Source organism: Parus major, chromosome 4, assembly GCF_001522545.3.
Source record: "Parus major isolate Abel chromosome 4, Parus_major1.1, whole genome shotgun sequence".
In the NCBI taxonomy this organism is placed as follows: Eukaryota; Metazoa; Chordata; class Aves; order Passeriformes; family Paridae; genus Parus; species Parus major.
The window spans coordinates 11,221,669-11,293,757 of record NC_031771.1 but is presented as its reverse complement, the minus strand read 5'-3'; positions in this window follow the sequence as shown (position 1 = coordinate 11,293,757).

The window sequence follows — 72,089 nt, the reverse complement described above, 5'->3', positions numbered from 1 at the left end:
TGTAGTGGCTGCATGCAACATCCAGAGGAGACAAAAGGCTGAAGTACCACATCTTAATTTTGGGCACATCCAGACAAATCTTGAGGACTAGCAGAACTCCTCTGGGTGAAGACAACTGTGTCTTGACCACCATGGTGCTCCACCCATGCTGTGGCTGAGCTGTGTTTTTCTTGCTGTGAAGGAAAAAAGAGGAGACAAGAAGACAGACAAGAAAGTGGATTCTTACGGACTGTGGAATGGCTGTTCAAGATGCCCAAATGGGATAGACACAGCTGTGGTGAAGGCTGGCTGCAGATGCCTACAGAGCTAGTTGTAAGAGATGAATGTCAGGCTTTAAGCTGACATAGTGTGCACTGACAGTGGGACATTTACTCAATATGCACTTAGGAACAGCTAGAAAGGCCTGCCAGGCATTTCAGGGGGCCTTAATTTCTCTTCAGGTTGTAAAACTGCCTGGTTGACTGGCATGTAGGGAGTTAATGAAGTCACTGCTCGGTTAGTTTAGTAGCTTTATCAGCTTAGTGTCAATCTTCAGTTGAGACAATGGTTAACCACTTATCTCACTAGAAGTGTGAGGTGTGGCCTCACGGGCAGTTATTTTCACAGGAAATAGTATCCAGAGCAAATACATTGATTATGCAGCTCCAGCAGATGATTCAGCAAACACAGATAAGCCTCTTGCTCTGGTGAAGGCATGATGGAGAGGAGAGCTCACCATTCTCCCTGGTGTGTGCTGGTCCAACCTATGACTTAATGAGCGGGCAACCCCAGTTTATCAGTGTCGTTGATCTCTAGCACAGCATTAAAGCAGTAATTCAGGGAACACTGAGTTTTCAAAGCACTGTAACACACTCATAAAATAATGCTCACAACATGATTAAGAGCTAAATATGCCCTATCAGTATTTTATGGCTGGTGAAAATAAGCACAAGGGGAAGCGAATAGTGCAGCTCAACACCTTGGCACCAGGAAAGAAGAGGTCTCCGGTCCCACCCAGCTCAGTGCTCGCCATTTCTGGAATGTCCTGCCATCATGGGACTGCCCTCTGCCCTTTGCCTCTTGGTCGGGCCTCAGATATAAGAAATAAATCAGACAAAAATGGCTTCAACAGTGTCAGTGACACTTTGGCATGAGTACTGCTGTGGTGGCAGGCACCGTCCCTTCCTCTCTCAACCAAGGACACTGCCTTCATCCCAGGGCTTGTTCCTCATACTATGGTACCCCTGTGTCCTGATGGTGCCATGTGTGGAAATTCACACTACTGATGCTGCAAAACCTGACTAGAACGGGTTTAAGCAGAACCACAGCTTTTTCCTTCATTCTGAAGTTCCCAGTAGATTAATCTCATTTCCAGAGCTCTGTGAAGTATAATCTCAGCATCTGAGGAAAAGGCAAGCAGATGCTGACAACTGAGGATAGCACTTGTGGTGGTTTTGTGGTCTTCTCCCAGGTAGGAATAGATATGATTTCCTATGGGATCACCTCCTGAGCACTTCCAGAATGAGATGCCCCAGCTGCAGAGGAGCAGCCATCGCTGCTCTCTGCCAGAGCCCTGGTTGTCTCACACTCCCCCTCCAGGGGAGGCGATTGATTACCCTGTGACATCTGGGAAACTCTCTCCACCTAAAAGCACATTTTGCAGAAAGTATCTTTCTGATCAAACAGTGCCTCCTCGGATTACTGTCAATCAGGATGAGCTTTCTCTCAATGAGCCTGATGCGGTCTGACAGAGAGCGATCAAATTTCTCCCAAACCGCTTGGACAAAGTGGAAAAGTATTGCGGGATTTGACAGCAGCCTCAGCGACTGCTAATTTTATAAGGACTTGTTAACCATGGGAAATCTTTGCTGAGCAGATACACAGGTGACCATATGTTTGTCAGGCTCCCAATGGAGTAATTTTAGGTGAAGTATGGAGATTTTTACTTAAGAAATTATATATATTGTATGTATTTTGCATATTTTATCCTCAGAGACAATTATAAAATGTAATAGCAGCATTTGTCTGGAATTGCTAATACATAAAGTGGGGTAAATTCTGTGAGTCTGACTTCATGGGAAAGATTATAGGGAAAAAGCTGCTGCTAGTTAAGATGAAAAATCTCTCCTCAGTCACCGGGACATCAGTGATTACTAAGGCTAAAATCTGAAATCAATGCAGCATCTCTTTTAGGAGTGTCTCTAGCTAGAGGTATTTATTTTCTATTTACCTGCTTCCATCACAGCCTTTCACAACACTGGGAAATGCACTACCAAGGCAAAACTTTCAACCAAAATAGGAGATCTGTGAACACTGGGGATGGAGCTTTCTCAGCAGCAAGACGCAGACCATGAACCTCACCTCACAGCAATGAACAATGATTGTTAAACTCAACATAGTTAGAATTAATAAACATCTTCTTGCTGTGATTTAGCTTTAAATAGAAAAAGTTTTTCACAGGCACAAATAAGAATGACAAAAGACAGCTAGTAATTATTACCAACACAAGAAATGTTTGCATTTATCTAGGGAGATAGGAAGAGATTCTCATTGATACTTGCATATAATTCTAGAAATTAGACACCATGTCACTAATTACCTACCTTTACAGGATTTTAGAACAATTTTCTAATCTCTCCCTATCCCACATTTTAATTAGCTCCTACTTCCTGTCATTGACTCCCAACTGTAAGAAGCAGCTTAAGCGAGGATAACCACATTTCAGACTGCTTCCTCTAGCAGCTTGTCATAAAGGCTTGTATTAATGTCACATTTTGCTGCATCCATCCATGTTACACAGATGTTAGCCATCAGGTCCTAGCCAGCTCTCCATACTACCAGGTGTCCTGACACTAGTTCTAGACCACATTTATAGAATACATTTACCTCTGCCATTGCAGCATAATACAGGGTTATGAGTGTAGACTTTCAAAAGGAAATCCTTCCAACAGGAAACTTCTTGTCAGGCAACCCTGGGTGAAAAAAATTAATAAAATTTGAGATTTTCAAACCTTCCACGAAGGGTGAGCAAGGATGGTCATAATCCTGCAGCTATAAAGCTTGTTGATTTTCTTGTAGAAAACGTGCATGCCTCACTTCTAAAATGAGGCAGTCAGCAATGACTGAGGGTCAGAGAGTTTGTTAGGGAATGCCTGCCAAAAGCTTTTTTTTTTAATCATTGATGTGTCATATTGAAATAAATATGAGTTAAAAAAAAGTCACAGGTTTTGGAAATGAGTTACTGGGATTCTCTTAAATTACAATAAAAAGAAAAAGAAAAAAAAGGTCTCAGCAGAATTGCCTGCCCCCAGAATACTAATTTAGCATTATTATATGAGTGAACCGTGAAGGTCATGGGTGCAAGAAAAGGCACTGAGTGAGTGGAGTGGGTGAGTTGTACCTCCCAGTAATGAGGAAGCCCAGTCAGACAGTAAGTGATTATGAAAGTGTTTCGTACACTCTAGAAACCAAACACATAATAAACCAAATGTGCAAGAACGACTTCTGTACTTCCAGTATTAGTCGTATACTCTTAGATACGAACGTGAAAATGAGTCATCCTGCTTGAACATCTTTCCCCCTCTTAAAGCAATTTACATACATTGATAAAAGATGCCTATTTTTAACAGCAGAAACCAAGATACGTTTGTTGTTTTTTTTTTGTATAGGTTACAATTCCGCCATGCGAGCTGATGATGCAGGTGGTAGTCCTGCACTCTCCCAGGGCAGTTGTGGTCTCTGGGAGCTTCTCCCTGACTTCTCCATGCCTTTCCTAGCAGAATCTTCTCACTGCAGCAGCACAGTGATGGTGGTTGCTCTTGGATATATTTGGGCTGTCATAGCTGCACGCTGTGGGATTTAGTGACACAGGTCTCTTTGCAAAGGTGCTCAGCAGTAGCTCAGCTAAGCAATCCTGCCTTCCATCTGTGGTGCTTTTGGCAGGATGGAAGTGCCTTACATGGGAATGCTGCACGGTGCCCAAGGCAAATGGAGATGCTTTTCCTGAAGTCCACTGGCATTGCAGGCTCCTTTTTTTAACATGAAACTTTCTAAGGAGACAGATGGAGGTTGCCTGGGAGGTTCTGTCACATTTTGGACAATGTGTGCACGCACATAGAAAAGCCAGTTCCCAGTCACACTTAGACTCCCATGATTTTGGTAGTAGTTCCAATACTGAACTACTGCAACTAAGATGAGATCCTGGCACCTAATGTGCACTGCCCCAGTGTTTGGAAGCCTGCCTTTGGTTTCAGTGTGGCTCTTACCATTTCACCCACTTCCTTGCCTTTCCCTGATGCCCTAGAGGGACTGGTGCATAGCATGAAGTATAGCAGGCCTTTGCCAAGGGCCCTAAGCAGGCCAGGCAAGTCCACTCTGCTGTACCAAGATCCCTAACAAACCCTTCAGGAGCAGGCATGTGGGATACCCTTCCATGGTACTGTTCCATGGAACAGGTTGCCCAGAGAAGATGCTTTATCCCTGGAAATCTTCAAGGTCAGATTGGCTGGGGCCCTGAGTGACTTGGTCTAGTGGGCAGCAACCCTACCCCTGCTGGGGGGATCAGAACTAGATGATCTCTAAGGTCCCTTCCAACCCAAAACATCCTAGGATTCAGTGATCCTGTGCTTGTGGGACTCAGGGACACGTGAGAAGCTAGGTTTCCAGAAGTGCTCAGCACAGAGAGCCAGGGCCGGATATTCAAACAAGTTTACTTGCATGCAAATTTTCCTTTGCAACAAGCAAAAAAAAGCCAAAAAAACCCCAAACCAAAAAAAAAACAAAAACAAAAAAACTCTGACTAGAACCACAATGGGAACTACATGTTGAGGGCTTTACAGAGAATTGCCCACTTAGTGCCTCAGCAAGAGGTGGGCTCATCTGAAAATTCAGCTCCAGATGTGGGGTTGAATACTTGAAAATTTAACCCGGATCTCCTTTGAAAATCTGGTTCTGTGTGAGAACATCTGTCACTGAAATGGTAATCAGACTATTATCCATGTACAATTTTACCATTTACATATTTTAATGACTCTTGACTCTTTCAAGCAACTTTGAGAACCGATTTTCTTCAAGTGCAAAGGATACATTTTCAAAGGCAAACCCAGCACAAATGTTAAAGTTTGTAAAATCTGTCCCCTGGACTGCTGCAAACTGACCAGGTGCTGTTACCTGTGGCCCCCCCTTCTCTCATGGATAGGGATGGTGGAAGTGGGAGGGAGCACCAGGAATGTCTCCAGCGGTGTCTGGTGAGGAAACTCACAGGCTCTCAGCCAGCTGACTCCTCTACCCTGTGGGGACCAGGGGCAGGGTTGCTGCCAGAGCCTGCAGGGATCATCCCTGGATTCTGCAGGGGTCATCCCTGAATTCTGCAGGCTCTCTCTTGGGAAGGTGCTGGTGCCTGCTTGTGCCAGGGAGGAGGCCATCTACCGCTCCACCGACTGCAGAGGGTGTGGAGGAGATTAGCCTCGCTCTTCAGGTTTTTGTGAATCCCTCCCCACGTGCATCATCTGGCAGAATATCAGGCAACAAAGAGAATAAACTAATTCCTGGAAACTCCTCCCTGTACATTTTCTCTGAATGGGGCTTTATATGGCCAGGGGCAGGCTGAGCCTTGTTCTGGTAATAAAGGAGGGAAGCCACCACAGTGCCTTCCTGAGACACTGGCTGCAAGCAGTAGGCAGGATTGTCTCTGCTGCTGTATTCTGCAAACTGCTGACAAATACAAAGGCATTTTGCTGCTTGAGAAGGGTTTACATACATGTTTATTTGTATGGCTGACATCTCCTTTGTTTGCACAAAACAAAATTTACTTATTCAAGTCCCTCATTAAATGCACACCTTTATCCAAAAGTGCCATGTAAATCGTAGCATAGCAGGGGTTGAAGATCTACCACATAACTTTTATTAATGAACAGATCAGATGTGGAGATGCCCAGATCTCAGAGGCTCGAAGCTGGCTCATAGTTTAGAAAGAGAGTATTTTTATTTATAAACAGTAAAGGGTATTATACCTGGAAGTAAATGAAATATAAAGTTTAAGCAGTCTAATGCCATTTTTACAGTCACTTTTAACCACACTTTAGATGAAATAATAGGCCTTGCCTTGCTTAGCTATGAAATAAAAACCAAATAGGAACATATGCCAATTGCATAAGCTTCCTATTACCCTACTTAGTCGCTGTATTAATACCCCTTTAAGCATGCCATTTCATTCATTTTATTGCTTCTTTCACAGTTTATGGTCAAATAAATACCAGAATTCACATAAACCTTAGTTTGTCTCATGTATTTACATACATTTACCTGCATTTGACCTTGACCTGGCAATCAGGTGCACAAATCTTCATCTCAGCACTAGTATGAAGCTTTATTGCCTCCAGTGGTGTGCTGTGCCAACACATCAACATCTCCTCATGCAAATTCACATCTTTGCAGTTTAGGGACAAGGATGCTGTGTGGGACAGTGTCAAATGCTTTGCACAAGTCCAGGTAGACAGCAATAATCACTCTTCACTCCTCCGCCAATGCTGTAGCCCCATCATAGGAGGCCACCAAATTTGTCAGGCATGATTTGCCTTTGACGAAGCCACATTTTCTGTCAGCAATGACCTCCTTATTTCCATGTGTTTCATGATCTTGCCAGGCACAGATGTGAGTCTGTCCAGCCTGTAGTCCCCCAAATTTCCTTTTTTTCCCTTTTTATAAATGGGGCATCACATTTCCCCCTTTTCAGTCAGTGGGGACCTCACTGGGCTGCCACATCTTCTTAGCCATGATGTTCAGTGGCTTTTCCATCTGCAGCTCAGGTGGTGTGGCTGGAGCACTTGCTGGTAAAGACTGAGGCAGGAACATCGTGGAGTGTATCCGCTTTCTCCATGACCTAAGTAACCAGGTCACCTGTTCCCTTCCAGAGGGGCTCACATTTTCTTCAGTCTTCCCTTTGTCACCAGGGTCACTTAGGCACTTGGGACTGTGGCAGATGGCAAAGCACCTGACATCAACATTGCGTTACAGCACCAATCTCCTCCACCACTTTAGCCTAAAGTGTGTTTATGCCTGTGCACCACAGCTTATTTAAAACTGACTTCTGAATGTGCTAGAACTTACAATAAACAGGTTTATCAGTGTGCTTATTAAGCTCTCAGCTGAAGATTAAAAAAAAGGTAAAAATAACAGTATACTTGTGTGGTACGATGGAAGAAAATGGAAGACAGTAACTGAAATGCAGCTCTATAAAGGGAGTAAAAAAGCAAAAGGCATTTATAGATGGTCTTCAAAATGCATTAATAGTGAGAATCTCATTAACTTCAAGTTATCACAGGTACAAGTATCTAAAGATGACATTCAGATTTGTACTGAAGCTCTGTTACTATCCAGTGATATCTATTATTAGCAAACAAGCCAGCCCTGATATTAGACACGGAATCAGCACATGGCTACTTTAGAAACAAAAGTCTGCCAGGTACACTCCCTGCAAAAATCAGGACCTGTGCCTTTTTTCCTCGGAGTGGGGGAGCCCTAGCACTCACATTTTGTTTTGGTGTGACACAAGCTACCTGGCTCTGCTTGCCACTTCCACCTGAGCAGCCTTCACCATGTGGTTTGAATAATGCAACTTGCTCAGTTATGCTGACAGCATGTCAGAGAATATTGGAAAAACTGATGCCTTTTGATAACATTTTATAGAGAGGCCTGGCCAACACAGACACTGAGGATGAAGTGATATTTTGAAGTTAATGAGACAGCACAAGAGAAAAGAGTTACAGTTCAATTGCATTTTACAGGAGGAAACACACTGCTTTCTGGGTGGTTTGAAGACTCCCTAGGGCCCAGCTAATACAAGATTTGCACAAATTATAATGTTTGCATAAACTTCAACCCTTAGTAACTGATGAGGAATTCAGAAAAGAAATCAGCACAAAGCTGAAGCCATTAAGAAAGATGACAGCATGCCAGTGTTTTTAAAGTAATGCAGGTTAGCTTAGAGATTCTGGACTGAAAACTTGGTTGAAGTAAAACATGTGAGGCAGGGCTTACATTTAACTGAAATTTTGGAATTTCTTTTGCAGCTGAGACAGATGCAGTAAAATCAGAGAGAAGAATGAAGCATAAAAATTATGTGTTCAGCAAGTGCTAGAGGCAGGACTCCAAGTTGGGAGACACAGATTGATGAAAATAAAAATATATATACTTTTTCTGGATGTAAATTTAGAGACAATTAAGATAGAAGGTGAGGTAACAAAATCTATGAAACTGCTTTTTGAGGAAAAGAATGAGCCAAAGAAGTGAGTAAACTCAAGAGGATGAGGACAGGGAAGATAGAACTAATACTTGAGTTGGCTAAAAAGTTTTCTGTCAACCATTTTAAAAAAAAAAACAACAGAAGAAATAAAAGTATTTTTCTAATTATTTTATCTATTACCCCATGTACATTTTCCTAAAAAAGTTTATTTTAATAACACTTCCTTAATTAAGAACATTCTCTGTCTTTTCCCAGCCAAAATGAAAAACATTTTTTAGAAGCTAATTATTCCTTTGAAAAGGAATGGGGAAAGTCTATAAGGAGCGTGGCAGATAGAAAATACCTTTGCTGAAGTTTTTTTTCTTATATTGTTTGTGTCCCTGGTAAAAACCAAAACCAAACACACAAACAAACCAACCACAAAAAAACCCTAAAAACCAAAACCAACCAAACAAAAATTAAAAAACAAAACAAAACAAAAAAAACCCACCCCATGAAGTCAGAAGTTATTTTGCAATTTTTAGCCATTTTGGGACTGAATGAAATATATTAAGCAAAAAAATTAGTCATTGAAACTCTTCAAAGACAGCATTTTTTACGTCAATCACGCTCATGGCAGACATGATTCCAGAGTAATGTTTGCTGTTCTACACACATGTGCCTTTGCATACAACACACAGAGTGGGTGTGAGCCCTTTTAAATCCACTTTTCATAGGCCTAAGTACATGGACTAGAGGAAAACAAAAGAGGAGGATCAGACATAAGTGCTACACACATTTATTGTTCTCATTTAGGTCAGTAGGCAATCCCGATGCACGTTCCCTACTGCTAAAGCCATGTAATGGCAAAATGATTTCTGTTTGGCTGGCCATGGAGAGCACCACAATAACTCATTTATCTGCTCTGCACACAAGTGGGAACCAAAGCGTTGTTATCTGAGGCCATAAAGGGTTCTCAGACTTCAGCAAATTTGGCACTCGGTGACGGTGCTTCAGTGGCTCTTGCTGCTCAATAGCTGCACAAATAGCCTGAATGCAAACATGTTACCTAATCAGGTATCTGTGTACTCAGAGATATCACAGCCTACAAATATATGCCTTGATAAAAGAGAGGTCATAGTCCAGATATTCATCCTTATAGAAATGGATTACATAAAGTTGGAAATGAGGAAATAAGCACGTGACGGTGCAGCATGTCAGCAAATTGCAAATGTGGCCTTGAATATACAGAGATGTGCGGACATGCACTTCTTCCATAACATGTTTCTGTCCATGCTTTAAAAGAGGAAAAAGAAGCCCAAATAAGGCAAGAAAGAAATCTTCAGAGACACATGAACAGGTTTCTACACCACTAAAATATTTGTACCGATGTCGAAGCACGGCAGAAATTATGGGGCCATGTATATTCTGGAGGGAAAACCCAAAAAAATAATAAAAAAACTTCATAGGAGTGAATGAAAATTTTACTGGAGATCTGGTACTGAGAGCCACAAAGCAACTTGTGCTATTTTACAAAGCTCTGTTTATGACACTTTCTATTAAATTAGTGACAAATCTGTCTTTATTAATATTTTGGTATCTTCAGCTGAAATTTAAACAAAAATGGATATATGATATATATCATACTGCTTCTCCAACAAACAGAGGATTACACTAGCAGAAATGCACAATCTCAGCACCTACTTTTGAATAACAAAATAGACATCATGAATTTCCTTTCATTCTTAGGTATCAATAAGATTCACATCAGATTATTGAAGTGTCTCCTACAGATAAGCAGATTTATAGTATTAAAAATGTGGAAGTTAAATACAAATATAAGTAAAGAGAATGCCTGCATACAAGCACTCATTTCAAAAGGTGAATTTTCCAATAAGTGGGGATCATGGACATTTTATCGATTCTCAAGAAACAGAGATTATAAGAGGAACAGAGAAGCTACTTGGATTGCATCCATTAGCACATGCAACACTGCAGCTGAAACCAGGATTTGGGCAGTTTGCTGGTTCCTGAATAACATGGCCATGATACAGTCAGCCTTTACACAAATACTGCATGTCAGAAAAGGACCACTGACAACATAACCTGAAAAAACTGTTTCTCCACCTGTAATGGGTGTCTGAAGCAGTCTCCCCAGTGCTCCAGTTTCCTTTTCTATTAATATACAGAAATCTGTATGGCTATTTCTTTCCCAGACTGGCGTATATGACAACATAAAATAAGCATGAACAATGTATTTTTTTCCTTTCACACATTCAAAAAAATCCTATCCCAGTTCATTGTAACTCATATTTCTTCCCTTTGAATAGCAGGGAGCTGAAGAGACCAAGACAGTATACTTTTTTCCTTATTTCTGCCTGGCTTTTCTCTGGACCCTGTAAATCCATTTAATCTTTTTCCAGGCTCAAAGGCTTCTTTGGCTTTTCTATCTGGGCTTCTGACTCCAAGACAATTTTCCTCAGGGCCCTGGAGGAGGTTTTTTCCACATTGCATGACCCTTTGCTCGCTCTTCTTTGTGACCATCAGCTCTGTGATTTCAGAGGAGTGATGCAAATTCAGAGCCTCACCCCAGCCGGCACAAGCTCTCCGTGAGCCACCTCCGACCTGGAGCCATCCCCGGGACTGGCGGACGGCAGGAGCTGCCAGCAGGAAAGCCAGTGAGCATCCCAGGTGACATGGCAGCTCTGGGCCTGGGGATCTGGCTGGCACATGTCCATCCTCTTGCCCTGCTGGGTGCAGGTCTGCTGTCTCCCAAGGAGAACCCTGCAAAGCGGGTCAGAGACTTGCAGCAGCCCAGGGCCAGAGCGGTGCCTTGGCTGATCTTTCCCATGCTGCTGGCAGAGAAGTTATTTCAAGGAGCTGATTGGAATGATGTGTCTGGACATGCACCTGCACTGTGGATGCAGCTCATGGCAGGCTACCATGATCCCCTTGAAAGGCTCCATGGATAAAAGGCACAGCTGATGTCCTGCCCTGCTTTGCTGCCTCATTTGGCTGCTGCTCCTGATGTCCTTGGTGCCAGTGAAGGAAAAGTCCTCTGATCTTACTGCTGGTGCTCTTATGGCAATTTTTTTTTAGTTTTCAGGCTACTTTCATCCTTTGAAGTGAGGGGTTAAATGTCGGCTGGAAGCATTTAATTCCCAAATGTTACAATTTTAGCAGCTTGTACCCCAAGGACAAATCAGCTGATTGCAAGCTCTGTTGATGTGCACTGATCTAGTCAGCCTATGACACTAGATGAGTTGTAATGAAAAGAAAAAAATCGATGTTAAATAGGTTCTACACTTGTCTAAATATTTATTTTTCATAAAATATTTGTAATACTACTGGGAATTTTTTAGATATGGGAGATTAAATATACTGGAGGCTTACAAACTGTTACAGCACAAATTAAGGGCTTGATCCTGAAAGACTTAGTCTTGCTGGCTTCAGTGGGGATTCTTTCTCTGAATAAGAAGTTCATGAGAGGAAGCACACAGTTTTAAAACACCATTGGGAGAATACAGCCATCTTCTCTTTCCTTATACTGTTACACAGGAATGATGGCACCATAACTGTACAGACAAATTATTATAAAACAATCCATTTTTTCATACATCTGTTTTATTTTCCAAACTACACGTGTGTTTTGGATTTGCCCAGTGACTATACATACAAATGCATAATAATGGGCCAACTGTCCATTCTATTTACATTTTTGATACTGTGCAAAATGCCTTTCAGCTGGTTGACTTTACTAGACAGCATTATTTTGAAAGAGCATTGTTGGATTCTGGCTTGGTGCACTGAAATATTCTTGCTACAAATAATCTTTTCAGTGACCTCCACTGTTCTTGCCAAACTGGCAATTTAAGGGTGAGCCAGACTCCAGTGCCTGGTACCAAAGGAAGGCATGGAAAATCAGGCAACACTGTCTTATCAAGCACAAAGAGCTTCACCACCATGGGTTTTCCAGGCATTGAGCATTGCCTGGTGTTAGGTAGGGGATGAGGGGAGCTGAGGTGCAGAGCCACGCTGCAGCTGATGGAATGCTCCTGGAAAACATACCTTTCCTTATCCTGCTCCAGGTCTGCCCTCCACTGTCCTCAGGGAGGACAAAGATCCCCTGCAGAGTGGACTCTGGAGCTGTCCTCGGCTAGGATGTAAATCTGTATTTTATTTGGTTTTGCATCCTGTTTCATGTTTATGATATTTCAAGGGCAGCTAGTCAAAACAAATAAAAATGTTGAATCTGCATCTTTACAACACAACTGTGGTTAATTTTCCCCATTTGCAGAAGAACAGCCTTTTAATTAAAGACCTACATTGGGCAGTTTGGTCTGTTAATGCAGCAGCATCCAAGTAGAGTGGCCATCATGGCCATTTTCTGATAAGCAGAAAAGCAGAAAAGCACTTGTTTACAAGTTGCTACCTGAAAACATGATATAATCTATTTCAGAAGCTGCTCTTATGTCTAAGCCCACAGCATGCTGGTGACTTCTCTGTGAGACTCTGTCCTGAAATACCTGTATTTACTCTTTCTAGGACATCGCAGTTCAGTAAGGGCTGGGTGCAGCAAGGCTCATTTGTGATAATTTGGAGTAGCAAATCCTGCATGTAGGCATGGGGGAGAGGAGAGACACACATCACCTACCTCAGATACACAGCATTTGCAAATACCTCCTCTTTAAAGAGAGCAGTGTGCCCTGTCATTCCAATTACAAGTCGATGGGAACTTCATGGTTACCTTCCCTAAGGTAGGAAGAGTCTTTATGTAACATGCAGCTTCATCCCAAATCATCCTGTGGCCTTTCGATTCAAAAAGACATCTCCTCTTTTTAGGCAAACTCCTCACTTGAAAACAATTAGAATATTTCTGGAAAGTAGAAGAGAGATGTTATTTTTGTGTGTTCACACATGACTAACCTCAGAGCTGATACAAAATAAATGTAATTAGGCCCAGGCAAGTTCTGAAAGTATTATTAAGGTGATCTTAAAGCTAAGCTAAACTCAAATCAAGTTCCATATTGCCATTAAAGCTTTAATTAATTACTTTGGAAACATACCTGGGCTTATATGCCAGAGTGGAGGTATCTGCCTTTTCAAGGGTGGTGTTACAAGACTCTGGCTAATATTTTCAGAGGAAGCAGGGAGGCCAACATCCATTTATATTTTCATTTTTATGTCTAATATCTACTAGATTGGATAAAATGACCAGTTTTGAATAACTAATTAAGATTTAAGAGGTTTCTATTTTTTTTTAAAAGCTTCTGTATATATTTTACTCACTAACCCTTTTCATCTGTCAGGGTCATATGCCGAACATGACATAAATAATTAATCATAAGTTTCTATTAATCTATTATTCAGTCACCTAAGTGGGGCTATAGTGTAGCAATTTCCTTTGTTATGTTTATGGGAGGGGACCTCTCTTAGGTCTTTTTGCAAATAGTCCAAAATATTGAAGGACTCCCCACAAAAAAAAATTCTCAGACGTGCCACTAGTTCTTGGCTCTGCTGCTGGGGGAAGGGAGTGCATGTAATAGCCAAAGTAAGCAATTCATTTCATATCCTCTTCTAAAAGGAGTAAGATTGTGTCAGCCCTTTTTGAGGAGCCCTTTTGAAATCCTTCACAATATTACACAGATGTTGTTTCCATACTTAATTCCTGTAAGCAGCAAGGGAACTTAAAGAATTAAGAAAAAGGTCTTAATATATTTTCCAGATTCTATACTATTTTTTTTTTCTAAAAACCTTACTCTGTGGCAAATTCTTTGGTGGATATTTGAATACTCAAACAAGATATTAAATTAAGCAAATTATGTAAATGTAATTACACAAGTTCTGTACAGTACCTGTGATGGGAACAAACCAGCGTGTCAAACAAAGGGCAGTTGGGGTTGCACGTCGTTTCAGTGCCCTTAACTTTAGCAGTGCTTTCTCTTGGTGTGAATATTGATCAGAGAGGAACATGTGGTGATCCAGCCCTTTACCTGTCTGGAAAATCCTTCAGCTCCTCTTGAAACAAAGGTAAAGTCACCTTTATTAGCAGCATGCTCTATTTTCTAAGAGAACAGTTAAATACCTCAGCTTGTTGGCACACCCAGAAATGAATTGACTTGTCTTTTGGATGGAATTCAAAAAATGACCAATGTCTACTTCTGTCACTTTTACATAAATCAAAGACCAGGGCAACATGCCATCCCTAGGCCCTCAGCTTTGCCCTAGGCTTGGTATGTGAACCAGTGATTTAGTGGAAATAAGGGCAGCTGCCTCAGAAGACTGAACTCAGCCCTAGTTGAAGTCACTTCTCACCGAGACTGGATTTGTACCAGGGCAGAGTTGCAGGGAAAAGAAGAAGTGATCAATCATATTTTCAGCATGAATGTTACTCGCCTGCTTCTGGCGATTCTTTCACGCTAACACAGCCCTGCTGGCAGCTGTTGAGTTGCTCTTTGAAGTTTCACCCCCATAAAAATGTTATCAAGATGGAGTTTTGGCTGCAGCCTCTCACAATGCCTCCTTCAACTTGTACCTCCTGGGATGTGTGAGAATAAAACTCCAAACAAACATTAGAAAACCAGGAAACACTCCATTAAGGTCTCCCCGCAAACCGCAGGGTTAGGGAGAGCGCAGCAAGACGCAGTGCTGCGCAGGTTCTCGTTTTCACTCAGCAGGCAGGGGAAAAAGCCATGGGTTTCAGTCTCAGATATTTTGAGAGTAGCTTAGTGTCTAGAGGATCCTTCAGAAAAGCCACTGTGTGCCATCGAGCTCTCAGTGCAGCTGGAGGCTGGGAGAGGCAGTGTGCTCTCTGCAGAGAGCACAGAAATTCCAGCGTGGCCGTGGAGTCAGCAGCAGGTGCTACTTGTGAGAAACGCTCAGAAATCAGGGAGAGAAGTCAATGCACCCCTCTCTTATTCTTTTTTTGTTTGTTTGTTTGTTTTCTAATGAGGAAGGCATGAAAGTAAGAACTAAACATGCTGGTTTGCATCTGTTTTGCATCCAGCACTAGTTATCTCCACTAAGACAAGCCAAAACCTGAGTTTGGGGGGATAAATCCCTCACTGAGGTCTGACACTTTTTGTTCTTGCTTCAAGCTTCCTGCAAATCTAGAGGAGACACCACCTTGACTTTTCATTTCTTTCTGCACTGCAGTTAAATTTGGGATAAAATGCATTGCATGGAATGTTGTATATTGAATACCTCCAAGAAATATCCCTAAGAGTGAACTCCACTGTTTAGTTGCCTTGCTCTTTTCCTGACACAAGGCAAAGACAAGACTGTGGCAAGCTTAACAGCTACAAAATAAGTGATGAGGCATTGTGTGCTGTGTTTGTTCTCCAGCTTATTGCCAGGGATAACAACGGGCTTTATGAGCATTTGTAGAAAAACCAGCATGATGCTGCAGGAGGGAGATTTTATTTGCTGCCAACGCAGCCAAATTGTGGATTGTGAGGAGACTCAGGGAATTTACTAGAAGTGAGGAACCAAGGCAGCAGTCAGGAAAGCTGGTGCTCACCCTCATGCTCAGACCAGGGCACAGTCAAGGTTCCTGCAATTTCAGACCCTGCTTCCAAAAGCCAGCCTAGCAGCCAGGACAGGAGAGAAGGCAGCCACCTCCTAGTGCTGTGCAAAAGGCAAATCAGGGGAAGATAAAATTTCCACCCTGAGCCTGCAAAATGCTGTGATTCTGTGAAAAGGTTTGGGTCTATTGCCAGCACCGCTGGACATGCTCAGACAGGCCATTCTTCAGGCAGAGGCAAATGAACGTGCAGATTAGCAACTGGAAGAGGAGCAAGTGCAAAAATGTTCTTCCTGGCAGACACGTCTTCTGTATAAACACTGACCTCCCACAGGAAGAAAATAAGAATGTGGTATGGTCTTAGATCTGTGAAAAGTGGCCTATTCTGATTTTAAGTAGTGCTTGTGTTTTTGAGCTCTTCTTATATTTCTATTGTTCCACAGTTGCTTGTACCCAGATCTTTGCTGATGGCTTTTGGGGAAAAACATCATAGATCTTTTTCTCTAGAGTGTGATCATGCTCCTACAAGGTGCTGTGCCATCAACAAAGGAGGAGGAACAGTGCTTTGGTGCTGTTTTGTGTTTGGTTTGTCTTCATCCGTTCAGAAATTAATATCATTGTGCCTTTCTGCACTGTGTAAATGTGAAAACATAAACACTTGCTTTCAAAATTATGGAAGAAAACATATTTTGCCTTTAATACACTGAAAACTCCTAGTGTAAGATATTGATTTCTATTTTAATAGTTTGAATGCATAGAAAAAGCATTTAAATCCATACTTGGATTACACTATCAGTTGCAGTCTAAAAAGAGAAACTTTACAAAGAGTCCAGCTGTGTTATTTTAGAGTAAAAGTACAGGAAGTCACAGGAGAATCAAGTTTGATGGAATATAAGTAACTCTTTACCACCCTTCTTTACTGCATTAGCAGCACATGAGTCAGGCTGGCACTGATTATTTTGCTTCTCATATTGATCAGCCCTTCTCACTTTAAAATTTCTTGGAAAAAAATTACTCAAAGCTTTGTTCCAATTCCAATACTGTGATGTGAGGCTGGACTGAAAAGTTGAAACTGTGCTGGTGTCGCAGACACTCATGTCTCTGATTGAAAAGCTGATGATAATTACTCTCTTTCAGAAAGGAGAACTCTATGACCCCAAATAATTCTGGGTTTGTGCCTGTTCTTCTGTTAGATAGCGCATTTCAAACCCAAGAATAATAGTGCTGCATTACCTGAGTGTGTTTCTGGTCTGTGATTTGGTGTTATGGCTTTCTGTCTCAGCTGAGCTGCCCGTGCTCTGACTGCTGCAGAACAGACAGAGTGCTGAGCGCTTGGGAGATGTCGCACAGCTCCAGCAGTGCTCCGCTGCCGTGAGAGCTCACAGGTGTCTCTGACTTAACTGGAGTCAGAAATAGGGTTTAAGTGTGAAATCCAGGAATCTGGGCCTCGGGGAATGCCGAGCTTCTCCAGGTGTTGCTGTTGCAAAACTGAATAATAGCACAACACTCTAAATTATCCCTTGGAAATACAGGAACCTGGAATCGCGTCTTCATGAATTGATTATTTTCTTCCTGTAAATAAATATATCCACTGATATACAACAATGAATTAGTTGAAAGAAGATTTGTTTTGCACCAAAGCTGTGCTACACATGCACAAATACAGGGTAAGCTTTTTGTTCTATCACATGCTAATTGTTTGCATGAAAAAAGATGAAGAAAAAGTTCAGACAGGTTTTGCTGACAAGGATTTAGAAAGGAAAAAATATTTAATTACAGATACACATAAAAGTCTATGGATATTTTGTTATATTTTTGGAAGAAACGGACAATTTCCACATTGGAAAGGAATTAACATAATGACCTCAGCTTAAGGAACCTGAGTGACCATGAATCAGTCCCTCTGACCCGAGAAGGTGGATTATCATCATAACAGAGTGTGTGGTCCCTTCAATGTGGTGAAATATTATTGATGAGATGTAAGGTCAGCGCAGCTGGAACATGCTTTTCTGGACAAAGCCCATGCAAGCTGCTAGGAAAGAGACAATCTAATCAATACAGCTTGTTGGTTCATAAGCAGAGTCTAAAATGTGTAAAGCTGGGTTTTAATAAATGTGAGAGATCTTTTTTTTTCTTTCATGTGATTGCATTCTTGAAAATATTTAGTCTGAAACATATATATACAGGCATATCTAATATTTCAGGAATCTTTTGGATCATCTCACATTATCTTGGCTGTTTGAAGCTGAACTGAGATTGCCAGAAATCTGTCTGGACTTGATATGGCTTGGAAAGAAACTGACCCTTCAGAAAAGTCAGCAATTCAGACACAGATAACTTTTTTTCCTTCTCTTTTATGATTTTTCTTTGACAAAAAATGAATTGAAAAACCATACAGAAGGTAAAACTAAAAAGACTAGAGAATAAGTAGATATTAAACTTAACCTCTTACCTTAAAATTGCTCAGATCTTGATTAAGTTTCTTATTCTCACTTTCAAGTGATTAAAATGTTTTACAGAGTAGTGTGCTTGAGATGTGTATACATGCTCATAAAATTAAACCATGTGCATAAAAAAGCTTGTAGAAAAATTTCTATTTCTGTTAAACTTCACAAAAAATTTATGTGGGGTCATGCATTTCTGCCTGGTCTGTGTCCTATTTTTTTTTCCTAGTAAATACATTTATGGGTTATAAACCTACTAGTCTATACTAGGAGAGAATCCAGGCTGTTTATGGTAGAATTGCCAGGCGAATCATATGTTTTAGTTCCACTGCAAATTAGCTTGATGGAGCGGTAATTGCTTGCATCAGTTAGGAACGTGGGTTTATATGTTTTATGGTATATTAAGACAGTGACTGCACTTGTGCAATGCAATATGAAATCTTCCCTCAGATGAAGTCTGCCTGGCCTTTTCTGTGCTTGATCTTGTCTATAACTAAACCATCATTACCAAGGACTTCATGTCATTCAGGTCCCATGTGAGCAAAACTCGGCTCAAATAGCTTTCATATGTCACATATTTCATGTATCCATATTTCATATTTACCATTTAGCTCTGAAAGCCCTCAGAACTGGAAGCTATGTGTCTTGCCAGGTGAGGAGCGTCAGTGGCAGAAATCTGTAAGGAGCTGAAGGTCATTCTGCTCATCTCAAGATTTTTCCAACCCGCCACAAAATGCAGAGGCAAATGTTTTGTGCTGCTCATGGTGGGCAGAGTGCCCTGTGCTGCCTTCCAGGCTGTTCCTGTTGCTCTTCCAGGGGCACAGCACACTGGAAACAGGTTTTCTTCTGCTCCATCCCGAAACTGTGCTACAGAGGGAAGGGATGGGTGCTCAGTGCAGCTCTGGCAGCTGAAAAAAGACTTGGTCACAGCCTAAGCAGGCTGCTGGGAGGCTTTCCCTCAGCCAGGACATCTCTGCTCTGTGCCTCTCTCTGTCTTATTACTGTACCACGTTGAGTGCTATTACAACAGAAACCAGAATGCAGCTCAGACAATATCTCACACCATCCCAGTTCTTCATTTCCTTCCATTACATGCAATTTCCATATCAGGAGAATGCACAATTTTCTGATTTTTGTCTCATCTGACCACTGCTAGCACATGTGGTTGTGAAAATTCAGTCTTGCAGATCATATACGTCCCTCTCTAGAGTGGATGAGGATACCTTTTGGAATGAAATTCTGGTGCCAGCACCTATATTTCCAAATGAAAAATTCATTATCCATATATATTCTCTAATACTTGCTTAAAATTTGCTGTTTCTACAAGCGTTCTTGCCAGTAAATGCAATAGCTAGAACATGCACAGTAAGCAAACACAAAGAGGGCATTGAAACAGTTGAAGAGAATATGTTTATAAACTGACATGAATATTCATTGGAAACTTTTTTAACAGAGCTCACCAGTTCTATATTGGAATACTGTGTAAAGTTTACACTCCATATAAAGAGTTACACTGTTCCCTTGTGAAATCCGTCTTCTCCACTACCTCCATATTGGATATTTGCATTTTTAGAAATACCATCTGCCAAACCCCACACAGACTGCAAGTGATTTCCTGGTTATATATTTTGGATATTCTGTGGTTAGAAAACTATGGAGCCATATTACATGTCCTAGCCTCCAGAACATCTGTGAGACTGAAACCACATGAATATAAGCAAGTCAGCAGGATAAAAACGATGGAGATTTTCAGTTATATTGTATAGGCATGTTTGCAAAAATTTTTCAGTTTTATAAATTTATCTCTGCATATGTGTTATTTTCATATTGTCTTTACAAATAACTTTTAAATATTACTTTCTGCATTGGATCAAATCAGCTTCAAACTCTTCTCCCCCAAAAATTCACACTCTCTTTTCCCTCTTCATCCTAGGCCCTTCTGGCAGCATCCATCTAAGGAAGGTTCCCAAAATTTAGTAGCTGGATTATTCATTAAGCAAAAATTGGTTTGACTTTCGTTTCTGTGTTTCTTTTCTCCCGTTTCAATCAAAAAATGAAAGGCATAATGGTGACTGAAACTCAGCTTTTGGCAGGCCTGGTTTACAATGGAAGGTGATCAAGGCATAAAAATACATTAAATATAATAAGCAGATAAATATATTATCTTTAAACACAGCTTTAATGTAATCAGCTGAGTTCTGTCAATGGAGAACTACTGGGATATCCACAATCCTTTTTGGTCTGGTAAAATGTGGGACTAACTCTTTCTCCCTAATAAATGGAGATTTTGGACCTAGTTTCGGTTCTGCTGTGGCGTTGCCAGGTATTCACAGAACCACAGAATGGCTTGGGTTGGAAGGTATGGATGCCAACTATGAAGCAGGCAGCACAGTGCCTGTGGAAAAGCAGGCCACATAACTTTCTCAGTCTCGCCTGAGAAAGTGGCCTGGGAAATCATAAGGAGGAATTAAAACAATCCTCAGAGACAAAAAGCAGCCTTGCAGGTGCTGCTTGTCTGTTCCTTGTTTCCTAGCAAGAGAAGGTCGAGGGGTGGTGAACCCCACTGACCAATGATGGTGATGTGTCATTTTACTAACCAATAAGAGTTTTACTTTTCTGTGCTTTCACGTATTGGTCTATAAAAAAGATCTGAGGTAATAAACCTTAATATTAAGAGAGAAATTCTCTGTTTTGACTCCCAAGAGAGTCTGTGTCGTTCTTCTTGCCGTTCCCAATAGAGCAACAAGAAGGGACCTTAAAGATCATCAACTTCTAAACTTCCCCTGACATGGCTAGGATGATCTTCCACTAGACCAGATTGCCCAGACCCCCATCCAACATGGCCTTGAACACTTCCAGGAATGGGGCAGCCACAATTGCTCTGGGCATTCTATGCCAGTACCTCGTCATATTCCTAGTGAATAATTTCTTCCTAATATCTAATATCAAGCTACCTTCTTTGACTTTGAAGCCATTACTCATTGTCCATTACATTGCATTGTCCATGCCCTTGTGAATTGTCCCTCTCCAGCTCTCTTGAAGACCCCCTAGAAAGTTCTCTCCCTGGACTCTCTCCAACCATTCCATGGTTTTTCCTGTGTTGGTGTCCCAGGGCTGGGCACAATACTTAAAGTGGGGTCTCATGACAATGGAACACAGAAGAGGGATTGCTGCCTCTGCCCTGCTGGCCTTTCTGCTTTTGATTTGCCCTTGGTGAAGCCTTGTTGTCTGCCTCCAATCTCCTCATCATTTTCCATGTGCCTTAGCATGGTTTCCAGGAGGATCTGCTCCATTATCTTACTGGGCACTGAGGTAAGGCTGACCAGCCTGTAGTTCCCTGGGTCTTCCTTATTTCCCTGTTTTAAAATGAGGGTTATCTTTGCCCTATTCCAGTCAGCAGGAACTTCACTGGACTGCCAGAACTTCTCAAAATATGATGGATCATAGCTTAGCCACTTCTTCAGTCAGTTCCCTCAGGACGTCTGGATGCTCCTCATCAGGTCCCATGAACTTGTGAACCTACGGGCTCCTGAAATGATCTAGAACCTGATCTTCTCCTACTGTGAGCAGTTCTTCATTCTCCCAGTGCTCCCTGGTGAATACTGAGGCAAAAATGTTATAGAGTATCACAGTTTTCTCCATATCCCAGATAACAACATGTCCTGTTTCCTAGGGGAGAAGGCTCACATTTTCACTGGGAAAATTTAATTCTATCAGGTTTTAGCTTCCCCAGCCTGATCCCTGGCTGCTCTGATGATATCTTTGTATTCCAGTCAGACTACCTGCCCCTGTTTGTAGCCCCTCTAGGCTTCCTTCTTGTGTTTGAGTCTGCCCAGGATCTCTTTGTACATCCATGCAAACCTCCTGACACTCTCTTGGCTGGGAAGCATCACTCCTGATCTTAGAGGAGGTGATCCTTGAATATCAATCAGCTTTTTTGGGACCTTCTTTCCTCCAGGACTTTGTCCCATGGTGTTGTACCAAGCAGACCCTTCAAGAGGCCAAAGTCAGCTCTCCTGATAGCCCTCCTTGCTGCCCTAAGGATCTTGTACTTGCCAAGTGTTTGTTGCTTTGACTTCCTCATGTGTGAGACTTGGATAATATTTATATCTCTTGCAAATCTGCTGGGATCAGACATATTTTATGTCTTAGGTACTTTTGGGGAAATGTTTGTTATGCTACTGTGTCAGTGGATCATGTTGTTCACGGTTTTAGAGATTACAAATTGGTAAAATGATTGAAAATCTTTAAAAAGGTAAATGCATGTAAGTAGTCCCATCCTGCTACATAACTTACAGCAAAATCACTATAAATGATACTTGGATACTTAAAGAATAAAGGAGCAATCCAGGAAGAGTAGCAAAATATCTAGCTACTAAGTAGTTTAACTATTTATTACTAACTAACTATTAGGTTTGATTCTCTAATTTGCTTCTGGGAGCATTTCAGAAAATGCCATTGGAAGGCAGATCACAGAGACTTTACAGAAGGCTACTTTAATTCATTAGAACAAAGGATCTGCACCTACAAACATGAATATTAGTCACTCTACTAATGTGATGAGAGTCTCTGGAATTTATAGTTGTTTTACAGGGGACCTTAAGGTATAGTTTTGTCATGACTAGTTTGCATGGTCATGCCTCTGACCACAGAACTGTTCTTAAAGCCACTATGGTCTCTAAGTTTCATTAAAAATATTGCAAAGCAGTTTCCTTATTTAGGACTTAATTTTTATTTTTTTTTTTATTTTACTGTCACATGTATATGTTCGCATATATATATATATATATATATATATATATATATATATATATATATGAGAGTGAAAAAGATTCAGGGTTTTTAGCTTATACATGTATAAATAATGGTATGTATACATTTACATGCTACCTTTTTAGCTCTATTATTTTTAATTTCCCTGGGGAAGATGACCATTTTTTACAAAAACAGTTTAACTGTAAAAAGAAAGATAACGGCCTGCATAACTGGATTTTAATTAAATGTATTTGGTTCTTGTATTTGGTTCTTGAAAGAGGTTTAATGTAAACTATATTAAAGCATCTTTTATATTCATATATATTTGTGCATCCATGCAAATATTTGAATATATAAATATAATTGCTTGTAGTGTGTATGCTATAGCACAGAAGGTGAAGCTTAGTTTAGCTAAGAAATGAAGTACCTCTACTATATATAGAGGTTTAAAAACCAAATTATTTCTATTAGTTTGTTGCCTTTATCAAAAAGAAGTGTGTGAAATATGGCCCTACTAAAGTCCATGGCAAATCTCCCACTGTCTTCAAAGGGATCTGTAGTTCACCCTGTGTATTTTCTCAAAGAGAGCTGCCAATAACATCTGCCAGCTGGAGATCCAGCTAGATGTGGGTTAAGACAAAAGAAATGTGTGTCAGCATTTCATTGCATGACAAAGGATGAAGGCTTTGGAAGTCTGCTGTGGCAGATTAGCACACAAAATGTACTTTTTCCTTTAAAACAAAACAGGGGGAAACATTTGGCTTGTATTTCTGCTTTGGGGCATCCTTGTAGGCATGACCACATAAAGCACAGCTGTGAAGTGAGGGTGCCTCACCTCAGCTGCCAGGTTTAAGAATGTCTGTGGTCCCATTTCCCTGGAAATCTCATCCCTGTCCCCTCTGGAGATTATATGCATACTTTTCTGGTTTGTACTCTAATTTTCCAGGGCATGGCCCTGTTTCCTTCAGCACCATCCATGGATCACCACTGAGTGAGGCTGTTTGTGATCCACAACCTTTTCAAAGCATTCAGTACATACAGTACATTCCATGTACTTGTAGAAAATCAGCCTTACCTAGGGGAAGTCTCTCTCCTGGTCCTATGTTACTTCATTTATCTCCAACATTATTCTTTAAGGAAAGAAAATAACATATAACCTTAATTTGGAGGAGCTGGCACTGCAGTAAATGTGTTCTGTCTAGAAAGATAGATATCTAGCAACCTGTTACACCCAGATTGGAGGTCTGGATTTGCAAGGTCCCTCCTGTGTGTGTTCATGGACAATACTGATGTTGGCTTCTGTATATTTTCACTTCAGTCTCTTTAAAATTCTACACATGGATAAGAATAGCTTTATAATATTATTTTTCTGATTAACAGGCTGCACATGGGTAGGAAAAATTGGAAAGTGTAAAGTCTGTATTCCTATGGGCCATGAATTAAAAATGAAAACCACAGGTGGTTTGGGTTTTCTCCTTCTAAATCAAAACATGATGACTGAGGCTTAGCCAAAACCAAAATATGGATGCCCATGGCCATTTTTTAATAAAAGTCCCTCAGATTTGTTATACATTCCACTGAAAATCTTTATTGTTAGCATGTTAGTCACCGCAAGTGTCTTGCCCAGGATAAAGTTTTTCATTTTACTGGTTTTAAACTTTTTTCTTTTTTTTTTTTTCTTAATATTCCTAGAATTTTGCAAACACAGTACTTTCTTTTTGAATAGGATATATCTCTGAGATTGCCTTCTGTATTACATCCCAATATTCCTTTAAGAGAGAACTCTTTGTTTTGGCTTCTAATAAACATTATATTATGATAGTCTAAGAACCTTGAATTCATGCAGCTAAAGCATTACAATGATAAGAATTCATTCTTTTTATCTTCTCTTTATGCCATCAAAAAATGTTTTGCATAGTTCATTCTGTCAAGCATTTAATAAGATTAATCATTTTCTGACCCTGGAAACTCAAGCACTTCAGTACATTGAAAAAATGATCAGGCATACAAATGGAAAAGATTTACATTGTTTGTCATGTCCAAGAAGATAGAGATCTATGCAGCAACAAATATTTAAGCTATTGCTCATCATAAATAGTAAACTGTAGGCCTTAGAGGGTCAGACAAAAGCAAGTGTTGACTTATTTAATAATTTTCCAACATAAAAAGGTAATCAAGAATTAACTAAGCAATAATCCTGCTTAAGTTAGTTAAAAAAAAGAAATAAAATCACTAGGCTATTGGAAAAATTCCCTGCAGGAAAAAAACTTTGTGCATATTCCCCCCTTCGACTTCATAATTTCCACTTATTTATTTTATTATTTAAAAACTCCTAGGAACATACTTATAGAAGACTTTGGAAGATTCTTTTTGAAGTTCTCTCAAAAAATCGTTAAGTGTCTATAAATTGCCCAAGAAAGTAAATGACATCCAAACCATAAATGAACGAGAAGCCTGAAAGTTGGAAACTGGCAGCATTTGCAAGATGAATGCCTTTTTTAGGCTTATTCAGTAACAGAAACTGAGTAAGAAAAATATAAGCATCTTTCTTCAGAGACGTGCCAAACATCTACCTCTCAGAGCAGTGAGGATGAGACTTGCAAGGGCTCAGGGTACTCACCCCTTGATCACAAATGTGGGGCTTTGACATTAGAGACACAGACTTGGGGGTTTTTTTGGTTATAATATTATTTACCTAAATGCTGTTAGAAGGCTGTCATTTTCCTAGTTGCTAAATTCCTAAAGAGCAAATTTTACCTGTAGAATTAAAAACCATTTGGATCCCTGTGTCTGTTTGAATGTTTGAGGCTCTCCTAAAACATCAGATTCCCCTGCTGATCTCACTTCCCTGCTGATTACACTGTACCTTTCCAGCAGTTCTAATTACTGCTAAATCAACAAGTCTAAGACAACCCCAGGTATACCAATAATACAAAAAGACTTCTGCATGCCATAATTTCTAAATTTTTCAACCATTTTCTCCGCCTTGGTGATCAGTGGCTTTCAATCCAACCAATGGCCAAAAAATATTCCTGTAGCTTTGGCCAAACAGAGCCAGCTCAAAAGCATGAACTATATATCAATTTTATTCCATTGCCTGAGAGCAAATTAAAGAAAAGCAGTATATGCTATTTTTGTAGTAAGACCTGGTTTTTATACATAGGTGCTGCTTTGGAGCCTCTTCTTAAATGTTTCATAGGAGAGAGGAAGTAAGGGAAAAGTTCTAATTGCTCATTGTTATACCTTCCTACAGCAATGCAAAAGAAGTGTTGGCCTTCTGCAAGTGCTTTGCTTGCATTGAAATCTCTGACCTCAGCCATCAGTGAGGAAGTTTCAAGACTTGCAGATGGAAAGGAAACATTTTACCTGTGGTGAAGGCAGTGACAAAATATTTTTTAAAATTGTTTTCAGGATTTAAAATCAATAACTTCTGCCAAACTTGAGCCTTCAAGTCTCCTTTGCTTTTTAAAAATTAAAGGAACTTCCAGCAGGAAAAGGTAGGCTTAGAAAACTGACTTTACTTTCTAATAAATAATTTAAAAAAGCAGTTTAAATACCCTAACATTTTTTAGACTTTATTTTAAACCACAATAATTTGCAAGGATATGTGTCTGAAAAGAAAAATCAGCAGATTCATGTGGATTAATGGTAAACTTTACTGTTAGAGTAAGGAATGAGATTTCCAAAATACTGAGTTGAGTTCTTTTTACTTATTTCTGGTAATTGAATGCTTAGGTATCAAAACTGACATGAACTGTATCTCTCTAGGATAAAGACAAAAGCCCTTGTTTTTAAAAAGATGGAGTTTCATGAGCTGAGACTTTAGAAACCATCAACTAATGGTTTCTAACTAACCATTGACATAATGGGAAGTGGCAACATTGTATACTTTGATTTAAAAACATCCTGTCACTTACAAATGTAATTAAATTTTCAAGATGTTTGAAAGTTCTCTAACTTTTTGTCTAGTGTCTGTTAGAGAATAAGAAAATATTTTTATATATAGGATTTGGTTGACTGAGTGTGTTCATAGATGATGTTTTTGGAGGTTTATGTGACTATGTGTGGATTGTATAATTTTGTGTTTTAACTATACTGTATATCTACTAACATATGTATTTTTATGTAGTGAGTAATACTGTAACATATGTTCATGTTTTAGTATTTTGGAGACAGTTCAAGTGAAAAGGAAATGGGATTTTATATCTCCTGGATGTTTATTTTGACCTTTACATGTTCTTCAACAAACCTGAGAAGCTGCAGCTAGCGGGCAGTAACAGTTGTGTGAGTGATGAACTGTCTTGTTTCCGTAATCAGGATTTAATTTCCAGTGTAATGGTGTTGTAGGCAATTATCCTGGTATCCTGTATATGCTGATGTTGGCTGGACTTGGTCAAAACCTGGCACACACCCATTCCCACACTATCCTTGGCTACAGAGCAGGTTCAGGGACTTGGTCCTGGGGCAGGACCAGCAGAGGCACCAGTTTACCTGTCATGAATAACAGGCCAAGAAGTTTTAAAGCCTCTTCTCCATCCTCAGGGTGTCAGACAGGAGACCCCGTCTCCTATTTCCCATCTGACCTCCAAAGACCCCGAACTCTAGGAGCTTTCCATCTCTGGAATTTCAATGGAGGAAACACAGCTCAAGTGGGCTACGACATCAGCAAACCTCTTTTCCTGGGAATTTTTGATGGCAGTGATAAGGGTAAAGGAAGACTTTCTTTGACAGCCAAGACATTTGCTTTCTGAAAGGCATATTAGAAGATTAAAGCCACAGCAATCTATGTTCTAAATAAACCTCCAGGTTTTCCTTGCAGCCAGTGGTGAGTTCCAATGCAGGAACATCTCTGTCTTAGAAATGAAGGAAGAACATTCTTCCGATGCTTTCTCTGGCTGCTGCCAGCTCCCTCCCTTGTCTTGTCTTATACCTGGCACCTCAAAGCTTGTAGCTGTGCACAAAAATGTTTGATGCTATCAAGGAAATATCACCAGAACAGTGGGGTGCACTAATGTTATTGTGCTTCCTTATCCTTTTCAAGCAGTCCATGATATTTTTCATTATGGTCCATAAATTTGTCATAAATTTAATTTTATTTTAGGCCTCCCATTTTGATTTAATCCACTGCAGCATGTATGTGTGCATATATGTGTCATGAGACAATGCAGGTTAAAATGGGTTGAGGTGTATGTAACATTTATTTTTTGTATATGTATATTCCATTGACTCCCACAGCCCTCAGTGTGCAATTTGATTGACATTCACTTTTACAGTCAGTTGAGCTGTACTGGTTTCCACTTGCAAAGTAAACAGCTGTTATTGTTATCTAGTTCAGGCTTTGGATGAACATTCTAGTGCATAAATAATTTTTGATTAATTTTTTTACTTCAGCTTTAACTTTTAATTAATGCCATCACATATTTTACAAGAAAGACAATGGCCTTAAAAAATCCCAAACCCAATACCAGCATAATAAAATACTCAGTTATTGATCTCACCGAAAAAATTTCTATAAATGTTCAACTCAAGTGTGATTTTTACATCTCTTGTTCTGATCATTAATGACATTGCTAATACTCTTCTGACAGAAAAAGCATTTTTTTGATTCTTCTAGCATAAAGGGAATATACAGGAAAATGCCTTGGACAGCTCAATGGAGAAAGAGTTTATCACAAGAAAACAGAAGACTTGCTGTTCCTTCAAAATTCAGCTTAATCTGTTTAATCATTTGGTATACAGTGGAAGCTGCAATACTGATTAATCAATTACTTGTTGCACATATTCCTATCTGACATGGATACTCCTATCTGACTTGGATTCCCACAGCTGGGTCCCCTAGAATAACTAAGATTGGCAGTACCTGGGGGACCATTCTCCTCCTGTGGAAATCATCTTCTCACATGCATTAGGAGCTGCAATTTAATAAAGACAGCAACATTTTTGCTTTTGGCCTAGAATTCTCTGTATTTCTACCACATATTAAGGAAGTCTTAAAGCACTTCTTTACATCTCATAATTAAAATTTAGCTTGTTGGCTGGTTTTCACCTGCTTAATGCTGGTGTGGTTCATAGGGAAGAAATTACTCACAAATAGCAACGTAACCATATCTACAGTAGCAGTGTTTTCCAGCATAGCTGTAACAGCTTGTGCCAGGTGGAGGGGTTGAGTGATATACCTGTGTCTGCAAAAGCCCTTCTGCTTCTGGATTTGTTGTAGGAAAGTTGCACTTCAACAGCTGGTGATTATATTTTTCAGGGTGGGTAGGAAGAAACTGTCCCTGTGAACATTAATTATATCATTGCAAGAGGTATCCACCTCAATGTTCTATTCTCGACCCGGCCTTAGGGAAGCACAGAGAGCAGATGAGAAGTTGAAAAGTACTTTTTTGTGACACAGTGGAAAAAAAAATAAAGGGAATAGCTATATGAAGTAATCCTTATTTCAATTGCTCTCCCTGCCATTTCCCCCCCTGCCCAATTTAATCTTTGATTTACTACTATTTCCCACTATGAGCAATACAAGTCTTCTTTTGTTGAGGTGTTACTTTTGTTTTGTGATCTGGAAGCAGTGCAGGTCGTTCTCTGCCAAAATACAGGAAACAACCAACTGGATGAGGAAAAAAAGAAAATGCAGGCTTTCTTCTGATACTCTGGTTAAAATGGTACAGGACTATGGAGTTCTGTCTGTGACAACAAAGACAGAATTAGCAGAAATCAACAGAATTTATTGTATTTGTTAATTCTTTCCGTCTTCCATCCAAGGGGACTTCCTTTATAGATCTCAGTATCTAGTATCATGAGAAAATCAAATATTTCCTTTCCCTATGCTACAGTAAGGACTGCAATTCAAGTAGTATAATACAAGAGAAGCTCACTTGAAGAGAAATTATCTGTAAAAGTTTTTTTAAATATATCAGCCTTTGAGGAGATTTGTTTTCTCAGGTGCAGGTTATGATGCTCAGGAGCATCTCTGGGCCCTGTGTGAAGGTGGGAAGCCTTCTCTAATGTGCTCACATGTTGTCCCTGACTGCTTTATGGGAGTGCAGTGATCCTGTCCTCACGTCCTATTCACTGTGAGGAGAAAAGCTTCACAGTCTGCATTAACCAAATGTAGTGCCCTATTAGTGTTACCATTTTCCCATCTATGCATTTCTTGTTTTATCTTCTGTAGGCCATCCAAAGATAATCCTGGGCTTGTGACAGCTCTTGTCTTCACCTGTCCAACCCCATCCTCTTCTCTAACACACAGTCTGGACTCTGGTCTCCGTTTCCAGGGCAACCACAAAATCCTCTGTCTATCCTTCAGATTCATCATCTAGGTTCACATTGCTTCCAGGATCACTTCAGGGGAGGACTTAAGGTCTAGTAAGTCCCCGTGCTGCCTGGCCCTAGAAGGATATAGGGAAAGAGGAGCATTCCTCAAAGTCTTGGAAAGCACCAGTGCTGAGACAGAGGAATCTCACTATGCCTGAGTACCAACTCACTGTGTCTTTTGTCACTAAGAAAGCAGAATCACCAATGGGATAAGCACAGGTTAGAGATGACCCCAGTGACACCCCTGCAGTGCCAGTGTTTGCTAAACCCCATCTGGCACTGTCCTCATTAAATGCTTGTGAAGGACAAGAGAAAGCACAGCTAACACCAAACTAGAAGTATGATACACAGTATTATAAGGCTGAACAGCAAATACATCACTGAAATCTTTCAGAGGTTTGCAGCATTTTTAACTTCTCTTTCTTTAATTCCTTGTCTTTTCTAGCATGGGTGTATTTTGCACCTGGATCATATTGATCCTGCCTGAAGGCTGGAAAGAACACACTCTGCCTGAGAGATGATGTGGCAGTAGTAGAGAAATGAACAATTTCTTTGCTCTCTACCAGAAAGGAATACGTATTTTCTCATGCCTTAGTGTGCAACAGATATGGTCATGGAAACCTGGGTTAAGAATTGGATGGCTCTGGGAGAGTAATTTTGTAGATAAACACTGCATCAAAAACATTCTTACAGGGAGAAAGATCAAAAAACCTTAATTAAAAAACATGTTGTCTCTCAGGAGATGCTGAACAAGGAATTGGGATTACTACCAATGAATATCCCCATCAGGATTTGCTCAGGTGGGTGGGTGTGAGAGCTGGTTTCTGTCTCTATATCCTCGTCATTCCATGCTGGAAAGAATGTAAGTGTATTATGGCCAAGACCAAATTCATCCATGAAGAAGAGCCTGCCATCACGTGTCTTGCCCACTGTCCACAGTTCTGATGTAGAGGAGAAAAACGCCCAATCTTTTTTTTTTTTTTTTTCATGAAGATATGTGTTTTTCTCAGTACCAGAGCCATATGAGGTTTTTCATAAAGTAGAAATAGGGAAGAGTAAAAAAAAGTAAAGGCTCTTGACTTGAAGCACCAGTGATGTGAGGTCCAGTCTTGCACTGGAAGGCAGCCTCCACGCGTGACATCCTCACCTGTCCCCTCTGTAGGAGTCAGCTTTGGCAGATGTGTAACCAAGAAACCAAAATAAACACTCAAAGCAAGTACCAAAGCTTGTAAGAAATTGCTTTGAAGCAGAAATAATCAGGGACACCATTAGAAAACAGGCAAGAGTTGTTTTCCTCTGCAGGAGGCGGCAGAAACAGCAGAGCTGTGTGATTTCCCAGTTCTTTCCCTGAGTGACAATAACTGCAATTAACGGGCAGGACGCTGCCTGTGTGGGTGACACTGTGCTGCAGTGCTGGGGAGGAGGATGTTCCCACCTTTCAAACAATTATTTGTAGGAATGGAGAGCAATTAAGCATCTCACAGTGAAGGAAGCTAAGTGACAACAATGTGTATAGCGAAGAAGTTGTTGTTTTAAAAAAAGAAAACAAGTTTTTACAACCAGTGACCTGACATCAGGATTTTGAACTGTCTGCTTCTGTGACCAATGACCTTTCCAAGATGATCATCTTGTAGTAGAAGGACATGGTAGCAGGGCTGGAGATGTCCTCACTGCCAGAGCTGAGGGCAGGTGGAGCATCCTGGGAAGTCAAAGGCACTGCCTGCAGGGGCTGGGGGAGGCCATGGCACAGCACAGGAGTCCCTGCCACTGCAGCAGTCCTCTTCAAAAGTATCCAAGGTGGGTGGGACAGCTCCACAGCCCTGGGTGATCTCAGAGTACAGCCCACTCTTGAGGGCTTGACAATCACAGTCAGTCTCAGATGTGAATCTGTATCAAAAGGATTAAAGATGTTAATTAATATAATTATCCCTTTTAACGTAGGCAGACATGGATACAGACTCCTCTGACTGTCTTTGCTCATTGGTGGATTTTTGAAGTAACATTCATAAACTTTCCCTTCCCAGCAGCATGACTCTCAGCATGGTGACCACTCTCTCCAGATCACAGGGTCAGTGGTGCAAAGGCAGCAGGAACGTGTGAGACTGATCTCCTGGATATTTTCACAAACAAATGGCTTCCTTTGCCACTTCCTGATGAAAACAGTTTAGCAGGTGTTACGTGGAAGCTCTTGCAAGAAGACTTAGGGAAGAAAAATCTATTTTTTTATTGGTATCTCTAATCCTGTGTAGCTAGAGTATGTAGGTCACCAGAAGCTGAGCTTTCATAAAAGGAACAAAGCATTAGATATAAGATATAATTTAAAGAAAAAAATACTTATAAGTAGGTAGACCATAAGATCCTCCATCCTGTCTCAAAGCAAAGGTCAATCTATCTCTAGTCTTGTAGGGATACTGGCACACACTGAGGTTGCTTTAAGTGATAATTTTCACACTATGGTTTGCAATTTAGTTGAATTTGTCCCTTCAGATTTTTCAGGATGAGTATCGTTTTTCTTAATAGAACACTTTTTACTTTCTCAAAATTAAAAATAAAAAAGCTGCCTTCCACAGATCCAGTTGGAGTCAGGTCCTTCATTTCTCACAGAGTTCAGCTTTGGTTTGGGACCTTGTGTGGATGACTACAAAGACGAGTTCCAAATAAAAATAATTCATGTAACATTTCTGAGGGTTCTATTGCCACCAAGAACTTTTCTTCTCTCAGATCTGGGATTCCCCCCACCGACTTTCTGACAGACTTCCTGCTCCTGAAACGTTTGAAAAAGGTTTTATTATTAACTTTTATTCCTTTAATGAGTTCCTTTAATAAGTTATTCCTCACTAAATTGGCAGACCTTCCTGAGGTTTAACATTTAACCTGACAGAATTTATGCTCCTCTCGTTTTTGGGATGGGATTTGTCTTTTCTGAGGCCATTTTTGCCTGTAGCTACCTTTCCTATTCCAGTGGCAGACTATGAGGCCAGGTATATCTTGGGTACTCCAATATCAGGTATTGATACACATGAGGTACATCCTCACCAGTCAGACACTGTTCCCTTACCCCACTTAAAATTCTTCTCATCTCATGTGTCATTCAGAAAAATAAAAAACAGCCAAACATGTCTGGATTTCCTTTACCTATTTTTTTAAAAAAAACACTTATTTAATTTTATTTATTTATTTGTTTATTTATTTTATTTATTTTTAATAATATGATCATGATAAAAGAATGTTCCAGGTTGGGATTTTGCATGCTGAGTTTCAGTGTGGAGTGAGTTTTTACGACTGAGTTGTAAACCCCCCAAAATATGGTTTTATAATGGAAATGCTGACACAACCTTTATCCAGCCCCAGCCATAATGCTAGATGATATAAAATACCTCATATAGAAAGCCAAGATAGGTGGATTTCTGCTATGAAGATTGAGGAGAAGAAGTACACCTTTTAGCTAAGTATTTTCATCCTTTGTTTTAATTTTGACAAAAGAACAAATCATATACCTAGAAGGGCAGGTTTTTATAGCCATACTTCATGTTTGTATAAGACTAAATCATGTTTTTAATCTTTCTAGCTACCTAAAGTAATTCTTTCAGGAATATCACTGTTTCCCAAGGCAAAAATCAGACTTACGCCTGCTATTGATAAATAGGCATTTTCAAAGGAATTTTATTAAAAAACTGGAGGATATCACTAGAAATACAAAGGAGTGTTTTCAAATAATACAGCACTCAGAGGAAAGTGTGTTAGAAGTAACAGACTGGATATAATTGAAACTGACCTCATAAAATCTACAATGTATTTTTGTGATGCTTCTTTTCAAGGTCATTTCAGGACAACTGAGGATCTGGGAAGTAATGATACTCATCACCAAACAACACTCAGAGTTTATTTCAGCTATAGATCCAAAACTCTGGATATTTACTTAATGGTTATGTGCAATATCAGAATCCCTTCAGTTGGAAAATCACCATGATAACAACAGAAAATATTAGAACAGGTTACTCTTGTGATTTTCTGTACTTCATTCTTATTTCAAAGTAGATTTGTTTCTAAAAGCAACGTTTCAGTTAAATATTTCAGTTTGTTTTCTTCTTTATGTGATCTTTTATTTAAATTCATAAGGATAGGAAAAGCAAAAGGGAAATTTTTAGGCTTTTTGGTAATGTGATGTGCAAGTTATATTTCAGACCTTGGATTGCATTGTACTTCTACATTTACCATGATCTCAGTTTTGAGTGCTGTTCAAGAACACACTGAAAAAAAAAATTCTTTTCACTTAAAGCCATTCAGTTTAAAATAGATAAAATATTTTAATAGCAACCTATGAATTGATTTACTTGGTCAGATTTGTGCCTCAGTGACCTTTTCAAGACTGCAGCTTTACATTGCTCTTTGAGAGCAGAACCAGCTATGAAGTATTGACCATCCTTATCTTCCTGACACCACGGTTTCTGTCATCAGCTGGGTGGAATTCACGTCCTCTGCGTCACAGAAGAATCTGAGCTGCTGATCCAGCCTCCAGCCTCCACTGGCTGGGATGTTTGCAGAGCATTTTGTGCTCTGCCTCTGAGGGTCTTGCTGAAATAAAGGAGGGACTTCAGACTTGAGGCAGCTGAGCATTTGTTTGCCTTGGCCTGAACAGGTCTTCTCCAACTGCAGTGATAAAAACATAGGCAGGCTTCAGAGAGGAAGAAATAAAGGCACAGAAAGATTATGCCACTGCTTCCAGACTGTGCAGGAAATCTGTGGTGGGGCCAAGAATAGGACTAAGGTGCTCAGCTTCTGCACCTCAACCACAAGGCCTTTTCTCTCTTCCTCATGCTTAGTGTCACCAATGATGTCACTGCCACAGGGGCCAGTGAAAAAAATGTTGCACTGTGCTGATCAGCTGCTCTCTGGTGACCACATATTTCTCCACAAATGTTCAGCTGACCTCTTAAAATTTAATTGAGACTGTTGACTGCAGCCACGATTATTTGCTTAAAGAGAGATACATAAAATAAAAATGTTTATTCAAATTAGTACAAACTATTTTCTTCTTTACATGAAATTTCATTTCTTAGGTTTTTTAGCAAACAGATGCTAATACAAAAGTAGGGTTTTTTTCTTGATTTCAGCATACACATTTCAGCATACACATTTCAGCATACACATTTCAACATACACTTTTGTTGTGGGTTGACACTGGCTGGACAAAAGGCACTGCCAAAGCCACTCACTCCAAGCCCTCCGCAGCTGGACAGAGGAGAGGAAATATGGCAAAAGGCTTATGGGTTGAGACAAGGACCAGGAGAGATTGCTCCTCAAATACATCAACAGCACAACAGGCTCAACTTAGTGATATAAAGTGAATTTATTGCTAACAAAATCAGAGCAAGATAATGAGAAGTAAAACAAGCCCTTAAAAACACTTTTCCCACACTCCTCTCTCCTTCCCAGCTCTACCTCCTATCCCAGTGGCACAAGGAGGCAGGGAATGGGCATTATGGTCATTTGACCACCCGAGGCTTTTCTCACTGCTCAGTGGGAGGAGCTATTCCCCTGCTGCACCGTGGGATCCCTCCCATGCGAGACAGTGCTCCATGAACTTCTCCAGTGACAGTCCATCTCACTGGCAGCAGCTGTCTGCAAATGGCTGCAACCTGAGTCCCTACCATGGACAGCAGTCCTCCCAAAACTGCTGTGGTGTGGGTCTCTCTTTCCATGGGGTGCAGCCCTCCAAGGACAGGTTGCTCCAGCCTGGAAGCAGGGGGCCCCTCTCTCCACTGAGTCTTCCATTGGACCACAGCCTCCTCCAGGCTCTCCCACTCTGGTGTGGGCACCTCTCCCATGGGCTGCAGGTGGATCTCTGCATTCCCGCATGGACCCAGGGGCTGCAGGGCACAGCTGCTGCACCATGGTCCTCACCATGGCCTGCAGAGGAATCTTGGCTCTGGCACCTGGAGCACCTCCCTCCCCTCCTTCTCCACTGACCTTGGTGTCTCCATGTTGTTTCCCTCACATGTTCTCACTCCACTTTTCTCTGACTGGAATTTCAGCTGCACCATGACCTTTGTTTTGAATTCTTCTTAAATGAGTTATCACAGAGGCGTTACCACCGTCTCTAATCAGCTTAGCCTTGGCGAGTGGCATGTTCATCATCAGAGCCATCAGGGATTGGCTCTGATGGACATGGTGGAAGCCTCTGGCAACTTCTCATGCCCCCCCACCCTGGTACCAAAAACCAGGCCATGCAAAACCAGTTCAACTTTCAATTGTTAATTTATTGTCTCTCTGATTTTGAGTTAATCATTAAACATTCTCATAAGGAGAAAATATATAGAATATATTTCTATATGGAAGGATGCTGCGGTAGCAGAGCCCATGTCCAAGTGGCATGTGCTGAAGATGCACATCTGACTCTGGTACCTCCTGAAGCTGCGGCACCATCAGCACTCCCTGGCTGCTCTACTGCCTGCCAGCACTCCAGTGGAGCCGGGACACCAGCACTGGGGCAAGCTGGAGTTTGTGAATACCACTGAAACCTGCAAGGGGCATCAGAGGTGAAATTACTTTGAAGCAGTGTAAGTTGGGGTGAAACTCAAAAGCTGATGAATTCCTTTTGGGCATCTCTGCGTGAAATTCTCTGCGAGGTCATGAAAACTGACTATACATTTTTATTCAGCTGGAGACAGAGAGAGCTGTCAGGTTGCTGCTCCTGAAACATCCAGGTGTGAAGTGAGAGCTGCTGTCAAAGTGTTTACAAAGAGCACCAAAAAAAGGAGTAATTATGAAAAGCAGCCAAAAATCCTTTGAGGGTTGCGCCCCTCACAAAGAAAGTAAGAACCCAGGTTTATATGAACACTGAAGAATTTGCTTATAATTTGAGATTCTAAAAAAATATATACAGTTGGCTGACACTACGTATTCAGGGACGTGCTATAAAAAAAATTATTACAGAAAAAGGTGAAACTGTTAAAAGCTCTGAGTTATGCGCTAATGGTACAGGTTTTGCAGAAGACAGACTATAGATATTTCTGACAAAACTAGATTGCTTTTCTACCAATGAACACGCGTTCATTTGCTGAACCAACAGACCAGGGAATTATAGCGGCCTGTTAGACGCAGCCCCGCGCTCTGCTCCGCTGGGGCCGCGCGCTCCACTGGAGCCAGGAGTGATGAACACGCTGTTGCACTGGCAAGGTGCTGAAACCGTGTAACTCTGCAGTTTACCAGAGAAACTCGCCTCTCTCTGTCGCTCACAGAGGCTAAGGAGAAAGGGTTCTGCTAAAACTACTGTCTCCTGTCTGAATCAAAAGTGGTAGTTCAGTTCATTCTGGGCTAGGTACAGACTTCATCTAGCTAGTGTGACAGAGGTACTTGCCACATTGAGCAGGGACAATGGAGGAAGGCAATATTTTCCCTTTTCCATCTTCATATATTCTCACATTCCTTGGCAAAATACAATGATTTGTATTGTAGGTGATGGAATCAGCTTTAGAAAGAGTTGAAATTTATTGGTGCCTACCCTGAAATACAAGAAGCTGTTTTATCTTTACACAGAAGAGTAATTTTTATTAATTTCATTGATCTTTTTGTTTCAAAAAATTACTTAAACAATTCTGGCAATATTAAAAAGAAGTGTGCAAAAGTATTTTCTAGTTTTGGAGGAATGAAGACTACTTCATGAGGGTCCTCCTAGAAACAATATGGAAAGGTTCCAAAGTTTTGAGTTGGATTAGGTTTAGTTACTTGAGACAAAGAACTATGTATGTATGGCCTCCATGTGGACTGCATAACTGTGGTGCCCAAATATTCAATCATCTTTATTGCCCACATTGTGCATAGTTATTAAAATTAATTTATTTTGAGAACAGAAGCTTCTTTTTCAGTCCAGAAGATTTTGATTCCAAAGGAATTATGGTGAAAGTACTAGAGGACGTAAGCCTGTACAAACTTCTTGTGTTGCTCAAACTGTTAGTAAGGAAACAAGAAGATTTAGGCACAAACAGCTACAAATAATGCAGTCAACCTCTGGACAACAGTATGTCATCCCCTTGTTGACCATAACAGTGGCATATTTTCCTTTCTGCATTATATAAAACTGCAGATGATATATATTTGTTGTTCTCTACTGGTTAAATTATCCTTAAAACCATTAATAGCATATATATGATTATTTTTTTTAAAGAAAAGCAAAATAAAGGTTTTGTTCAGCAATGGGATAAAATGAGAATTTCACAGTCTTTGGTGATCTGCAAAACACAGCCAAGATATGGGGCAGATTCTTGGATGCTGATGAGTGTATTCCAGGACTGCAGTAGAAGTGAAGTGCTCGGTAGCTCCCAAGAACAGACTTGATCCTGAAGTCACTATTTATGCATCACTCTTATTCCAATCTGTGGGAGTTTTGCATGAGTTAAGTGTCAGTCACTTTGACATTTAGCTCAGCTGGTTGAATGATCTACCATGACTATATGGCACATTTTAATCTTGATTTTCTTCTCCATACAGTATTACATCTCTTGCTTTGCTACCTGTCCTCTAGCTAGTTTGTGAATGCCAAAGGCATAATTTAACACATCTGGATTAGAAAGCAGCCTTGGAAGGAGTTTGCTGGCAAGGAACGACTAGTAGGTGGGTAACAGCTGGAGGGGAAGTCAGCTGGAAAAAGAGGCAGGAGTTTCAGTTTTACCTCTGAAGTACACGTGAGTGCACCCAAGCTTTGCATGATTCAGCTCTCTGATAATACAAACAAAGACCAAGACAGTAGGGTTTACCTTTGCTCAGAGAAACATGTGGGCTCAACTGCAATACCCAGAACAAACCACACTAGTAGCAGAAACTATAAGCTGAAGGAAGTGTTTCCTGTGAAATGCTGCTTGACAAATCCATGCAGTTTCCTTTCTGTGAAGTGAACATAACAGCCTGCAAATCACAAGTGTATTTACTATAAAATTTGTGATTTGCCTAATTACTTTGTCTTTTTGTTGTTGTTGTTGTTGTTGTTGTTGGTCCCCTGGCAGGGCATCTCAGTTTCTTAGTTGATTTGAGACATCTTGTTTTATTTGGACTCCACAGATCTTATGGTATTGCAGGTTATTGATGGGGTGAATGTAACTCATATGATGAAGTATCTCAAAGGAAAATCTCATAAAGCTTGGTGAAAAATGCCTCTTCAGGAAATGCTCTCTTTTGGTTGCTGAGAACTTTCTCCACCTGAATGACAATTAGCTAAAAACGTCTCAAATTTTCCTTCCTAGAAAATTGATTCAGGTTCCTTCCCCATGCTTATTCCTGTTGATTGATTGAAATGTCTTGCCTTCACCTTCTTGCACGGGATTTTCCTCTTATTCTACATTTCCACGAACATGTCTTTCTTGTCTCTATTCTATACCTATTTTCTTTGGCTTCAGCTTATTGTAGCATTTAAGAATACGTTTATCTTGGAGCACACAAGCAGTCCTGTTTCTCTGTAGTGGGATTAACTTTGTACTCAAAGACTTTGTTTAGCCAAAATTTTCCTTTCACTATGCTGTTCTATTTAAGAACTGAAATGGTGTGGTAATTTTCATCCAAGTTACATCACCATCATGTTTTTTGCATTGGGGAGGTGGGAATGTCATGGGGCAAGCTTGACATGCAGTAAAATGTCAAGCGTCAAAACTTTGCAATTTGTTTTTAGATGTACTCTGCTTCTGTCGAATTTTGGGTAATATGTGCATAAATGCTTTAGAAAGAAAAAAATTACTTATGGGAAAAAACCTTTCAGGTGATCCAGAGGACTATTCAGGACTCTAGCATAGACACTTATTGTTATTTTCTACACTCTCTGTGCCTGACCGGTCTATGTAGAGCTGGCAGATGTAACAAAAGACCTATAGGTGACCCATTCAATAAACCATCTTGCTGGGCAATTAAAATAGCAATAAACAGATGTGCTTAGGTATTTGCATTCCACCCCATACCTGTCTTTTAGCTCTCTAGAACACTTTTGTAATGGAAATAATGGTCAGTTGGAGAAAGTATTTATTATTATTTATTGTTTATTATTTATTATTATTTATTAATTAAGTATTTATGATCTTTATTTATTAGGATCATAAAACATAAGCAACCACTAAAAAAAATTATAAAGACAGTCAAAAACCACAAAAGTAAGTATCATTTTGTTGTAAATATTTTTAAATATGCCCACACTGTTCTTGGGCCCAAATTCATGATTTTCCACTCCATATCAGTGAGTGCAAATTTTAAGTTATTCCCTTTGTAAATCACATATTGACCACCAGGTTTCTCTTGGGGTAGTGAAACACTTTGGTACCATGTGCTTGAGGGTATCAAAAAAGTGAAAATATGACCTCCGGGGTGTGTTCATCACTTCTTATTGGTATATGATTTAGCATGGTCTTAACAGACCTACAATCTTCTTGCTTTGTAGGGGTTATGAATCATGTGAAGTCTGTCTTGAAACTTTAAATCAATCTACCCTTCAGCAGCCATCAGTGTGTTTTAGTGTTCAAGCTGAATATGTCTTTTTCAGAGCAGCACTGACATAAAATGGGATGGGATGTCATGGCAAAAATCCTGGTGTGCAAGCCTTGCAAGTCAGTATAGCAAATCTAAAAGAATCTTCATTTTCCCTCAAATAGAAAACATTCTGCTCTTCTATTTGATTCCAGGGCCTTAACCTTGTTACTACAGTAGAGCAGCATGTAACTAGCAAGTCAGAAAGAAAAACCAGTGTGACCTTCCATCTCTGAAGCAATTTCTTAGTAAAATGAGATACTTCAAACAGACCACTGTGAAAGCATGACAGCTTAGTAAAAACAAGGTTATTTGAAGATTTGCACTAGAAGTCTTCACTTCCAAAGAGCCCACCACAAGCTTAATATATCAGGATTCAGAAGATGAAGGAGAAATCACATTGTTTTACAGCTTGTACATACTTAAACACATTTATTTACATGAATGTTCATACACACACATATATACAAATATACATGTGATGTAAGAACGTAATTGTTTCCAGCAGGGATACAGAAAGCACATACCTTTCCTTACCAGATGATTTCCATTTAATGAGAAGCATTAGGAAGGAGACCTGTATTTAGAAATTGTAACAGAACTCAAGGCTGACCTGTTCAACAAACTTCTTTTCCAGACACCTTTTGGGGAGTTGTTATTATTCCCATATTAAAAAGGATGGAATATTGTGATCAAATGAGATACCATTATTGATTAAATAAGTCCTCATAGCCTACATGAAGAGAGAAATGAAAGCAACCTCTGCATTAAGTCAAATGTTGACTCCTTTTTTTCCATCTCTACATTTATTTTCCCAGCAGACAAGTACAGCATTGTACCGTTGTCCGTATAAGACTTGTTTTGCATATATCTCATCACCAAAAAGTTAACTCATAAGCAGTTCAATACTTGTGGTATAAAGTAGCTATTTGATAGCTAAATTTATGCTGTCTCACACAGTACCTCCTGGTCTGCCTTCCTCTGTCCCATTTCATGCAGCACACCACCCATACGGGAAAATGTCAGGTGGAAAAGAAAGTGGAGTCCAGAATACTCATCTGCACTGGCTGCTCGGGCCTCTTCAGAGGAGACTTCATGCTGATACATGGCAATTATATTTTAAACAAAGATATTCTGCAGACCACAGATTCCTGTAAATCTCCATTATAATGCACATAAGCAAAATAGAGATGGAGGGTTATACAGATGGCTAGGTACAGCAGCAACTTCCTTCAGCATACAAATAGTCTCATACAGTTTGGGAAGGCCAATTAGGAGCTGAAGTCTCAATTTAAGAAAGAGTTTTTCTCCACTACCACTTAAACTTTATTAAATATAAATATTTCAGTCTCATTAGTAGCTGAAAGGAGGTTTTATTTTCGAATAAAACAACACAGAAGTCGTGAAATCTCAAAATTATGCAGCATTAATATCTCTAGTAGGCATTGCAAAGGTGTTTTTTTGTCAGAACACAATCCTTGAAAGGACTCTGAGCCTTAAGTAGAGGAATGCATTTAATACTCTAGTAGTCACCCCACATGGTGCTCAGTTCTTGCTTACAATACCATAGTACCACAATCAGGGCTCTGCAACCCACTGTGGAAGTCTGGCTGTGACTCAATTCCTCCAATTCATGCTCTTAGAGGACTGGATGATCCAACTAATTAAACAACCAGCCTAACTCTGTGGTTCTTGGACACATCCTGTCCCACTGAGAAGGCTCTGCTGCCCTACTCAATACAAGGAAGGTAAGCAGGTAGAATTAGCAAAATATGCATCCCTTAAATGGAGGAGTATCTTTGGTTCCTCCATTTTTTGATGCAAAGTATTGTTTAGACAGAGGGAGCGTAAAGATGCAAATATTTTCTCTCCCTCTTCCTTCAGGCATTGGAGTTTATTTAACAAGGAGCTGCTGCTCTGCTTTAGAAGAGCTAACTTCTGGAACACAGGCCACCTACATCCCAAACAATGACCAGCAGATGGAGAGATCTTGTTCCAGAAGGATGAGACAGCTGATACCTGTCATGACTGGGATTTCAGGCAAGCCCTTGTCAATCCTAGTGATGGGGCAGGAGGATGAGGAGCATGCTGTGTTGAGGTTAATCCCTGCCTGTGGTGTGGGCTGTTTTGGTTCCTTTCATAATGAAACTTGGTTTCTAGAAATTTTAACCCAAAATCCGCAGCTGCATGAAGAGCGGTCTGTTCCTAGGGATGCTCCATCCAAACTAAATTACAGCAGGTGAAAAACATCCTTCTCTTTTCAGGGGAAGACTTCTTAACAGTGCAGCAGAGTTCCTTTGCCTGAGTGCACCTCCCACAGCTGCATTCATTCTGCTGGCTGGTGCTGACACAAGAGCAGGGGTCAATCAAACCTTGCAGCCCTGCAGCCTGACTCCACAGACCACAGGAACACCTCTCCCTGCCCTGGCCCATTGCCTTCTTACTTGTTTCAACACACTGTTGGATTTTTGGCTTTTGCTCCTTGCTCAGCTATATATATATGTGTATATATATATGTATTAATGGTAGCCTATCACCATTCCTGTCACTTTTTCCTCCTTATTTTCCCATTTTACCAGGTGTAGCTTGGCATGTTCAATAGCTATAAGTGGGCCTAAGTGAGTCTTGATGTCTGCAAACACAGCTCCACTGGCATCAGAGTTAGGGACCCTGTAACTTGTGCATTGTGGATGCACTGCACCTCCTAAGTCTTTGTTATCTCCTTCATTTGTTTCCCACCCAGCTGCTACATCTAAACCAAATTGCACTTAGATCTCATAAAAGTGAAAACTCCCTGTAGCTCATTCTACGTGGCTCTGCTGCTGGAATGGCTTCAGATTCCTACTCCTCCTGGTGGTGTCCTCTGCAGTCTCACTGCGAGGACTTGGGGAGGTGAGGCACTTTGACCTGTGTCCTGTTATTTACCTGCACCATCTCAGCAAAAAGACTGTCTTCCTCACACTCTCCCCACCAATTTCTCCCTTTCTCCTTCCAGTTTTAGGAATCAGCAGAAGTAGAAGGCTAGGTTTGCTCTTCAGGAGAAACCAAGTATGTCTGTTTTCTGGGCCTTTCCTTCTCTTGAAAAGATAACAAATGAAATCGTTTGTAAGACTTCCACTTTCAGAATAGTGGATAAATCTCCCTTTATTTTGAGAATATTTCAGCACTGAATTTACCAGTGTCACACAAAACTGGGAGGTTGCCAGGTACAGGGGATCTGACTATCTTTCTGCTGTAAACTCAACTCAGCAGCAACCAAAAGAATAAATTTCTTTGATAAGTAAATTAAAATAATAAATACATGACATCTCACATTAGCTTGTGACATTTAAGTGTGAAATAAGGCATAAAGGAATGGAAGACAAGAAGAAAAATCTGCAGATTTTAAAAGAGGTGGGGACATAAAAGGGAGAACAGGAAATTGTGCAAACTTTTATCTCAACTACTTATGACTTGCTCTGGGGATTACTTTTCTCTACAGTCTTCCTCTACCTTGGCTGAGACTCCCTATAAACATTTTATGAGACATGTTAAGTATTTTATGCAAAAAGTGAGTTGTATTGCATTGCACTGCAGGTCAAAGTGAGAAGGACACATTGCCAGAATTCTTAGTTAATCTCTTTCATCTTTCCCGTGTTGTCATTAATGCTTATCTGTTCCCACAGGTATTGCAAAGGCATCCGTTTTCTCCAGTGCTGTAGTAAAATCCTTTGATTTCATATACTAACTGTTTTTGATGCTGGTTTTGTTCATGTTCATTTTGAGATCAGATTTGTGCTTTCTTGTCTGTGATGTTTCTATCATGCTCTCATGCTTTGCTTTTCTGGGAGTTCAGGAGTTTATCTTAACATTTTTGTCATCTCCCTGTGTGAGAGTGGTTTGATGCTGATGAGTACATGGCAACAGCACTTGCTTTAGGTCACAGTGTTCAAAGACCCTAAAAATCAATTAACTGAGTATATTTGTGGGACTTCCATCCCAGTTGTTATCTGAAGGTCTGTCTTTTGCAATCAAAACCTGCCCAGTGCTTCCCTACTCCCATTATGCCAAAGTGGGACCTCACCAGCAGCTCCTGTGTCCTGTTCTGATGTCAAAAGTGATATTTCTTGATTCATAAAGAGTCCTTGACTGCTGACTCTGTCGGCATTCTTGACAGGAAATGTCTTGTTTGGGATAGTAGAAGGTTTATTAAAAATGATTTAAAGCAAACAAAATAGCTAAGGTCATTAGCAGAAACTTCTTGTTAGCAAAAGTTTCAAATGCCTCTCACTTCAGGATGTCCATTTACAGGGGAGGACTATGCCCTGCATTCTATAGCTTTCGAAAAATCCTCCTAATATTATCATTAATAAGTCTGGGAAGCAGATATTATACATACAATTTACTTCTCCAGCTACTTTCTTAACATGAAAGCTGAGACCAAGGATTGGGATGGCCCAGCCATGAGGAATGAGTGCAGTCCCCAGACTACAGACAAATGTAATAATTCACAGACAATATAGGCAGCTTGCCACTCCCCATATGAACAGGAGATATGTAGATGTTGGTAAAGGAAGAGGCCACTGGGGTGTGAGATTATTATACTGCTAAATTAATGAGAAAGTCATTTGATCTTAAAATTCAAGTTTGTGCTTTAATAACTCCAGAAATTCTCAGCAAACAGAACAAATTAAGGTAAATGAAAACCAATTTTATACTAAAGAACAAATGCCTGTGAGAGGGAGCTTTTGCCCCAGCCTTATTTGTTGACTTGCAAGGGAATGAAGTTGAATGTTTCAGCATGTTTTAGTAAAATCCATAATTTTAAAGCACAAGAGAACTTATTTTCTGTTCCTCAGGACTTTGATCCTTTAATTCACTGTAAGTAATTAAACAGTCATGTCAGCATGAATTTCAATGTGAGCACCTGGTGAATATTTTTCCAGTCTGTACAATGGAATCCAAATAAATACATTTATTTTTTTTAATATTGCAAAACATGATTTTACCCAAATGACTCAGAAGAAATTTTCTGTATTTTTCCTTCCTTCCAAATGCATCTCTGTGTGGCTTCTGTTTTTCCATTACTATCAGAGCCATGTAGCAGAATTGGTCATTGCTTCTATTTCTGATCACAGTTTTGGGAGCTGAGGTTTAATATGTAATAAAAAAAGCAGACATGGGAATGATTTTTTTCTTTATGCTGAAATGGCTGTGAGAACTTATGTCAGAGCCCATTGCACATCAAGAGCACATCAAAATTAGTTTTTCTGCTTTTGTTAGGCATTCACACAGAAGTTTCCTCTGAAGTAATTCAGTGCATAAATGGAGGAGACATTTCCTGGAGTGATGGGAAAATGAGAGCTTATGGCATAACTCCTCCAAAGGACACAAAAGTAGGCAATGATCAAGTTAACCAAACACTGCTGGATTTGTTTAATACAGTATATAATGGCCTATTTGTACTGGATAGAGCAATATTTTCAGGCTGCCCTGGGAAGGGGAAAAACACCCCCTTCAAAAGTCAGCATGAACATCTGAGAAGACTGCAGTAATATTTCTATACTATATTATACATTCAGAACTGCCTTTTTTTCCCATACATGTCCTAATACATCATATTCTAGTATTCCTTGTATGAAAACCTCTTTATCGTTGTTTTTTAAGTGGTATCAACTCAACAGGTTGGTTTTCATTCCTGTTAATGAAAATTACTTACTTTGTGTGACCTCTGCTCCGTTTTAATTTTAAGGTATTTTAGTAATTTAAATGTATTTTTTGTTTGTTTTTTTGTTTGTTTGTTTTTCATCTCCAGTGTGATTTTTGTTACTCTTCTTTGCATATTTTGTGGTTTTAAGAGAGGTCCATCATGCAAAAGAAAAAGAAACATAGCTACTCAATGGCATGGATGGTAGCTACATTTAATGGAGCAAAATATTTCCAAGGAAGGAACAGTACTTTTGCTTTCAGGAGCCAGAGACCTTAGCAGTCACTTCTCTTGAAAACAGAGATTCTAGTTTATTTTTTATATAAATAGTGATTTTGATTTCCTGAAAAACTTACCGATCAAAGTAATTGATTGTTACATGTCCCATTTACATGATCATGATCATAATTATGTGTAAAACCTGCATTTGTTAACCTGCTTTTTTTGTGTGTCTAGTTCAGCCCTGGAAGTGAGATTAAATCATGTGGTTGTTCACTATGGAGAGTTTCCCTGTAAATGAGCACTTGAGAACTGTGCTCCAAATGTGGGAAGAAAAAAGGCATCACAGAGCCCCACAGGCTGGAAGAATAATTGCAAAGGGCTGATAATTGACCCTTATGGAACAATGAGTAGATATTTGTATGGATGGGCTATATTTAAAGAAAAAAGACATTTAAGGTAACTGGAACTCTGCTGAGTTGTCGTATGTTATGAATTCTCTCCTTGGCCAAAAACTCCTTGGTTGCCATTATATCCACAGGTTCATGATGATGAATCATGTCAGCCAAAGGCTATTTAATCTTTGACTCCAGGGCTGTGTTCAACCTTGAAGAAATCCATGACTGTCAGTTATATTCATAATTTGCTTTCTTAAATACTGATATATTTGATGAAATTAGGCAATAACAAATGCTTCCCATTAACTAGTCCTGTTCCTATTTCTGCTCATGTATACCTGAAATGCCTACCTGGTGCTGAGCACTGAAATATGCAGGGCAGAGCTACATGCAGGAATTATGTTCAAATCAGTCTTATACAGTATCTGGGATATTGCTGAAAAACAGTCTCCATACAGAGACTGGGAAACAAATTTTGGAGGGACTTAAGTATGTTCTTTAAATCAGCTTGTGCCAACTCTTTGCATGCTTTCTTTGCAGTTCTCACCACTTTGCCATGTCATTTCTGTATGGTCTGTGCAAAAGTGGGTTTATGATCAAATTCAGGTTATTTTCTCCCTGACATCCTTCTTCTTTCCAGTCTGAATTCTGTGTTTCACACTGAGCCTTCTGGAGGGCAGAAACAGTCTCGTCTACAATCTTCCACATATGTAAATCCAGCAAGGATTGAATCCTTTGTACTTTGGATGGAAAACACACAGCAAGTCTATTAAGGACTAAGTACACTATGCAAGTTTTCTTATGAAAAATATCTACAGTGAAAATATCCTTCTCTCTTTGGCAGCTTTGACTTATAGCTTTGACTTGGTAGCTTTTTTTATTTATTCAGGTAGTGCAGTGAACTATTGTACTGTAGATAAGGCTGTTACAGTAGTGCAAACAGCAGTAAAAGTGCATCATTTGATGAGTCAGTTTGTTTCAAGCAACAAACTGCCACAAACTTGTAGAGCTCATTGTAAAATTACAGCAGGTCAAGTAAAAAATCGTGAAGTAAGAAAACTAGATCAGAGGGTGATGTTTGTTACTTGTTCAATAGAATGTTGGGTTTTTTTTGGTTTTTTCCACAGCTGAAACCTGTCCCTTCTACAAATCCCTGGATGGCCTCTTTTCTCTGCCTCACAGAAAGTATCTTGGATGCACTGCAGTCTTTGCAGCCCATTTGATTTATTCCTGCCTTGAATTGTGATTTTCACGTGTTAATACTTTGCTCCAGTTCTTCTCTGTATTGCAGCATGTGGCCATTATCACTCCCCTCCCCCAGCCCCATTTTTCTTGTTATATATCTGTTTCATTTTCTTAGTTAAGTTGGATGTGAACTTGGGGTCAAGAACAGACGAGTCATGTGATGGGACTAAGGTATAACTGCATTTTCCAGTTTTTTTCCACTGCATTGTCTGAGGGTTTGGAAGCACAATCTCACAGACAGTGCAAAAAGCCTCAAAGTTCACAGTTCAGCTGTCAGTTATGAAGTAGACTGATGAATTAATGTCCTTAAGGAAGCCTGGGCTGGAAAGCTATGGGATGCAACCTCTCCTTAAGGAGTACTTGCTGACATGTGAAGCCTCCTTCTGAAAAGCACACTGATTGCAATCCTTCCATTATATCTAAGTTCTGGAGGGCTAGGGCCCTGCCATGAGTCCATCCTGGAACTAATGGCCACTGCTCTTTAGTCAGTTTTTCACAGTCTTTAGAAATACACCATCATGCTCTTGCTGTATGGAGGGAAGCTGAACTTCATACTTGTGGGAAGATGTGACAAACAGGAGAAGACAAACCAAACAACAGACCTGACTTGTTACTGAAGAACTGAGTGTGGCTGTCCAGGGTGGGCTCCACGAATGCATCAAAATACTGAGGATTTTCTGGACTAGCCTACTATTATGCTGCCATTTTGCCTTTAATAAATAATAATGGGTCACCTTAACGTTGAGCTTAACAAAACATATTTAGAATGCAAGAACAGTAATTAAAGGCTTGTAATAAAATAATGTAGCATTTACCTAAATGACAGCATTACTGTTGACAACCTGAACAGCAATGACATTTAAGTTTTCCTGAGACATTTCTCATTCAAATTATGTCACTAGTTCTGAGGATCCCTTTTGTAAGTCTTCCTGCCATGCATCTCTATAGTTATTATCCCTCATTGTCAATATAGCCAGTCATTTCTTCTCCACATCACTTTTGATTGAGTTCTTCCAGTTTTCCCACACACCTATCTGTGTATAAACCTTTGTGAGTGATTGATATGGATTCATGCTTTTATTCTAACTTATCAATTTTTATTTATTTTTTTTTCTTTCTGAAGCAACTAACAAATTTCTGTCTGTATAGCGTGCAAATCTAGCCAAACCTGGAATTAAAAAGCTGCAGGCTGAGTATGGGTTGAATACCATGTTGTCATGTATTTTGAAAGGCAATACATTTCTGGGGCACACTGTAGTATCCTGTCAGTCAGGTATCCCCACTGCTGAAATTCACATGACCTTGACCAGAGTAAATTCTTTGCTAAAGCAGAAAGGGGAGGAGCAGCCTTCCAAAAAATCAAAATAAAGGACCATAAATTACTTTGACAACATTGCACAATATAGCAAAGTTTCACAGCATCTCTCCAGCGTGGAGGGCATTGCTGAAGAATGAGATATACAAGGAGGCAAAAGAACTTGAGGAAAAAAAACAAGTCTTTGTTCAGGCAGATTACCTGGGGGGGGAAATACAGTGTGATGTACTGTGTGACACATCAGTCATGCAATTTATCCTATTTCTAGGAGGTTTCTCTGGCTGGAGAGCTGTTTTTAATTTAGAGAGAAATTCCTCCCCGGGTAGAGTGCTTGGAAAAGGCCAGGGTGACTCTGAGTCTCACTGAAGACATATTCTGGCACGGAAGGCACACAGCCTCATAGAATACTCCTGCACATGGATGAATTTCCCCTGTGCTGAACTGACAGTCTAGCTTTCATCAGATCTAAACTCATGCAGAGGATTTATAAAGACATTAGACTCTGCTCAGCTTTGCACAAAGAGCATCAGTCAGGCCTTCATCCCAAACTCTCCCTGTGCCAGAACTGAACGATTTTGTCCTACCGGGTCGCTCTGCAGAGCTGACATTTCTCAGGCTCTGCTGGGCACATGTTGGTGCAGTGCAGGAAGCTCTCCAGCTGGCCAGTCCTACCATGTGTGGCTGTGAGGCTCAGAGAGCTCAGAGTGCACAGCCAACAGGTACATGAAAGGAGCTGCTGATTTGCTAGCTGTCATGTTCTGCTGGCCAGGTGATGGCATGGAGCTGCACACTGGTGTAAGGGCATGCCTGAAGGCAGGATGTGCCTCTGTGCTCCAGTGTGCTTTATTAATGTGGCTGACAACCATGCAAGGACATGGCAGGAGAGACTGAGCTGGTACGTTGCACCTTACCAGCAGCCCACGATGCCTACCAGAGGCTGCAGTGAAGATCTGCTGTTATTTTTCAGCTGGGTTAAAATCACTGCCTTTCTCTTACCTCTGCTGCAAACAAACCTTCAGCAGGTCTGTAGGTGTACAGGATTTAAAATTTGTCCTGATAGGCAGGAGACACTCTCTACAGGAGTGATTCCGTCATCAGGGTGAGCGGCAGAACAGACCAAGACAATGAATTTCCTCACCCAGTTGCTGCTGCTCTTGTTTTTGTTGATGCTCAGTTCTTGAGCCACAGGTCAATGTACCACTGGACTTGGCCTGGTCAAACCAGTCATTATGACTGGAATGTTGATTCAGCTCTAAGCCATGAATACTCTAAGAGAAATGCTATTTATCCATAACAACCTTAGCCTGTACTACTAGTTCATACAACAATGCTCCAAATGCATTTTGAATACTTCCTTTACTAGCTGCCTCCTCTAGATTAAGTTCACAAAGCCTTATACTTGTTGTTTAGTTCAGCATCTGTACAAACCAGTAAGCAGACGTTTCTATTTTCAGGGGCCCTTGAAAGGTAAAGAATTGAATATGGTGATGTATAGCAACATGCCATCTGTCTCCAGATTAGGGAAATACAAACAAATGTAAGCATGGCTCTGCAACCCCTTCCCTCTCCTCTCCTTTAGGTATGATGAGAGGATGACAGTGGCTCATTGTTTAGAGAATGAAAACTAAAGCTGGGTGTGGCTTTGTGATCTGGAATTTTAAAGCCGTCTTTGTTTTAGAGTGCTCCAGTGAAGGGTTCATCATTTACATTAGTGGTAAATCTGGATTTTCTGCCTTAACTCTATTGTTTCTCTCCGAGTTACACAGGTTCTACTGTACTCTTCTGAGTGAACTTTAAATGGTGCATCTACACATGAAGGTGAATTCCCATGTATCAGAAAACCCTTCCTCCTGCAGAGGGCTTGAACTGAATTTCTGATGAATTTGTGGGAATATCCAGGATCTGACACAAACAATGTACCAAATTAATTTCCTAGTGTACCTAGTTACCCTGAAACCTTCATTGGAAAATATGAATTTTCTAATTCATCAGACCCATCATGCTGACCAAAAGAAGTCTAATGAGGGCTTTAGACAACCTAAGGCTGGGGGTGCTGAGGTGGGAAGTCAAGACTCTCCTACTTCTCAGTTACGATGATAATGGAGATTTTACAGCCATTTCTGAGTTCCTACAGTCTAGTGTTAACCAAGCATTAAGCCTCTAACACTCTAGCTTGTGCCTGCAAGGGTTGGCATTTTCACATGGTGTCATTTCAGCACAGGTTAGGGCAGGTTACCAGAGTGCTGCCATCAGCCTGTTTTGCTGAACCTCATTGTCTCATAGTGCCAATGAATACACCACTGGAGGCTGTTGAACCTGAGCCAGGAGGGCCAGTCTGCCTTGATGGACAGCTTGCACAGGAGCAGCTTCTGCTGGTGTTCACCTGGGGGATTTCTTGGTTACTGTTAAGGGGGAAACAAGCAATTATGCAGTAGTCTGTTACTGGAATTATATCAGGATTGGTTTAGCATAATTTCTGGCCAAAGTCTGTAAAGCCCATTTTTTTTTTTTAAATATGGTTGCACACAACTCTGACAAATCCAGAACCTTCCAGGAAAGCAAGACGTGCTTAACTTGCCCCCAGGTCAGCACTTTGCATATAATCTTGTCTCTCCCACTGTCCCTATCAGGAGCAAGTCCTTCTTAAATGATCCCTAGATGCTTGGAGGTTACATCTCCTCTCCAGCTTTCAACACTCAGAAGCCTCTTGGAGAATTAATAATTTATCAGCAGCAACTTGAAGTCGTGCCGCTCACCCACCTCCTCTTGGCAGGATGGTTCACACTGCTGCTGCTGCTGAAAGAGAGTGTGGAAAGAGCCTGACTGTCACTCAGAAGACTTCATGGTAAGTTTTACTGATTATGCTTGGCATGTTGTACCTACAAGATCAGCTGCTGCATGGGGAGAAAGCCTGGAGATGTGACACAGCTGAATGGCCACCTGGGCCAGCCCAAAGCTTGTAGATGAAGCTGCTCGAAGGTTCTCCTTTAATTAAGGATTGGTTGGGGAACCCTTTGTGCAGGCCAGGAGAAGAATGAGAGATTCCACACTGATGGCACTCTGTCACTCTATGGTGCAAAAATACATATTTCTCCCCATCCTCCCCTGTGCAGCTCCCACTTGGTGCTTGAGAGGGACCTTGAACCCAACTTCTCAACAGCTCCTTGAAATCTGTGCTTTTTGGAGTGAGCCTGCATCCTGCTTGACCTATTCAGACCAATAATCTGTGTATACTGTACTCTATTTCAGCTCTGGAAATGTCTGCCCCTTCCTTGTTTTGGATAAATGATCAAAGTATCCATGTGTAAAAGAGTACAAAAGCCTGCTCAATACCAGAAGTTTTCCTTAACTGTGCACCTAAGCTATTTCATTGTCCTTGACTCATAGAGGGAGAGAAGAGGACATGAACACAGGGAAGGCTTGTTTGGGGCTTTGTAGCTCAGTGCTACCTTCAAGTCAGGTGGCAACCAGGAGTCTTCTTTCAGCCAAAGAGTGCATCTCAGCTGGCTGCAGAGCAATGACACCAGTGAGACACCAGTGCTCACCCACTGTAAACACATGGGTAGAAAGGGATTTTCACAGGCAGCTGATGCTCTAAGGAGACTTATGCATTGGGGTGCTCAATGAGTTGTTCAACATCCTGTTCACATCTTGGATCCCGGTTTCAAGGATATCGAGTGTGTTTCCTGCCTCCCTGCAGGGAGGAGGCAAGAGGCAGCAAACCACTGATTAATGTGGTGACTCAGCGCACAGCGGATGGACTTGTCCCACACACTAATCAGCATGAGCAAGGACAGCAGCCGCTGTGGCACAGGGACACCAAACACAGGCAAGCATCTAAGACATGCCCTAGGACATGTCAGCCCCTGAGCCAGCTGGAAACACGAGCTCACCTAAGAACTCCACCACCTCCCTGGAGAAGGCAGCTTTTGTCAATTATTGTGAAATGTCAGCACAACTTCAGTGCACTATTTGGACAGCATGCTGCAGGGGTGCTCTGATTCACCTGGAGGTTAAATGGCTGGCATTTATAAATATATATATATAAACCCACGGATTGCCATGGATTCTCCCTTGTGTGAGAATGTGGCCATGGGCAATGAGCCCAAGGTAGCCCCATGATGGCTTCAAGCTCAGGCACCTGCTTCTGCCTCTCATTGTGCACGGTACATGAAAAAGTCCTCCTGCCTTTGCATTTTACAGTCACCAATCTGATTTTTTTTATTGCAAGGACTAGGACTGTTTTTCAAACTCTCTTAGCACTTTAATCTTTTTTTTTATAACTTGTCATCATTATTTTTTACTGGGACATTTGCCATATGACTGAAGGCTTAGGGTTCCTTTAGACAAAAGCAGGAATGCCCACAGGGCTGGAGAGAAGCTGACCTGTTTATTGACTTTCATTTCATTGTCGGCTGCTTGGTCCCAATTTAAAAAAAAAATAAAATAAATCAATGATCAATTGGAGAAACAATGTTGGGTAGAAAGAACTATTTTTTTCTGTCATCTTTGAGAGTTTGTGACAGTCAGCAAAAGCAAATTTTTAAACAGTAAAAAAATGAAACAGAAATCTTCCTTTTCGTATTTCACTAGTTTGAAGATACACACAGTGTTGTGAGGAACAATGTTATTCAATATCAGTAAGAAATTGATTTTGGTTTTAAATATCTCTCTCTTCATCTCAGTAAGTTTTGGGGTTTTTTTGTTTTTTTGTTGTTTTTTTTTTTTTTAATAAATGCCAACCTTTTCAATTTCTACTTAGAATTCAATTAATGAGAAATAAACAAAGGAAGCCCCATGGGTACTTTTGTCTCCCCATGGATGTAACAATTTCAATTTAAGCTAAGATCATTTCCCACAGGCTTCATATACATAAATTTCCCTAGGAGAGGTTGATAGGTAAACATTTCACTCTCTGCAGGGCCATTCAGGCTATCAGTAGGCTGCAGGTTTTTCAGTGTCCTTTTTGACTCCTGCCTGATGTATTTCAAGCATGTTCACATTATTTGTTGTCAGCACATGTATTCTTTTTTCATTTCTATTAAGTTTTATTGAATTGGGACATTATTTTGATGTTTCTTCATCACTTTAGCTATAAGTAAGCAATGACTTGTTTCTCTGAAATATAACAGTTCACAAGATCTGGTAAGTAATAAAAAAAGGAACTAAGTATATTTCTTAGAAAAAACACATTTAGAATTATAGTTTGATTGCATTCTATTTTAGTTCTGCCATACCTGTGAATAAAGAATGACTTTTTGTCATGCTCCTCCCCCTTTTTCTTTCCTCCTAATTTTCCCCCGTTTTTTCTTCATTATTTCTCCCTCATTTTCTTCATCATGTCTTTTGAAGAAGAGGAGGGGCTTTTTGTCAGCCTCCTTTTTTTTAAATATTCCAAGTCAAAGCTTGCTGTCTAGATTACTTGTGCAGTAAGCATGCAACTGTGGTTGAAAAGAAATGGTAGATCAGATATCCAGTTCAGGTTTGCAACAAGCCTGATGCTGTATTCACTGCCCATCTTAGTCCTTCCATTCTTTTTTAGGGGGATTTGTATACACTTAACAATTTGCAGTCCCTGGCTTTTAAAACATAAGCTCATTTTTTTTAAAGTTTACCAATTAATTATATGGTTAAGCAAGACTCTATCAACTAGAAAATTATATTTCTTACTGCAAGAATGTGAACTTACAGTGGATTCATGCAATTCTGGAAATTAATGCAAGTTTAACAACACTGTGAAAAGGTTATTTAGGAAACCATGTTCCAGTATATATTCTTCTCATGTATTTGGCAATTTATTTTTTTTTCATGTGTATTCCTGAGTTGTCAGCTCCTACTTCAAAGTTTACTAAATTTGATTACAAAAATCATCGGTCAGACCCTTAATCTTTCCTGGCTGAAAAAATATTATGATTAAATAAATAAATGTTTAAACCCAAAATCTAGTATATGCTGTTTACAAACTGTCTAAAGCAGAATTAAAACAAAACACAACACAAAACCAAGCAAGCCATTGTCTATTTTTTGAAAGTTTAAGTTGCCAGTATTGCTTTAATTCCAAATTCAGACAGAAGAAGACTTAACTTAGAACACTTTTTCTTAAAGAGTGCAAGTCAAATCCTTAATGCTAATGTAGGAGGGTATTTTGTATTTAATTTGACTTACATTTTGTTATTGCTTGGCTCACTGCCTCAGAAGTCTGAGCCAAAGCTGTTATAGTGTAATATCCATGAGGTTCAGTTTTCTCTTTCACCTGCAATACTGTACTCTCAGTGTAATGTTAATGTGACTCCTGCAGTATAACAAAGAACCCATAATGACACCAGCAGTGGGGCCTGAATGTCATTTACACCTATTTGCTATATCCAAGGTCAGCAAGAATGCACCTGCAAAACACTCACACTCCACCCAGACTGGCTACAGGAAAACTGTCTACTGAGATGAGGTTATTTTGAATAACACATTTTTTTTTCTTTAAAACTCCTGAAGGTCTTTGTGCAGAAGTCCATAATGAGTTATTCAAGGTAAGCATGTCCATTTCTGAAGAAACAATGAAGGAGAGTGCTTTTGAAAACAATGCTAAAGAATCAGAAAAAAAATAAATCTGAGGATGCACTTAGCATATTTATAAATACATTTCCAGACACATTGTTTCCTCATAGCATATTTCATACTCCACCTGTTGATGGAGGATTAAACCAAGCAATTACTTTGGAACTGCTGTAGCAGAAGCAGGAAGACTGATCACTGCCTTCATTGCAAAGGGTGCAGCAAGTTCTTAGAGTTGTGAAAGGAACAAAAAGCAAAGCATAGTCTTCTGATGCAGAACTTGTATTAGAGCATGCTGAAAGAGGCCATAAATAAGGTTTTAAAAATCAATTTGTATTATATTCCTTTCTTTTCATTCTCTATACCAGTCCAGAAGGACAGTCCTGACCAGCAGAAATAACAAAGACACAATCAGCTTCAAATGCAACAGTTTTTGGTGCAGCTGAACAATAAAATAATGAATCCACACAGGAAAATGCAGGGCAGGGGCAGACATTTGTACCTTCTTGTTGCAGTAATGGGATCTGTGCATAAGGTGAAGCTTGTCTAAGCCAAGGGACTTGCACCACAGCCATGCAGATACCACGGAGAGGATCTCCCCAAGCCCCCATGCTGCTGAGGCAGCAGCCAGGCACCATCTCCAGAGCTCCTGCTGGAGTTTCCCATATTGCTGCAGCTCTCCATCACCTTGCTGATCAAAGATGTCACCTCCTCCTTCTCCTCTGTCACTACTCAAGGGTCAAACTGGTGGCCTTTGGCAAGCTGTGATGCCTTGTGTGGAGCAGACCATGCAGTTCCCATGTGCACAGCTACGTCCATCACTGCTTTCTGGACCCGTATCTGTCTCGACTCACAAATGGTTGCAAAAGAGACCTTTCAGATTAGAGTCTCTACAAGTTTTGGCTGGGAGAGAGTTAATTCTTTACAGCCAGTTTGGGCTGTGTTTCAGACTTGTGCTGGGAACAGTAGTGACTATACAGAGGTGATTTTGGTATTGCTGAGCAGAGCTTGCAACAACAACAAGTCAAGGCCTTTTCTGCCTCTTGCACCACCCTGACACATCCAGGACAGCTGACCCCAGCTGATCAAAGGGACATTCCTGACCATGTGCAGTCATGCTCAGCATATAAAGCTGGGAGGAGAAGGGAGGGGGGATGTTGGGAGTGAGTTTTCTGAGTCACTGTTACATGTGATGGAGCCCAGCTTTCCTGGGGATGGCTGAACACCTGCCTGTCCTTGGGAAGTGGTGAGAAAATTCCTTGTTTTGCTTTGCTTCTGTGTGTGGCTTTTGCTTTCCCTGTTAAACTGTCTATCTCAATCCACGAGTTTTCTCACTTTTCCTATACTCTCCCCTGTACCACCAAGGGGAGTAAGGGAGCTCCTGTGCTTGGCTTATTTGCCAGCTGGGGTTAAACCATGGCAGAGTCATAGGGGAATTTGGTATCTCCAAGGATACAAAGACTGGAAGGAGAGCAGTTGCCATCTCCCTGTCTGCTGGAGCTCCAGAAGAAAGGCTGGGGAGTCTAGACTAAGATTTCAAAATTTGGATCTAGCCTGAGGTAATAACTACAGCTAAGAAATAATTTATAGTCAGAAGTTATGATAGGAAGGTTTTACTAATAATATACACTGCTTCTGAAAGGAGAGGTTTCACAGCAGGGGATGAAGATTTTCACCTGGTGTTTGGCTAAGCAGAGCTGACAGTGGTATCTGGGTGTCAGCATTACCACCATCTAGTGACTCCCCAAAATACTGCACCCCTACCTGCCTCCAACCTCTGCTCTCCCCACCGCTGTGGTGGGGCCAAATTATCATCGCTTCAGGAGCTCAGTGCCTGCCTGAGAGAGCAAATCCCTTTGAAATTAGAAGTGAGGTGGGTTTTAGACAGTGCTCTGCTAATATTTCAGTGCACTACATTTTGACTTTCAATAGGAACATTTAATGTCGACTTCAGAGCAAATATTCATATATTCAAGCCTTAAGGTGGTTTCAGAGTACAAGCAACACTAAATGGTAACAGATATTTCCCGAATCTTTCCATTCCTCTATGGACTGCACCAGAAAAATTCAGACAGAAGCAAATCTTATCTAATCTGAAGATAAAGATTCATGAAAAGTAATCTGAAGTACATAGATTACAATAAGGTACTAATTTAAATTTGTAAAATATTCTTCTATTCCCAGTCCAAAGAAAATTCCCAGTAGGCAGTTTAATGTTAGTATTTTCAGGTAATATACAAAGACTGGCAAATAAACGAATTCATTTGTATACAATTAAGAAGAGTACATTTTGGGACTACTTTCATATTTTACATACACTAAAAACAGCTACATGAACTTTCAGTGATCAGGGATTAACCCGTCTTTAATATATATAATTCAATTCATTATCCATCACTGCCTTGTTTGGAACTAGCACAGATTTGAGGAAGAATTCCTGTCTGGAAATACAATGTTCAGAGAATTTGTTTTAATTAACACTCCAATAAAATATTTAGAAAAGAGCATAACTGATGATATGGTTTAAATGAAACCCTTAGTTATACTGCATTCATCACCTGCCTCAAGTGGTTTCTTTGTATGATTATGCCTGGCCACAGTCTGTTTCAGGGGCCAGCAGTTGGCATATCCATCCCTGAATCTGAATTTCTCTTAATTGCTGTACGTCCATTTTTCTATTTCCAAAGTCATAAGATTATTATCTGGAGACTGGACATTGCCTTACCAAATTGAATTAGGTTTTAGTCAAACTCAGGCATAACTTTGCTGATGGAAGTGGAACCAAAATGTCCTCTTTTTGCACATCATGTTTTCCTGAAAATTTGGGATTTATTTGTACCAATTACAGGCTGTCCTCTTGGACCCATTTATTTCCAAGACTTTATGTAAATTAGTTCACTTTTTATCCTGGCTTTTATCATAAAATAAGCTTATATTCATGGTTTATGGTTTCACTTACATCAGGGCACAATCTTACAGCTGGATTTTTGTTTAGTGATGCCAACAAGGGCTGTAGTGTATGGCTCAGCCTGGGCTTGTGAATAATCCAAGAGCTTTAAAGAGCTTGGACTGGTTAAATTATCCTAAAGGAAAGGATGGCTGTATGGTCTTGGGGGCAGATGGGGATGCTGAGTGTGCTTTCCTCTGATGAGGAGTGTGCTACCAAGGTCCTTGGGAAAGAAAGAATTGGCTTTGCCACAACTCAGAGTCTGAGACACGGTGTCCTCTGTAAAGTGCACTGCAGACAAAGGAAATTTATAGACTCAGTCCAGACAAGCAATAAGATTTAAGAGTGTGTAATACACAGAACAGTAAACTAGAGCTGTATTTACATCCATCATCTGAAATATTTAGCGCAGCCTAAATTGCATATATGAATGTATATACAATCAGGTGCGGTCATTTAGACATATTCTTGATTAAGGGCTTAGATGCGGTTACAGCTCTCACATGAATGCCCTTTCCTCGTTTTGGCATGGACCTTTCTCATGTTTTTTAGCCTCAAAGAGTCTTGCTGGCCTATCTGCTTTAGTGCAAGAGGGACATTTCATTGGTGCTCATAGCAGACAATTCACTTTAATCTTGTATTCCCCAGGAAACTGCTGGGCTTTACAAAGTGAATCTCTGTATCCTTCCATTACATCTTCTGGCTTCATGCTGGTAGCACTGGAAGTCAGATAGTTCCCAGTCCTAATATCTACATTATCAATTTAAGATTCAGCCATGGTTTGAAAGCAGGCAATAGTGAGACATTGCATCTGCAATTTAGAATTGTAAATATTTTATCTCCTTTAATGCATACACACATCTTGTACATTCATGACTAATCTGCAAAATGGGGCTGGTTTTTTAGGCAATGACTGTGATAAGCTTTAACAGTTTTACCTGTTCAAATATCTTTATGGATATTTGGTGCCATTTATGGTGCCATTTTTCTATGCTGCTAACCTTTGCAACTGTGATGTGCTGCTACATATTTTTGTTATTTCTATTTCGTGCAACACTGTGTGTCCACTGCGCCATTCCTTCTGTTCTGTGACCCCAAGTCCTCTGCATTGACTCTCAGATCTGTGCATTTTCAACATGCCAGTCCTTTTTTAGACATTCATCTGTGCTTTGTATTTCCACATACTTCCCCCTCCTCTTTGATTTCAGATTTATTTTCTGCTTGTTTTTGGAATAGATTTTTTTTTCCTTAATCTACATAAACACTCCAAAAAGCATTGTTTTCTGTTTAGACTTGGATTTTCAGTGGAATTCTGTGTATTTTAACAGTGTTTTAACATATTTAAATCTGTTGCATTTGAACCTGGATTTATTTTGCATGCAGTGTAGTTCATGATTGACTCATAAACTTCTAAGGGACTTGTCTTCTGTGAACCCTATTTCCTATACATCAATAAAAGCACACACCTGACCTTGAAATTTTAATTACGTCCCGAAGTATTTTGTAGGGGCACTCAGATGTTACAGTCATACAGACTCCTTTGGTTTTGAGCACAGGGATTACTTTTGGGATGACAAGAAGATACAACCACAGAATGGTTTGGGTTGGAAGGAACCTCAGCCATCATTTCTTCCCAAACCCAATGCCATGGCCTGTATTAAGGCCACTAATAACACACCATAGTTAAAAGGCCTGATATGGTATGTCACCAGCTACCTTTTCCTCTTCAGCTAATATACACATGTAAATGTCTTTCCATACCTCAAAAAAGATTCACCAGTACCGTTTGCACTTCTCACTTTTGAATCCAGAGGTCTCCTAGAGCATCACTCTTCAAACATCCAGAACCTCTCCTTTTCACTGGGAAGTGCTAAATTCCCGGAGTCCTTCATTTCCAGAGACATCTCTTCTGTGGAGGGTGGTGCCCTGGTGGGACTTCCAGCATCATACACAGACTGTCAGGGTCTGTTTTGTCTGCACAGGGGTACTTGTCCTAGACACCCACCCCAAGCAGTTGAGGAAGAGGGGTAGAACTGCCCAGAACCAGACTTTTCTGATGGTGTCTCATTTATTTTCCTGGTGAACATGTGCAGCTCATATAACCTAGAAGAAATGCATACGACTAAGAGAAGGAATGTTGTAATGAAGATCTTGATGGGCAGGAAAAAGGGAGTGGAACAAGACAGGTGGGAAAATATGCTGTGAAATAGCCACAGAGGCCCAGACAACCACAGACAGTAAACCACGTTTTTTCTTAGAAGAAAACGAAAAAGTGAGCGTGGCTATTGGGGTTTCTGGTGGCAGCAGCAAATCATTCTGGTTAGAATACAACAGCTTTTGGTGTACTTCAATAATAAATCAAGACTGTATGAGCACTAAATATTTAAATTAATGATTGTGGAAACTCCATACGCAAAAAAAGAATGACAACGTATCATAATGTCCTCATCCCTGCCTTGGAGGCATCCAGTTGTGATTTGAAATTGAGGTGAGAGAGCCTCTGAGCACGTTCTCTCTGTCAGCTTCCAAGTGCAGGAAGGTGTTTATTGTTATTCTTTTCACCTTCTTGGAAGTAATAAAATGCAGGCTGGAAATTCAGCACAATGTTGCATCTCCTAAAACCCACAAGGAGAAGAAACCTCTGAATGTTTCATTACATTTTTTTAGTTTATATTTTATAAGATGCTGCAAGGTATAAAAAAGAAATCATAAGTAAAGGTTTAAAAATGGGAGAGGAAGGTGCATCATACCTCAAATTAAAAATAAGAAAAAATGTAGCGCCATTCATTACTGGAAAGAGAAAAATTCAAAAATCCATTTAAATTATTAGTTGGAAAAATACAAACAGCAATTATATTAGATATTTAAAGGATAAAAACAGCAGTGGTATCATATTTACTGTGCAGAAATTTGTGGGAAAGAGTTGGAACTGATAGCTGGATAGAGCAAAAAGTGATCTTGTTAAAGGACAGCTTTGAGATACGAGAGATATCCCTTGCCACATTCCAAGGGGCTTTTTTGCACCTTATCTTGGCTGCATATCTAATCTCTTCACAGTTCACTGTGTACATACATTCATTTATAAGGAGCAAAAGCAAAGCAAAAGAAGTATCTTTCCCTTCTCAGAAAACACACAAAGATTGATGAGCACAGTAATTCTTTGACTTAAACAGTCTTTCCTGAATTTCCACATAGTTTTACTTTGTTTTCGTGCCCTTGACTGTGGAATAGAGACCCCGAAGGCCAGCAGGGGCAGCCCTTCAGGCAGTGCAGAGCTGCTGACATGCACAGCACAGCAGCTGAGGAGCCAGCCAGCCCCTCTCCCTGCAGGGGCTGAATTTTGGGTGGCGGCTGCAGCGTGGGGAAGAAGCAGCTCCTCTGTCTGTGCCAGGCCCACAGCAGAAAGGAGGCCCAAGGTGCCACTCCCAGCACTAGAGACACCACGGTAAGGCCAGGGCTACTGGAGCTGTTAAGTGCCAGTGACACAGTAATGCCTCTGTCAATGAAATCAACACCCAAATGTGCTTTTCCAAGGTTAATATTTTGAGCTATTTCTCTGCACTGAGGCACATGTACCTAGGCACAGAGAAGGCCGTCCTGTGCAGCCACACAATACCTTCCCTTCCCAGCCTCAGGCTCAGCCTGGTTTGCTCATCTCAGTACAGCTGTCTCCAGTCCAGCAGAAAATGCATTAAAAAGGGGCTTTTCTCACTGGGAACGTCTCACCTCTAGCTGTCTTTAATATAAATCCATTTTTTAACGTGTGTTTTCTTAACACCGTAGCAGACTTGGAAATCACCAGAAGAAGGAATGTTCCACACGGGCCTTCTCACCTCTGACCCCACCAAATGGAGCTGCTCCACTTACACGAGAGCAGGACAACTTCTCAAAAGTGCTTAAGGATGCAGAAACCTTGCCAGGGATAAAGAAACAGAAATCTGTGGCATGTTGGTTGATCTCTTATCAGTGATTGTCCCCAGGAGAAGGGGAAACAAGGGACAGTGTGAGGAGCAGCCATGGCACTGCCAGTGGGCTACAAATTCACACCCCAGCTCTCCTTGGAGCCTGCTGGTGGTCTCAGGCAGAACAAGTCCAGGTGAAAACTTGCCTTTCCTGTTAAGAAACATAATTTTGAAGCCATTAACATGTCTCTGGCGTTGTTGGTGATAGTATGTTTGTGCACTTTCTAGTCCCAAGCGTTGCAGCCTGAACAAGCAGGAACACAGCTCCGAGTGGGAGGCTGTCATGAAGAGAAGGGGAGAGGGCTATATCTTCCTCTGCTCTTAAGTAAATCCATTTTCGTACTAACATGAATATCATGATTAATAATAATAACAACAGCTTATGAGTGTTTTGAAAAATTGCGTTTGTAGAAAATTAATGTCTCCAAGTTGCTCCAAAGAATGAAGATTTAAGAGGAGGAAAAATATGCAGAACTGAATTTGAAATTATTTACAGGTGTAATGCTGCCAATAATTAGAATGACTTGAGTATTTCAGTTTCCTGTCCTTGTAGTACTTTATCCCCTTCTTCTGCTCTGCTAGGAAGAGTAGAGTTTTCTATCTTTGGGTAGGAAAATTTTGAAATTTATATATGATGACTATGACACACTCATTATAGGGTGCCAATTGAAAAGGAACCAAATATGAAAATCTGTTGCGCATATCAGTATAACTACACCAAATTTCTTATTAATACTACTGTGATGAAGAACTCTTCCCAGAGGTTTTCTTTAACTAGTTTTATGTAATTTGAGAATTGTAAAATTGCAGACAGAAAAGATAAGGACAATGCTTTTGCAAAATGAGCTTTTACAAGAAAAGTATTTTCTCCTTTTCACTTAATAACTTTAAACAGGGGAATGATCAATACTCTGGAGCAACCAAATCCTGCCTTACAAATGATGTCTTAATGTTTGATCAAGTTCAAGGCGTTAACGGTATCACACAGCATAATTTCTGCTTTCTTGAAAAACAATGGAGCTCATTTAGAAACTGGAATTCCCTGGAGAACACCACAGGAGAGGAGACTATTAATTACCCTGTTCTATTGTTATCTTTTGTTCAGAACAATTGTGCTCCTGAGGTCCTGTGGAATCTCTCTCCCCTGCAAGGTGTCGGGTTTTGATTAAGCGTCATTTCATACAGTTCATTAACAATGTATCTTAAAATGAGCTTTTGATTGAACATTTTTATTGGGCATTTAATATAATTTATGGTTTCTGTTGAAATTTCACATACAACATTTGCCAAGCTAGTTATTATATATTTTTCATTAAACAATAGTGTTTTACCTTTTCTGAAAGGTTCTAATTTTTTTTGAGCAAAAGTACTGATTATATAAAAATTGATTATGAATGCAGTATATCATGAAAATAGCCCTCCTGACCATATTTTATTCCAGTGGAGCTACAGTGCATAGGTCTACAAGCAGTCCATTTGCTAGCATTGCCATTTTGGGCTGCCAATCTCAAAGCTGACATTTAAGCTTAGTTTTCCTACCTAGAATGGTAGCACTTCTGTAAATCTGTCTGTTTTTATAAGAAGCTATAACCTGAAGTGAATGAATTCTTCTCAGTAAGCTTCATCCAGTAACTCAGAGACATTTTAGCAAATGTAAAAGAGGATGTTTTGTCACTCACCAGTTATAAAAAGATTGCAAATACTCTTAGGAGTAGTGGCCAGCAGTTAGGCTGAACACCTAAATGTAAATCCAGGGTAAATTATCTTTTAAGAGTTCCACCAGTAAGTTCAGGCTTTGTGCTGCAGCAGTCTGGAGGACACTGAAATCTGAGGAGTCAGGACTGTCAGTGCTTAGACAAAATAACTCTGTCTTTGTAGAACAGGCCCATCAGGATCAAACTACACAATGAATGCTGAGCTGGCTTTAGCTTAGCCAGATACATGCATATTTATACCTTTTCAGGTATAGAGGACTGTTTCAGATGGGAATCCCAATGGAAAAAAGTTGGGCCTTTTTTTTTTTTTTTTTTTTAACATGGGAATCTATTTTCATTGTCAGTTTGCAAGATTAAATTAAAAAAAAATCTTATATCACTGAAATGGCAGGTTTGGGAGGGAGTGTGCACAAACATTATAGTTAGAAACAAACCATTAGCTGGAATTTGTGTCCAGGGAAATTATTGGAATTATTTACATGCACATGTGAATACAGAGGGAAGCACTCCAACACTGACTGACTGTTACCATAGTGTACGAGTCTGTTGGGAGGAAATAAGTTAAGTTTATACTCAAATACTCAAAGAAAAAGCCAGCAGAAACTTTTGCTGAGATTTGAGACTGTTCAGACAAAATCTTCCATGTTTTTCACTTTTACCTGGACTCATGGATTTGCAGTTTTCAGTGGGATGGAAATATAAGAATACTCAGTCCTTCATTTCCTTGACCTACTAAGAACAAAAAAGCAACAGAATTTTTCAGGAAGTCCTGCTATAAATATTTCTAACTTAATTGGAAGTTCAGATCATTTGAGATTTGGGTACTTGTCCAAACCAAACCAAACCAGAAAACCTTTCAAGAGATATGGGCTCCAGCCATAGCATTCAAATTCAGATTGATGATCCTGCTAGAAGTGAGGGAGGATTTGACCCCAAGTGTCCTGTTGGGCTTGTGTCAACAGAGGGATCAGATGGAATATTTGGAGATGAACCCCTGATTTATTTTAAATGGACACTGTATTTCCCATGCTCATTTTAGGATAGGGTCCCATCTCTGATGCTGTGGATGTTTCCCATCAGAAATGACCATAACTAAGAGTTGGTAATTTCTAGGGCAGCCTCAGCTTTCCATTTTGTCTGTGGTTAGAGTAATAGCTGCTGCTCATTCTGGGACTGCTCGCATAGTCTTTCTCTTGAACCTGGTGACCCACACTGTGCTCTTCAATCAACCTGGCTAAATTTCAGAAAGTTCTTCAGAAAAAAGACCTTTTCTCACTGACTGGCAGCATTATGCTGTCTTTGAGTCAACTTCTTTTCCCAGAACTTCAGGCCTAGAAGGGTCACTGTGATACTGCAACATATTTTTGTGATTTCCTTTTCCAGTGGTAGCACTCTTAATACTACTGTAATTGACAGAAATGTGGAAATATGTATGCTTATTCTAGGTTTTTAGTGCTGTGTACTTGATAGCACTTTACATTTCAATTTTCCTCTAATTAATAGTGCAGTCAGCTTTCTCTGCTTGTTTCAGATGATTCACTGCATAAAGGAGATGAAATCACTTAAAAGTAAGAAAACGTAACTCCTGGAAAAGTACTATATTTCAAACTGACAGTGCTCTTCTTTCCTCAGCCTTCCAGTAATAGATACAATAGATACATATATTCTGTAGAACTTCGCCTGCTTTTCTGTTTGTGATCTATCATAAATTCAACCATGGTTTCTACTCCACTCACAGCTTTGCTAACAGTGGTCTATTTGTCACTTCACCCATAAACACTTGTGCCTTGCTTCCAGGGGCTGGGAATTATTTCCTTCACATGCATATTTTTCTTGAGTGGCTACCTTGCCTGTGAGTCAACCACTGCCCTAATCTCATTTAAATAAGCTTATTTATTATGTTTCTAATGGAGATGCCAATGTAAGAGCATTCCATACCTTATCAGTGGCATCACTGTCTTTTGTAACCATTGCGTCTCCTAACCCTGACTTCTTCCAGTGATGCTTTGCCCTCCTGTGATGTGGTGACGATGTCTTCACATGGGTTCTTTAAAATGATCAGCTCACTTTTCACTGGAACAAAAACAGCAAGTAAGAGTGCTTGCACCCTTAATTATTGACTCTGTCAGCAAATTTCTGTGTTTAAAAAATGGCTGTGTCTTACAAAGAAATAAGTTCAACTGGCAGGTTCCCCTGACTAGAAAACTCATTACTGACCAACACCCTCCTGTGTCATCTGGGTGTGCCCATGTGTGTGTAAAGCCCTGAAAAATCCAAGGTAACTTGAAAAGCAAAACAGATCAAGGGAACACTTCAACAGCAGATCACAGGGCTTGAAGAATGCAAGGCTAAAGGCAAAGTAAGTGCTGTCTTTTTTCTTTAAAACAAACAACATAAATGAAACAGGTTAAACAGGAAAAAAAGAAATAACATTTGATATGTCTTGTCTCAGTGAGGGAAAACTGAGGCACAGAAATTAGAGGTAGGTCCAAGGTGCTGTTGAGGTCTGCTTATGTGCCCTTGTCTGGCAGAAGCTCTCTGTCACACTCAGGGGAAATCGTAACCTCTGAGGCTGCCCTTTCACCCCTGTCCCGCTGCCAGCCTGGGAAGGGACAGCTCTGCAGAGTTCCAGATGTGCTTGCCAAGCAGAGCTGGTGTTCCCTGTGGGCTGGAGAACGTGGGCAGCCCTTTCCTTCCTGTGGAGAACTGCAGCTGCTGGGTAAGAAGCAAGTCCTGGGCATCAGCATTGCCCTGAGCTGGGCATGCAGCAAAGCAGCAAATCTTGCTTGGATCTCCTCCTCCTCCTCACACAGCTCTATCACTCAGTCTTGGGGTGCTTTTTCAGGCCTTACAATTTTAGTCCAAGGCACAGAGTGGCCACTCATGTCTGTGGCAGAGAGCGATATCCCTCTGAGCTAGCCCGAAGCTGGGAAGAAGTGGTGTTGGCTTTCAGTTTATCCAGATTTGCAGAGTGAAGGAGGACTGAAATTGCAGATTTTCCAATTAGTAAAACTTCTTCAGTCTGAATTCGCTCCCTGGAAGTATCGATGTGTTCATCCTTATCTAGAGCTGTACCTGTGCTCCTGCAACCCCTGTGCTCACAGGTGTGGGGTCCTTCTTCACCTCTCAGAATGTATCTGTGAAGGTACGGCGTGGGGCAAGGATGAATAAAGACCAGATCTGGATGAATAAAGACTAGATCTGTTGGAGGCTTCCTCTGCACTACCCCTCTCCTCCTTTCCTCCCCCTCTCCAGCTGAGCTGTCAGGAAGGCAAGTCCATCTGTATTCACCTCCTGACCATCCCTCTCTTCAGCCTCTGCTTTCCAGGACATGAAAGAAGGGCTTTCCAAAACTGCTTGGCATGAAGTGATGAAGACGCAGTGAGAAGCAGTCAAACACTTTGTGTATATTAATATATATTTGCTTTCATTCTTGCCTAACTGGTGCGTGTAGTACGTGCTTTTGTCATGCCCCTAAGGCAAAGAACAAAGGGATGGGGCTGACAGAATTTTTCTGTGTTCTTCCCAGGATAAAGTTTGTTTTTCCCTGCTTGACCTTCAACTCTCTGAAGACCTGAGTTTAACTGCTTTGATTTACTTCCATAATAAAGTGATCGATTAATGTTAAAGGCAGGCTTTATGAGGCCTGTCCTTAAATGGTCTCAGAGCCTGCCATAGCGAGGATGTTATACTGCCATGCTCTGAAAAAGGTCACATGAAGGGAATCAAAGACAAGATAAATGATGGTTTACACATCAGAAAAGCTCTCCGTAGCACAGACAGGGAATGTGGAACATAATGTCTCTCTGGGCTCGGTGCAGATGGTATATAGTAAATATAGTCTGAACTGCCTCCCCAGGATTTATTATTGTTCCGTTGTAGTTGTTTTGGGGCTGTGCTTTTAGACAAAGCTGTGCTCTGGAAGTGTGTAGCAACACATGGGCAGCCCTGGCTAAAACTGAGCAAATGAAGAGGTCTGATCAACTCATGTCGACATGCTGGTTTAGAGGAGCTGGTTTCCAGAAGTTAAGGACTCGATTTCTTATGATTTTCTGTGCTCAGCTAAAATTCATAGTTCATTTCTTTTTTCCTAGCTAGACTTCACTGCAGGCATTTTTCCTTAAAAGGAACAGGCAAAATGAGAAAGCAAAATAAAGATCAATCCAAAACTCAAACCTCTGGATGTCCTAAAGCAGAATTTATATGGAATCACATGGAACAGCAAAGTGTTCTGTTTTCGCTTCATATTTTTATGAGAAATTGTTTATTCTTGTTCCATTTGTGCCTCCACTGGACTAATTTCCTTTGACAGGCAGAGATATTCCTTATTTGAGGAATGCAAAGGGCAAAACTTTGTTGAAGAACAGATATAAAAAGGAACCTGCGCTTTATCTGTGGTCTTAAACATGAATAAGACTGGTCAGGTAATTGTATAAAAATCCAGTTTCTGAGGGATAGCACAATTTTAGATCACACCTCAGGCCACACACTCACACATTCAACACCTCTCTGACTGGGAAAGGTTGTCAGGTGTTGGATAAAATTTCAGAACTGCCCTGTGTCTGCTCTCTTAGTTTGTAGAAACAAAACAATGAATTCAATGCCAGTTTATGGTTGCTATTGAAATCAGTGAAAATTACGGAAATCCTGCCCAGTTTCAAGACCAGGGTCATATTACCTGTCAAATCAGGCCATGAACAGCTGATACACATAACTCAGGACTGAGTGGTGTTATGAAAATTGCTCTTCAAGGACGCAATGACTGCTTCTGGTGCTGAAGGATGTGACACTGAGGCACCAAGGTGCTACAGAGGCCATGCCCCCAGTGCCCTCAGCCTAGAAGAACATAGTGCCAAGGCACACAGTATTGCCACCTTTGGAAAGTAATTCCCCAAATGACCACTTTAGGCTGCTGTGATTGTGCAAAGCTGTGATAAAACTTGTCATGGTAGAAGGAAGTCAATTGAGTAAGAAGCTTATTATTAAGGGCTTATAACTAAGAAGACTTTTCACGTGATTCAGTAATGTGGTAAGACCAGGTCTGGCCAAAGCATTTGTATTCCCAGTTGTGTGGTATCCTTGGGAGGGGAGAAATGAAAGGGAGATATCTAAGGGGAAGGGCTCATTTCCAAATATACAGAGTGAAACAGTCTATGCAAAAGTGCAGATCAAGGCAGAACACTCTGAAAAATATTTGGCAAAAAAGCATATAATGGGTTTTTCAGATTTCTAATGTTTCCTTTTTAAAATGTTTTATTTAGAGTACAATCAGAGTTTAAAGTAAAAAATGAGCTCCCTTAACAGCATTGTAATAATATATAAATATTTCCACTTATAAATACGAAAATTATTATTAAAAAAACAGAATTGTGGAAGGAACTGATGAAAAACATCCCATCACCTAATAAATCCATCATTTGCCAGTACAGGGCTAGTGCATGCATTCTACAAGCGCTTCCACGCAGTCAAGGTTTAAAGCTGACTTTAAATTTCCTTCTTAAATCTAAGGTTTTTCTCTGCTGCCATCTCAGCCTTTCAGTGTTCCAACAGCTTAATATTCTGCTTGGCCCATGGGGAGAGAGGAGTGCATTAAGGATCCAGATACAAAGCACATTTCTCCCTGCATTCTGTGTAACCTGACTAGACACTCCAGTTGGCAGACACCAGATGGTTGATTGGAGTCTCTAGTCAGTCTCTGCGATTGCCGAAGCCTTAAGGACAAAACAGCACTGGGGAGATGGATTTGATATGATCATGAATCACTTCTGGGAGACCACAGCAGATAACTTAAGATAAGAGTCATGCAGGTCACCTTCTTCAAGCTCCTTCTGGTACCAAGTGCAAACAGAGACAGGGGAAGATTGATATTGGAGAGGGAACGATGATGGATGTCGTTAGCAGGGCAGTAAGGTGTTTGGGATTTACTGAATATCTTCCCACAGTGTTTTGAGAGCACTTACAAGCAGAAAGGGATGGGCTTTTCAGAGTCAAAAAAAGGCAAATCTTGTTGAGGTGAAAAAGAAGGAAAATGAATAGTTCTGCTTCATCTAAATGATACTGCAAGTGTTTCTAACAAAGTATCAGATGGGTATTCAGGAATACAGAATGAGCGATATGAAAATGTCCCCATTAAAACTAGGTGGTTATTATTAAAAACTCTTAAGCAGCTATTCAGATTATAAAATGAATTTCCTGCAGCTGTACTCACATCACTTTTTCCACTTTTCAGAAATCCTTTCGTAACTGATTTGTTTTTCTGCACTCTGAAGTTTTCATGAAGAGGCGCAAGCGTCAGGCTTGCATGTTCTAGAGCCTCGTGCATTTCTACTCAGAAGCATGCTATTTAGGCGAGAAAATTTTTACAAACAGAAGGAAAAGGTTTTCAAAACCCTCAGCTAGAAGTTAAAGCAGATCTCAGGGGTTATTAAACCACCTAGAAAAGACTCTACACCTTCTGTGTCCAGTACTTGCGCACAATTTTTTGGTCATTTGAACAAAAGGAAAATTGCATTTATATTACAAATGCCGCCAAGAAATCCATAGTAACAAATTTTGCTTAGGATGCCTCAGATTTGGAGACTTGGTTTTTAAATATCAAAGAATCATTGGGTTTTTTTAAAGAACTACTTGCTAGACCCAAACCTGCTCTGTTTTATTCAACAGAGTCTGTTACAGAAATACCTTTATCAAATTAAATTTTCTAGAAGAGCTGAAGAAATTTTCAAAAATGTCCATGGTCCATTGAAAGAGCATCAAGAAAACAGGTTGTACTGGGAGGTTAGAACCCCTAAATAAACCCCTTTATAAACAAAAGATTAACATACAACCTTTCCATTACTACTTGGGACTTCTATATTTCAAAAGTTTCATAACCCTTTGTGAAAATACTGCACCACTAAAATATACTACATATAAAATAGAAGATAAAATATAAGAGAAATATAAGATAAAATACATTCACACTCTACTGGAACACTTCAAGTGTTTTTGAATAAGTTCTGCCCACCATGTCCAGTTTTCCAAATGCTGAGAATGGTCTGGACTATCTGAGAGAACCACCTAAAACTCCTTCTTATTAACACCCTTAAAAATAATTTTCAAGCCAAGCCGATTGTGAATCAGGCACAGCCAGTTCTGCCTTCAGATGTCGCAAGCCACGGGTTTTTATCTGAGATGTGTGTTGGAAAGATCTCCCAAGAGAAGGTTGGGTTAATGTTTTGTGGAACAACATGGTCACTTCCTGGCATTTAGTTGTTAAATGTGTACCACTTGTTTGCCATTCACAGTTTGACTGATTCTGTTTAAAAGGCTATGA